The sequence below is a fragment of the Pavona decussata genome, unplaced genomic scaffold, assembly GCF_977016875.1.
Source record: "Pavona decussata unplaced genomic scaffold, jaPavDecu1.1 SCAFFOLD_48, whole genome shotgun sequence".
Taxonomy (NCBI): domain Eukaryota; kingdom Metazoa; phylum Cnidaria; class Anthozoa; order Scleractinia; family Agariciidae; genus Pavona; species Pavona decussata.
In genome coordinates, this window is record NW_028145470.1 from 6,093,990 (window position 1) to 6,158,977 (window position 64,988).

A 64,988-nucleotide genomic window follows, 5' to 3' on the forward strand; every position below is an offset into this window, starting at 1 on the left:
TTATTTTCGGGAAGTGGTAAGCGCGCGCTGCCTTGTACAACAGCGCGGTTTCAAAATGAAAAGGAAGAAAAACATCTATTTATAATAAGTATTCTTAGTACTTCCTCAAAAAAATATATTTAGCTTGTCTACGTTGGAACTGGCTACCTTACTCACCTATGGGAAGAGGCGGCTCGCCTATGAAACCGTAGGCAAGAGCGATGCATACGCTAAAAATCACTCGACAAAGCATGTCACTTGGCCTCTGGATCAAAAGAAATAACCAAACTTCTGAAAAAGGAAAAAAAGAAAGGGATCATGCCATCTGTAGTCAGAATTTCATCGATGGCAGCCGAAAATAATGTCTAAACTTTATGTAAAGCGGATATCCTAGTGCACGGAAACTATTCATAAATGCCTCCTGCTACGGATGGCCGCCACAGGGAAATGAAGTCCAATTTGGGCGGACGTTTTTAACTTCTTCAGTTCTCTTGTAAAAATTGCAAACTGTAATTGTAAATGCGTTCTTTTTTAGTTAGGGCATTTAATTTTCGTCCGTCACTTTGCAGGCACTCCACTCAAAACGTCGTAACAACTGCCACGCAGGAAGTTTAGTGCTTTCCGAAGCTTTTGCCCATCGTTTCTCCGTTCAACAACGTCCAAGTTGTACCATTCACCTTCGCGTATCACTAACACATTTCGAAGACTAAAAGACGTTTGGATAGCCAAAAAACCTTTTGTCACATGAGATAGTCTCGATGACACTGCACCTTTAACCTAATCAGCAGGTTTTAAATAAGTAATGATAAACCTTGGAACAGAAATCATAAAGCAGAAGAGCTAATGAGCAGAAAAGTAGCTGTGTGTACTTTTCATTTTGGGACAATTCATTTTGCAATTTTTTCACAGCAGCACGGTAAACTGGTCAAACTTAAGGTTTTATGGAGAACGTGGAAATTTTGTTTCTCCAAGTGAACTGAAGTAGTTACTGGAAAGTTTTGGACTCATAAAACAAATCATTAAACAAACTTGGTATAATCGCCAAGCGTACACTGTACATTCAAAAGATCTGTTATAACCTCAAAATTGAGCCATTTTGATGACTGGGCCATTTTTGGTGACAATTTTAGACCTTGCATGTATTTTGGACCTGAAAATTCGAGCTATTTTGGCCCTTATTTAAGATAGTCAAATTAGCCCTCAAAAACCACTTCAGCCCCCTAAATGGGACTCATCTTGGCAATTAGTGGCATTTTAGCCCTTGAGACCAGGCTCTTTCGACCCTAATTTAGAACAATTTAATTAGCATCAGAGTTAAATAAGCCACTAGGTCACCTCAGCTAAATTGGTAATTTGTTGATGGTGTTCTGTCAGTAGTTGCTAAAAGTTCTTCATGCTAGAACTAAGACTAATTTGCGTGTAAAATGACATCACAACTTACTTCCGTTTGGGGGTACTTCTGGTTTCAAATATTTTAAAATGATTTACTACATTGATAACGTGTTTCTGACCAGCACAAGCACACTACCTCCAGAGCACAATTGTTAATATTGGAAAAAAAACATAAAAGTTAATATTAACTTTATTTCAGGGAAGGAAATTCTCCTTGTTAACCGTCAACCGTCAAAAGCCCTGCATTAAAGCTATCCCCCATTAAGACCCTCGTTAAGGTGGAAGGTTTAAAAGAAAAAAATTGGATGAAAAAGTGGGAATTTTTTCAGGGAAACGTATAGTAGCCTTCGGGATAGTAGTTTTCGCCAGATGGAGACAATGTGCTGATAGCCTCTCTCCGTGGATGGAAAATGTTGGTCACGTCCTTTCTTTTTTTTTTTTTTTTTGCTTTTTTTCTACAAGTTCGACCAATATTCTCCCAATACGGACCGAGCAAGCTGGTTTAATAACATATATAAATGACATTTTAAAGCTAATTCTTTTAATAGTCTTTTTCGCTGGTGATAAGGTACTATTTAAGTAATGACGCTCTGGAAGAGCGATGAGTGAAAACATGAAAATCATGCTCCAGGTTTTAAGTTATTTACCGGTGCACTAACGCTTTTATTATTACAGTTGTCTAAGGCTTCGTGGCTAAGTTTTGTGATAGTTTTAGACAATAGATTCTTTAAAGTGTTCCTTGTGCCTAGTTATTTTTGAAAGTGTTTTCTACACTCAAAATATTATTTGTCCCATGTTTTTTTTTTAGATGTGGCACAAACTTCATTCGCTCACAAACACGCGCTGTTCCTTATCCGATGGAAATACCTCTCAGTGGTGCTAAATTTGAAAGAGTTTCATATTGTTTGTTTTAGCTAATGAGTTTTACTTTAGACTAAACTAGCATTTATCTCTAACCTTTTTACATGTTCAGCGCCCAAACTTGCTGAGAGCGGGATATCAAGCGCTTCAGTTCACCAATACTTCGACTTTTTGCACAATTGAAATGGAAACTCAAACCGCTTAATGAACAAATATTCTTTTTAGTTTTTAAACCGACGTGTTGCTAATTGATCTGACTTATTTAACAATGCCAAACCAGATTCTGAGGTGAGATTCATTAACACTTTATTTTCATCTTATGTTCAATAGTTCTTGATTAAAGCGAAGATAAGATTTCACGAAGAGGCCGGCGTTTCTTTCTTGCTTGTTTATGGAAAAAAGATAGTTCACACCATGTAATGGACCTCAATCTATTATTAGTGAAAAATTAGGAAATATGTGTTACAGAATGATTAGATTGGCTGGCTTGGCTTCGCTTGCTTTGTCAAGAAGTAAATATTATCGCACGCCTTTCTTGGTTCAATTTGCCAACTAAAGCTATCGCGGAAGAGTCATGGGGTTTTTTACTCTTTTGTTAAAAATGGTGAAATAAGACCTTCGCTTAACTACAAAATAATTCTATAGCAACGAGAGGAAAGAAATAAAGTCAATTCTTGAAAGGAACAACTCGTGATCTGTTCTAGCGAATTTTACTTGAAAAGCGTTAAGCCAATTTTTTTTCAAGTTTCAATCCATTCCGAACTACTGTCTCTGGCCAGAGGCACTAATCGACAGTCTTACTGCACTCGGGTGATAATTTATAACAGAACTAAACAATTATGTTTTTGTTTCTGTTGACAGACAAACATTTTGGGTTTTTTAATGACATTAAATTCGCGTGATACTTCCCCTTTAAGCTATGGACCCGAAAAAATTGGATTGCGTTCTAACGGCTTAGTCGGTTTTTAGAGAAAATAAGCGTTTTGGGTCGCTTTGAGAAAACCAAAAAGGAGTAATCATAAAGTGTTGCAAAACTAAATATCTCGGATGAATGTGATAAATGCGTGGGAATATCGGAGATTTGGATAGAAAAAGTAATTTCTTCTAGGCGTTACCATCTGCTAACTCAGAAACGAATAATTCTCTTTAGGTTTCAGCAGATCACCGTCACCAAACTCCATACAAATGTTTCATTATGCACTGATGTGCTTTTATCCGGCGTTAATTGGTGTTCTGTGTTAACAAATGGTATTATTTTCAGGTGACGCGGCCATTTTTGAATAGGATTTGTAACTGAATTATAATCAAGGCAAATGACTATGGATTTGTCTTTGTCGGCTTTCCGCTTTCACGCAAAATGAACAGATGTAAATCAGAAGCAATTACGAAACTCCAATAACTTAGGCCCGGTTCAGACGCCGAACTTTTCATGAGCCGAACCTAATAACTTAAATTAAGTACATGAAAAGTTCGGCGTCTGAATCAGTTGAGAACCGCTGTTTCAATTTGGAACGGCTCAGCCGTTCTTCCCGCCTGGCTTAGCCGGGAATTTCGGCTTTGGAACGGCTTTGATTCAGACGCCGAACTTTTCATGAGCAGAACCTAATGCATAAATTATTATAACGTATTTCAAATAAAAGAATAAAAAATAAAAAAAAACCGCTGACACTTCGATTAGTTTTGCTTCAAATAAATTAGGGCCTTAGGCCCAGGCCTTAGTCCTTAGGCCTTAGGCCCAGTTCAGACGTCGAACTTTTCATGAGCCGAACTTAATTCAAATTAAGGTCGGCCCAAATCACGAAAATCCCGCCTTTTGATTCAGACGCCGAACTTAATTAGCCGAACTTAATTTACTTGAAGCAAAACCAATCGAAATGTTAGCGGTTTTTTTTTTATTTTTAATTTTTTTTATTTGAAATACGTTATAATAATTTATGCATTAGGTTCGGCTCATGAAAAGTTCGACGTCTGAATCAAAGCCGTTCCAAAGCCGAAATTCCCGGCTGAGTCAGGCGGGAAGAACGGCTGAGCCGTTCCGAATTGAAAAAGCCGTTCTCAACTGATTCAGACGCTGAACATGAAAACCTCGGCGTCTAACCCGGGCCTGACGCCGAACTTTTCATGAGCCGAACCTAATATCTCGAATTGAGTGCATGAAAAGTTCGGCGTCTGAATCAGTTGAGAATGGCTGTTTCATTTTGGAACGGCTTCGGCTTTAGAACGGCTTTGATTCAGATGACAAACTTTTCATGAGTCGAACCTAATGCATAAATCATTATAACGTATTTCAAATAAAAAAATAAGAAAATGCTAACATTTCGATTGGTTTTGCTTCAAGTAAATTGCGTTCGGCTAATTCAGTTCGGCGTTTGAATCAAAAGGCGGGATTTTCGTGATTTGGGCCGACCTTAATTTGAATTAAGTTCGGCTCATGAAAAGTTCGGCATCTGAACCCTTGGCCTTACTTATCACTTGCAAACATGTTGCAAAATTAAAGGAACCATTTTTTTTAACAGTTATAGAAATGGATAGCAGCAGGCAACTTAAAAGTTTAAGAAAAACGACAACAGTTTTGACTTTTAAACACATGTTTTCTGTTCAACACCCCTTCTGTCACCTTCAGTTGAAAGTCGTAAAGTACAAAGTCGAATTTGTAATTAGAACATAGAAATTCTAACGTTTAAAACTCTCCGTTATGGTCACATATTGCGACCTATTCTTTAACTATTCTGTTTCATTTTTTCTCATTTAAGATTCTACATACTTATTATAAATCCAACTTTGTACTTAACGATTTAAGACTGAAGGCGACAGATCAGCTGTCGAAACGTCTTTTAAATCCAAACTGCTGTGGTTTTCTTAAACTTCTAGTTATAGGAGTATCGTCAAACTTGAGCGAACTTCATAGATTTACTAAGAACTGTAAAGTGTAGTGACGTTAGTATCACATTTTCGATAACAATTCAACCAGCTGCTGTTTGGCATAATTTGTCAACCACTTCAAAATCTCGAACCAGAGTCTGCGGGCTCTTCGGTCAGTGGATGGTGCAGTCGATAACGGCTGACTGAGTTGCTAGGGAATCTGATGAATGGTTGTTGATGAAGCTCTCTTGAGTAAGAGGAACCCAACAACAACAACAACAACAACAGTGAAACATTATTAAGAAAATAACCAATACAATTTCATTGACCTACAGGTAGCTGTTGCTTGTTGCTATTCGCGACGGATTAGTTAAAATTGTTATGTTTCAGACAAAAAGACGAATAACAAAATAACAAAAAATCATAAGAGTTCACAGGACTATTTTGGTGAAAAAAAACAAAAAAACAAAAACAAAAAAAAAACAAAAAAAAAAAAAAAACAGGGGAAAGAGAGGGAGATAATAAAAATTCTAAGAATTCAAATAATACTTACGGCACAGTTTATCCTAAGGTGCCAGGTTTAATGAATCGAGCCCTTGAAACGACGTCGGTGAACGATAGCGTTTTCTCAAATATCACAAATAAAACCATTTTTTATTCGTAAACTCGTGTTGGAAGATGAGCTGGCGCGTGTGAATGCAACTGCAGATGCTAAATTCACGTTGTCAAACCTTTGGCTGCAAGGAGCCAAAAAAAAAGCACATATTTCTATCGACAGAGACATTCAAATAATGCTTCAGGGTTTGTTATGAATAACCCCAGGAGAGACCAAAAAAAAATTTTGGCTGCTGATGGCTGGGACGGAAATGGATTGCAACTTGAAAAATTGGCCAATTTTTTCAAGCTCTTCCCGTGTATTTTGAAGAAATCTCTAAAAACTGATTACAGTTCTTCAAGCTTGTAGAAATCAAGTCTCTTGTTGGTGTTGGAGCAATTTCAGGTTAGAGAAGAGGTACTTTGTCAAATATTTGAGCAGTTTGACCAACATACACGTACAGCCAAATTTCCGCCCACGCTAAATTCATCTTCAGGTGCCTTAGCTGGCATGGGTTGATGTTTCAGCAATAATTTCAACAGCTTGTCATTTTGGAACCAAAACTAATTCTGTTCAGTTTTCGAGCAGTGTGTCTATGGAAAAAGGCACTAAACGCTCATTCAAAAATTACAAAGGAACTTGAGTCACCTTTACTTATAATACACACACATACATACTTTATTTATTTTAACGTGATAAAACATTCAGTAAATAAAGCAAAAAGAAAGAAATTTATGATATAACTGTGAAAAGCAAAAAGGATTGTTATTTTAAATTATTTAGGAAGATATGGTAGGATTTGCAATTTTCAATTTTCCTTTGTTAAATATTTTATTGCATGTCTGATATTTTAACTTTAGTCGAAATCCTTTCGACAAATTTCGAACTAATGAAACTAAACATCTGAAGATTAAACGTCCGAACTTATGAAGAAATTTTGCTATTAAGGTTTACGAAACATGACACATCACATTGATAAAAGGACTGAAGACGCGTCTTCCACTTATAATCTAAAACAACTGTTCATGAGTGCTCCACTGAGACTGGCATTCGCTTGAATGGTGATTTAGTGAACTATGTGTGACTGTGCACTACAGTTGGAGAGTTTTCTGTATCCAGTGCTGTATGTAAAATAATTATTGTGACAAAAAGTTACAATAAAAAACCGCTCATTGGCCAGTCTCAGTGAAGCTAGTTCTCCTTCCTTTGTTAGAAATTCCTGAAAGGAAACCTGGAATTTTTTCTCCAAAGTTTATGTTTGAAAGACAAATTCCCCAAAATTCTCCAAATTAAAGTAAAATTTGTTTCGTAGAAGCTGTCTTACAGTTTGATATCATTAAGACAGGTGTCTTGAAATACATGAATTTTGAAGATGACGTTAGTTATCGAAAATTGTTGAATAGAACATGGAAATGCGAAGAAAAAATTCTTTCCCATGACTATAGACATCAAAAGAAACACTTCAAATTCAGTAAACAGTTGAAACGTCCGGTCAAGCAACAAATTACCTTAAACAAAGTATAAGAGATTAATATGGATACGAAAACAAAATTCTGAGCTATTTTTGGAAATGTCATAGTCTCTTTTAATTTTACTACCTTTCTTTTGTTCTTGCAATCTCTATTATTATAAAGCTAATGGTAAAAGTGTCTTGTACCTGCTTCTTGAACAAAACTCTGCGACGGAATATACAGTTATTTCTAACCTTGGTGGAGGAATGATTCTGATGCAAAAATGAGGGGTAAAAATGTTTGGAAATTTTCATAGGATCTCTTAACTTAAGATTCAAGAATTTTGTAATAACATTACCATCTCAAATCGTTTGACTTATGGACTGTTAGATTGACCTATGCTACAGGTCCGTTTGAGCGCTACTTTAATTTCATGCAACTCGAGAAACCCGTTCCACTAATTTTCTTATAAATAAGTTTTCTCTTTAAAGCAGCATTTTTCTACATTTCATACCGTTTAAAAGTATTTCAGAGCGCTTATTCAGTTTGACTTGAAGTCGTTGTTGAGTAATAATCCCCTGCTAGAACAAAAGCCCAAGAAAACGCTTGAATGAAGAAATTCTAGTTTTCCATTGTTGTTTAAGCCAAATGCCTGGGGCAAGTGAATTTTTTCAAACAGATTATCCATCTACTGAAGTGTTTTTCACCTGTACCGTGAATAATGAATAATTGCTAAGTTGTAGGCTTAACAAAGTATGTAAAGCCAGTAAATGGAAAAGTCTTGAAAAAATTCCAGTTACATTATAAGCCGCTTATAATTACTTAACGGGCAGATGCTCTATGCACTTCAAATCCACTGAAAAGGCAGACAACCGAAAACTGAAACATTTTCATTCAATTCAAGCGACACTTTGTTACTTTTCATACATTGATAGTTTATCTGAGTGCAACGCATTTCGTTTTTACTTTGTTTCATAGTTTCCATGCTTAGCAATAGAAATGAAATTGAAAAAGCTGAATACCTAAAATATTTAGTTTAACTGATTCTGTGATGACAACTAAAAGAGTCACTGCATTTACTTAACAAAGGGCGAAGTAGGAATTTATTATGAAGACCCTTCAGACGTCTCGCTGTCTTAAATAATTTAGTGTTTATGTAGCTGAGAGGCCAAATTACGAAATGTTTATGCTTTACTCAGCCCGACGTGGCGTAACACTCATTTCAATAGAAGTGGATTGAAAAACAAGGTTTCTAACCAACTTCGAGTTGTTTGGAAATTGCATGAAACACACTCTTTCAAGTGTTGATATAGCTTTTGAAACAATCAATAATCTTTGGAGAAATTCGACACAAACGTTCATCAAATGTCATGATAATTAAGATTACTTTTCCAAACCTCCTTTTATGGTGACAATTTCCATTGTTTTCTCTTCATGAATTGTTAACGAGTTTGAGAGGCAAAATACTCATTCCGACAGCTTTTCGGCCAAGATGTACATCTTGTAATGAAGCAGTGCATATAGAGAAACCACTCTCTCCTTGTCGAGAATCATCCCAGAAAAGGTACTTTTGGTTAAAAAAACAGCTGATAAATATCGTTTTATGCATACGGCGGAAAAGTAACTTCTGTGATTAGAAACAGCTTCTCTAAGATGGTACGATTTTGAAACAGTGTTGCAGGGCCAACAGAAATTATAACTTAAATGCCGAAATTCTTCTTAGCATGCAAAAATGTTTTATCTTGCAGCAGAGCTTATTGATTAATCTTTCTGGGAAAAATACCCTAATGATGCAAAAAAAAATCTACAAATAGACGTTTGTAGCAATTTTGGTACTCAGTTGTTTAATATTGTGCAACGTGTATGCTGTCACTATGGATGAAGGTGTTTGGGCTCATTTGTTTGTTTGTTTGTTTGTTTTTTCAGTCATTTTTGCTGTCAGAACTATGTTCCTACCATTCTTTGTACAAGTTTTTTTATTCTCCAACTTTGCAAGGCCAAGCAGTGTGCCGGTTGGTAAGTAAAAATGAAATGAAATATCTCTGTTTTGCGCAGTTCCTATCTGAACAGTTTAAATTCGGTGGTGGTAGTTGTAAGAATAAATTTGTAAAGGCAATGTTTTGCTAACGGTCTTAGTTATAAAGCTTTCTCAACCTTTTGATAGCCGAGTTTGCTGAATCAGTTGACTTTGACAGTGATTTTGGGTGACCGGGTGAAAATGCACTGTGATTGTTTTGCATCCAGTGATTATACAACACAGGGCATTGAACCTCTTAAGCAAAAATATGTAAAAAATTCCTACTTTTTCTTACTAAAATAACAGAATAACACTTGATTTTACAACGTACTGGCACGTCAAAATCTCTGCTCTCGTGCAATAGAAGCCGATTTCGTTCACTTTGGAGTCATTAGTTGTTAAATACAGATCTTTGGGGCTATCGAAGAGTATCTTTAAACATATTGACTTCGCTGCTTAGAGCGGCCTAATCTATGACTGCTGATCGTAGTGGTAGTTTGTGCAGGTAAAATCAATGGAAAAAACCCCATTTTGTGAGTGGCGAACTTAAAGAACATACAAATTAAACTTTTATCCTAGGTCAACCACATCATCTTGAAGTCACTGGCCACAATGTAAGTTCCAGTAAGATTCAAATTTTCTGGAACCCAGTCCCACTCGCCATTACAGGATACAATGTGAGGTACTGGCTCGAGAAACAAGGCGAAGGGTCGGCAGTTACAACGCGTGCGGAAGTATCAAACACTACACAGAGTCTATTGATTAGCAGATTAAAGCCTTTTACACTTTATGTGATAGAAGTGAAAGCTCTGGGATTTTGGCAAGAAATAAAAGGTCAAGCGAGGATTTCCACGGATGAGGGAGGTATGGACTCTCACTGCAAAAGTGACATAATCAATAGCTAACACAGGCCAAAATTAAGGAAGCTTATGCTCAGCGATAGCTTTCATTTCAATGGTCACACTTTAGGAGTTCTTCCACGGGCTTCAAAATTAGAGCCAGCTTGTATGGCATAGTAAATAGTACCACAGGAAAAATATTGCTCAGTAGTTCACACTTAAGATTTTTATCCGCAGATACAAAGTAAAAACCACCTTTTACAGCATAACAAACAGCACCACAGGAAAGTCCTGCTCGGTAGTTTCATTCAAACGTTCACACTTTAGGATTTCATTCATGGACTCAAAAGTTAGAGTCACTTTGTACAGTATAATAAATAGCACCACATGACTCTATATATCTGACTTGATCACTAAATATGAACCAACGAGGTCTTTACGCTCTTCCTCCAAAAGACTCCTCGTTGTTTCCCGGTACAACCTCAAGACATATGGAAGAAGAGCTTTTTCTGTGAATGGTCCTATGCTATGGAACAAGCTTCCTAACAATATTAGAGAAACTGAATCTTTAAGCACCTTTAAGAAGCAGATCAAAACATTTCTTTTTAAACGCTCTTTTTAAGAAGCTTTTTCACTCTTTTATTATTGTTGAATTATTTTTCTTGTAAATATTTATCTTAATTAGTTATTCATATTATAATCTTTTTATATTTTAGGTGTTACTGTTATCTATTATTTTTATGTATTGTTATCACATATCTTACACCTATTATTATTGTAAAGCGTTATTGGTTTCTTAGTAGAAATGACGCTATATAAATAAAGACTATAATTATGATTATGAAAATACATACTACTCAGTGGTATTTTAATGGTCACACTTTAGGATTTCACCCATAGACTCAAAAGTTTGAACAGGTACCATAGGAACGTACAACTCAGTGGCTTTCATTTTAACGTTCACACTTAAGGCCAGATTTTATCCACAGACTCAAAAGTAGAACCACCTTGCACAGCATAACAAACAGCACCACAGGAAAGTACGGCTCAGTAGCTTTCATTTGAATGGTCACACTTTAGGATGTCATCCACAGACTCAAAAGCTAGAACCACCTTGCACAGCATCTTGCTTATCATTCTTACATAAATTATGACCTAAATTTGGAAAGCGCTAAATTTCTCAAATTGGGTCTTTGCGATTTTGTTGAAACTCTGTTCAGCGCAAGGCACTAATGCGCACTATGTGTAGCCGAGAGATTTTTACAAAAAAAGCGGACAACAGCAGAATTTCGACTCAGACCTGAAAGGGGCGTGGCACTATATCCACGTGACCTTTTCCCCGATCGCCAAATTCTTTTTCTATATTGTAGATTGATCTATACGCTATCCATTCTATGTGTTACACTTACGATAAAAGTAAAGGTGGGGATACCAGAGAGCTTCAAAGTAGGGTGGTACCGCCAAAAAATAACTGGGTCGAGTCACCTTAATCAAAACGTTAACTCAACTAAACCATCGTTAGGTAAGTGCTCATTGCGGACCTACATTTTCAAACGCTGGCGTTCTCTTGCAGTTCCCAGTGCAGCTCCAACAATAATTTCAGCTTTCAACACGAGCTCCACATCAATAGCAGTGCATTGGAATCCAATACCTGAAAACCTCACCAATGGAATCTTGCTGGGATATAGAATAAGTTACCGACCATTTTCTCAAGTATCACTACCAGGCAACATCACGGTCAATGCTTCTTCAACTTCCGTTGAGTTAAAAGGACTACAGAAGTTCTGCTTCTACCTCATTATTATATTTGGATACACTAAAACTGGAGAAGGGCTTCAAAAAGCAAGACTGGGTAGGACTGGTGAAGACGGTAATTATCACAACAACTGATTAGGCTTGTTAAGGGGGGGAAAGCTATTTGGGGTTCATGGTGTTTAAAACGTATTTCACTTAAACAGTATTGGTGCCAGGAGATAATTAAATCTTCATGATCAGAGACGTACCTACAAATCTCTGTAATTATTGTACTTTAAAATCAGTCGAATTCTGTTGGCATGGAATGTAGTGAAAAGGCTATTTTGCATTAATTGGAGTATAAGATTCGTTAAATAGACCCTTCTCCAAAATGGCAGCAACAGATTTGAATGAGTTAAAATTAAACTGAATGAAAAGCTGATACCAGCACTAGAAAGAGCAGCTTTCCTTTAGTAACCTTGCAAAGTTTCAGCTTATTAGGTGTTATATCAGCTTAGGAAATGTAAGATGAAAATTTACAAATTTACAGACGTTTGTATACGTCATACCCCCCAGTCATACAAACGTCTGTTTAACAAATCGACGGCAGTTTTCTATGATCTATTTAACAAATCGACGGCAGTTTTCTATGGTCTATACTCTTGTAGACCATAAAATGACGTCAAAAAATGTTCAAAACTCAAGTGGAACCACGAGCCGCAGGCGAGTGGTTTCACTGCCAAGTTTTGGACATTTCATGGCGTCATTTTATGGTCTATAAGAGTATAGACCATAGAAAACTGCCGTCGATTTGTTTTTTACAATAACAAGGAAAAAGTACGAGCAAAATTGGCTATTTCTTTCGTTGAGAAAGCGCGCGCGTTACATCTGACGTCATTTTTATTGTCTGTACTCTTATAGACAATAGCTACGAGCCAATCAGCGCGCGGAAATTTGGACAGTTATTGTAAAAAAAATTTTCATTTTTCAACTTACATTTTGTCAGCTGATATTACACCTGATATGCTGAAACTTTGCAGGGTTACTATAGAAAAAGTGCTCTTTCTAGTGCTGGTATACCTTTTTAATTTTAACTTATTTGAATTTTGGGCCGCCATTTTGGAGAATGGTCTATTAACTTTTAACTAACCATAGCAACAATTTCACCTTTATAGCCCCTAGCCTTCCTCCGAACAATATCAACGCCCTGCCAATTAGTACACGGTTGATTTTCATGTACTGGGAACCAGTTGAGAACCAGTTTCTTCACGGCAAACTGCGTGGCTACAAAGTACGTTACAAAGAGCATGCGCAGATGAATCCTGTTGATTGGATTGTGAAAACTATTTCCCGGACAATACCACACGCAAACGTCACTGATTTAAAAGCTGGAACTGTGTATGAACTGCAGGTGTCAGCGTTTACAATTAAGGATGGCCCTTGGAGTGAAAGCATCTTCGCCGCAACAGAAAAAGGAAGTAAGTTTGCTTTTATTTTAAACCTTCTTTGAAGTCAGCTTTCAACGCTGTCCGAGTTACAGAACAGACGAACGAGTAGTTGGAACCCGACCTCCGGCCCCAGAGGACCAAAAATGCCCGGGGTAAGGGGGACTAAAATGCGCACATTCAAGCATCACTTTGCAGTGAATTCCAAAAGGATTCAAGAAGCGTTGACAGTGCGTACAGGAAAAAAAAAATAAGGGCAATGGTTATATTATTTCTTTTGAAAAACTGAATACATAACAATTCATTTACAGTCTGTCACGTGACTATACTGGAAACAGTCGCTGGCCTGATCGTTTTACTACTGATTTAACTACCATCTATCGCCTTAAACTGAATACATAACAATTCATTTACAGTGTGTTTGAAAAAAGGTCGTCACAAATTGACGAAAAGGGAACATGTGTTAGGAAACAAAGAAACATAGGACTGTCACGTGACTATACTGGAAACAGGCGCTGGCCTGATCGTTTTACTATTGATTTAACTACCATCTATCGCCTTAAGTACTATTTCCCGTTACAAACTACCCTTCATACTTGAGAATTATTGGTAAAATCACTCTAGCTGGTTAAAAATATATAATTGTATCCATTATTCCATTAACTCCACGTCTGTGGAAGTGTACTGGAGCCCAGTCCTTACCGAGTCGGCAAATGCGAGCCTGTGCTATCTTGTTTAGTGGCTAGATGCTTCAAAGGAGTGAAAAGGACGTCACAGTCGAGTCCAGTCCAAACACGATCATCTGATCACATAGGTTATGAGAATAACGGAAACGATCATCTAGGATAAATTTCTTGATTAGTTAAACAAATTCTTCCAACCTGCACCGTAAGAAATTTAGCGGCAACAGTGAGGAGAATTCACGTGTAAGTATTGAGGTTTATATGATTATAGTGAGTACAATCCAGCTAACATATTCCACTGTCAGTTCCCAGCTCTCCACCAACGAACGTTTCTGTTCACACAATGGATAAATCAAGCCTCAGAGTAAGCTGGCAACGTGTTCCTGTTAATCATATGACATTGGGCTATTGTGTGAAAACGTCCGTAAAGGAAGCACCCTTAGGTCTGTCTTACTACACTTGCACGAGTAATCTTACTGTCAACAATCTGACGCTGTACCAAACATACTGTTTCACTGTTACCGCGTTTAGCAGAGAGGGACTGGGGCCAGAGTCCAACATAGAGTGCGCTATGGTGGACAACGGAGGTATGTAACCTTGAGAGCGGAAAAACGCAAAAAGCATGCGCGAACTCTGTGGGAGCGCGGGGTACCAAAAGTTATAAAAAAATGACGCCAATTTAATTTTGTTATTTTCTGCAATTTACTATGCTATCGCAGATATCCCCTCAAGTATCGATAATTTTCCCACCCAAGAAGATCAATGCAGATATAAGCTTGCTAAGGTTTGATTTTCTTAGGGCTTCTAAACTTTAAAAAGATGTCAAAGCCCTTGATGTTCCTGCGGCGTAAAAACAATCTTGGTATAGAGGTCTCTTATTGTCATGGACCTTTTTTACAAAAGGCGACTATATAAGCAAACCCTGAATATTTGAGGTCGAGAGCTAAACCGTGGGTTAGGAAAATAGTTAATCGTTACCACTGCTCAACAACGACAACAGAATCGAACGGCAGCGTTTTCAGTTCATTCACGGATCACTTGCACCCGCGTACGGATATGCGCAGAAAAATTGCGCAGAGCTTTTTTCCGCTCTGAACATGCAACCACAGATAGTATCATAGATTATTTTGCAGTAATAATTCAGCGTGAAGGGAAAGCTAGCTAGCTGGCTGATGTAATTTTCTTGGATCGAAAGGTCATAGGTGAAGAACTTGGATTTTGTTTTGCCGAGTATGCCCTTATCACTGACTGAAAACATGCCGGTATCATTTCTTCACCAGGCTTAAAACATGACATCACATTTCTTTCACATATATCACTCATTGACATTTAAATCCTAGCAGTATGCAGGATGTTTGTCAAATGAACCTAGTTTAAAGCCCAGCTACCACGAGTCTTCACAACCATTAATCAGAAGGTCATAGGGTCGACTCCTGTTTGGAGAAATCGAATTTCTTTTACCGATTATGCCTGTGTCACCACGCTAATTAAATAGCAGAATTCCTTTCACAACCTTTAACTTCTTTTCGCCTTTATGCCTCTCTAATAGCATGAGCAAGCACTTTTAAGACGAATATATCTATACATTATTCTTTCCATCAGAGCCCTGTCAGCCTCCGAAGCAACTTGCGGCGCATAACGTCACAGATACCAGTGCAATACTTAAATGGGTTTATGACGGAGCATGCGCAGCAGCTGGTTTGATCACTGGCTATAGAGTGACGTACACAAGTGACGGCAATCCTGCTCAAATGGATATTTCGGATGCAAACATCACCACGGCATGCCTTGAACAGCTGACTCCAGAGACCAGCTACCGGATTGAAGTGATAGTTTTAACTGATGATGGTAGAAACAGCCCGCCTTCAAATATGGTGGAGTTAAAGACAAAAGACAGAGGTGAGTCACAAAACTTTGCAGTTTTGTTGTTTCAGTCTGAGTTTTTAAGCAAACTATGCAAACAAACCGAAGGTTTCTGTTAGAAAACACGTTGTTGTTAACCAAGGAACAGCAGTTTGACCTTTTTGATGAAAAAATTGAAAAGAGAAATAAGCAGGAAAAAAGGAAGTTAAACCAGAATGAAATAACTGGCTATGTTTTTTAGAAGAAGAAAAGAAGTGCGGTATGTTGCGGCCCAGGTCCATCTATGGCTTTACAATCCCATCACGTGATAGGTCCTGATAGTAATTATTTGAGGATGATAGACGGCCACATGATTAATTTATCCAATCACAAACACGGAACATCTGATATCGAATCATAACATCCGATAGTGCTCTTTCGAGAATTTAATAACAATAGAGCTTATTCCAAAATGGCTACCATTTTAATACTCTTTTATTCGTATTCAAAGTAGCCTTTGTTACCTCGTTCTTAAGCTCAAAAATCAAAAGAATATTTTACCTTGAACGAGGCAAGAAGGGCTAATTTGAATGCAAAAAAAAAAAAAGAAAGTAAAATGGAAGCCATTTTGGCATAAGGTTTACAGAAAGTCCTTGTTAAACTGTTGCAGTGAAGCACGTTAATACCCCCAAGTAACCTCTGAGACCGTTTTCAATAGGGAGAGCAGTGCTCTATTTATGCTTAAATTATGACATGATCTCTTTAAAGTTAAGCTGAACAGATTCCTTTAGTATTCAGACATCAGAGCCTGGTTCGCTTCATTCTTTGACCTGAGCACAACCTTCGGCTATTTTGTTACCTCATTGCAAGAGCACTATCTACCCTTTATGAGATTAATATTTTTCTCCATTAATTCCTCTCATCAGAGCACTGTCAGCATCCAAAGCAGCTCACTGCACGTCACATTCCTTTCACAACCTTTAAAGTGCCCCTAACCCTTCAATTTGTTTTCTTTTGGTAGATTTCCATATCTGTGAAGAACTCATTTTCGAAAATTTTTTTTTAGAAATATTGGATCTTTTTTTTTACGAGCGCTAAAAGTTACTGAAATTTTTAAATTTTTGCGCACTTTAAGCCCCGCTGGACAAATTTTTGTCTCGTGGGCTCATTAGGAACGAGCCAATGAGAAGCGTCCGATATTTGACACTTTCTTAGCTGTGACGTAAGAAAAGGACACCAGAAGGATTCAGAAGGAATCTTATGCATGCTGATTCCTTTCCCTACATTTCGAGAGTTGCTGCATCCAAAAACCACACATTTTTGAACCATTTTCTCTGTTTACAATTGAAACATTACCGCGAATCTTCGGATATTTTTGCACGATGTCCTTTTCTTACGTCATGCTCCATATTTGGACACATTTGGCCGAGTGGGGGGCTAATGCGAACGATAGGTGAAAATATCGACAAGACTGCCTTCACTTCTAGCGCTCGTAAAAAAAAAAAGGATTCAATATTTCTCAAAAATTTTTTTCGAAAATGAGTTTTTGAAAGATATGGAAATCTACCAAAAGAAAACAAATTGAAGGGTTAGGGGCACTTTAACTTTCTTTCGCTTTATGCCTCTCTAATAGCATGAGTAAGCCCTTTTAAGATGAAACTATTTATACATTAATCTTCTCATCAGCCCCTTGTCAGCCTCCAAAGCAGCTTACTGCGAGTAACGTCACAGATACCAGTGCAACCCTTGAATGGGTTTACGATGGAGCATGCGCAGCAGCTGGTTTGATCACTGGCTACAGAGTGACGTACACAAGTGACGGCAATGCTGCCCAGAAGGATATCCCGGATGCAAACATCACCACAGCATTGCTTGAACAGCTGACCCCACAGACCAGTTACCGGATTGAAGTGATGGTTTTAACTGCTGATGGAAGAAACAGCCCGCCTTCAAATAAAGTGGAGTTAACGACAAAAGATAGAAGTGAGTGACAAAACTTTGAAGCTATGTTGTTATAGTGTCAACGGATCACCTTTTTTTTTTTCAAAGAATCAAAGATGCAACCACTTTTTTGCTACTTCGACAGACTATGTAAATCAACTGAGTATTTCTGCCAGCAGGTACTCTGTTGTTTACCAGCAAGACTACCATTTCGGATTTACTGTTAAGCTTCACCACAGTAATTTCATCTTTCCAATGGAAAATTGAAAAGAAGACTAAGCACGGAAAAAGAAAGTGAAATACAAGAATAATAAAAGAGGAACGATGTTTTGAGGCCGAGTTCCATTTGTTTTTTCTCTAGACAATCCCATGCCCTGATAATAAATCTTCGCAGATGAGACACTGTAACGTGACCGGACTTTAGCAAATCACTATCGCAGGAATCCCATATTGAGCCATAACACCGAAAGTGCTCGTTCAAGATTGTTTCACGCGATACATATTTAACCGAGAGGGACAAAGAATGAAGCCCTGAAATTTAATAACGGTAACACTAATCCTTGCTAAAATGTTTCAGTAGACCACATCTAAAGTAACCTCCAAGCCATTCATGTGCTATCCTTAGCTTCAGCTTGTCTCAATAGCATCAGCTCGCCCTTTAAATATTAAACTTTTCCGGCTCCATTATTTTTCTTATCAGCTCCCTGTCAGCCTCCAAAGCAGCTTACTGCGCGTAACGTTACAGATACCAGTGCAACCCTTGAATGGGTTTATGATGGAGCATGCGCAGCAGCTGGTTTGATCACTGGCTACAGAGTGACGTACACAAGTGACGGCAATGCTGCCCAGATGGATATCCCGGATGCAAACATCACCACGGCATTGCTTGAACAGCTGACCCCACAGACCAGTTACCGGATTGAAGTGATGGTTTTAACTGCTGACGGAAGAAACAGTCCGCCTTCAAATATGGTGGAGTTAACAACAGACAGAAGTGGGTCACAAAACTTTGAAGCTTTGTATCCTTTCTCTATTTGAATCAAGGAAGCAATAAGATTAACCAATTGGCCAATACATGCAAACAAACCGAACGCGCGAGTATTTGTGTCAAACGACATTTCGTTCTTTACCACGGAAAACTATTTCACTTTGGATTTATTGTAAACGTTTTGCAGGCAAATTCACCTTTTGATGGACAATTGAAAAGAGGAATAAGCAGAAAATAGAAAGTTAAAATACGATGAAATTACTCATTTTTTAAGAATGATAAAAAAGGCGCGGTGTTTTGAGTTCGAGTTCCTTCCATTTGGGTGCTTAGCTACACATTCTCTCACCCTTGATAGTAAATTTTCGTGGATGAAACACTTATGTTAATAGATCACTTTATGCAATCACAATCGCAGAAAATCTGATGTCGAGCTATAATACCTGATAGCGTTCTTTCGAGATCGTGTCACGTCACAACGTTTGATTAAGGGGACATGAAAATAAAGTTCTGAAACTTTAAAGTGCCTATGAAGCGAAAATTGTTTTTGTGTAGTTATAAAATTTGCACTTTAGCATATACGATACCTAAGTTTTAGAGTACTGGGGTAAAACTTGTAGATTTTACAAACGCTCAAAGTTGGGCTATTTTGCTTTCAAAAATGGTTAGAGGACTGGGTCGAGTTTTATGCTGAATTCCAAGTTGTGACGTCACTTTGGTGCTAAAAGTTTGTTCACTTTCATTCCGTTCTTGCCGCCGAAAACGATTGTAGAAAGAGAAAAGCATGTCTAGCGATTCTGTGAACGATCGATGCTGGCAACTCTCTTTGTTACGGACGCCAGCAACGCAATATCACCCTCGCTGTCGCTTACCTTTCTTCTATTCCGCCATGATGAATTGCAATTCTTGGCACCAATATGACGTCAGCGGTTATTGTCACCTGGCATTTTGGCCGCGCGATTCGAATATCATTTTTGAAGGCAAAATAGCCCAACTTTGAGCACTCACAAAATCGGCAATTTTTACCCCAGCAATCTCAAACTTTGAAATCCCGTGTTTGAAAGGGTAAATTATATAACTACCTAAAGACAATTTTCGCTTCATAGGCACTTTAAAGACCAATAACACTAATTCTTGTCAAATTCAGTTGTTGCAGTAGAGTATATTTTGAATTAATTCCCAGGCCGCTTTAGTGTTACCCTTTTGCTTTAATACCATGAGCTCTTCATGAAACGATGAAGCTACTTGTTCGTTTTATTTATTTAACTTAACACAACCTTCGGCTTCTTTTTGCCCTCATCTCTTCAATGGCATGAGCTCACCCTTTAAAAATTAAACTGTTTCTCCATTGTTCTTCTCATCAGCCCCTTGTCAGCCTCCAAAGCAGCTTACTGCGCGCAATGTCACAGATACCAGTGCAATCCTTGAATGGGTTTATGACGGAGCATGTGCAGCAGCTGGTTTGATCACTGGCTACAGAGTGACCTACAATAGTGACAGCAAGACTGCTCAGATGAATATTACGGATGCAAACATTACCACAGCATTGCTTGAACAGCTGACCCCAGAGACCAGCTACCGGATTGAAGTGATGGTTTTAACTGCTGACGGCAGAAACAGCCCGCCTTCAAATATGGTGGAGTTAAAGACAAAGGACAGAGGTGAGTCACAAAACTTTGCAGTTTTGTTGTTTCAGTCTGAGTTTTTAAGCAAACTATGCAAACAAACCGAAGGTTTCTGTTAGAAAACACGTTGTTGTTAACCAAGGAACAGCAGTTTGACCTTTTTGATGGAAAATTGAAAAGAGAAATAAGCAGGAAAAAAGGAAGTCAAACCAGAATGAAATAACTATCTATGTTTTTTAGAAGAAGAAAAGAAGTGCGGTATGTTGCGGCCCAGGTCCATCTATGGCTTTACAATCCCATCACGTGATAGGTCCTGATAGTAATTATTTGCGGATGATAGGCCGCCACGTGGTCAATTTATCCAATCACAAACGTGGAACATCTGATATCGAATCATAACATCCGATAGTGCTCTTTCGAGATCATTTCAAAAGAGAGAAGTGGGTCACAAGACTTTGACGCTTTGATGTTGTATACTGTTAATATTTAACTAATTCTTTGGTAGTGTCGAAAAAGCAAATACATTTCCCCACTTCGGCAGACAATGTAAACCAACGTTATGAACAGTGTTTTAAAAACCAACCGAGTATTTCTGTCAGGAGACACTGTTGTTTAACACAGAGACCACCATTTCGATTTATTGTAAAGCTTCGGCTCAGCAATTTCTCCTTTTTGATGGAAAATTGAAAAGAGGAATAAGCAGATGAAGAAAGTAAAATGCAATAAAATGACAGGTTTTTTAATCAATAAGAAAGAAGGTGCGTTTTTTTTTTCTTTCTTTTGCGGTTTGGTTTGGTTCGGCAATCCCAATTACTTAATACTCTTTGCACATTTCAATCACCCGACAATTCAAAAGCTTATGAGAAAACTTAATGTCGCTTTCCTCGTCATGGCATTTTATGTATACGCAAAATTAACTTCAGCTGCCTGAATTTACCAACAAAATTTATCTGCAATGTTCTTTAGGCCCAAATCAGCCATGACTTGACAAATTTTAACTCCGTGTTTTCATATCCTTGTTGTTCCTCTACAATTTCGTATTGCTGTTGCAATTTGTCTCAATAAAGTACGAAAGTAGCTTCGAAGAACATTCTGCAGTACTCAATATTTTAGTCAACAAACAGGAGGTAGAAAAAAATTGAATATATATTATTTTATCACTTTGTATATATTACTTTATTACTTACACTTGTCGACTGGAAATGGTTTCTTATTCCTCTTATTTTTTTTTTCTTTTTCGCACTTCTTCTAACTAAAAGGAGCCATGATTAACCTTACATCATGATTTTCTGTTCACTTGTAATGCAACTCTTTCCATTGACAGTATAGTCAATTGACACTATCACACTGAATAAATGATTTGACTTGAGTAAGTTACTAACTTTGAGTGACTAGCTAATGAACTGATGATTGATTGATTGATTGATTGAATGATTGATTGATTGATTGATTGATTGATTGATTGATTGATTGATTGATTGATTGATTGGTTGGTTGGTTGGTTGATTGATTGATTCAGGTCACAAATGCTACGGAATAAAACCACAACAACGCGAGGACTGTGGCTATCCTGGAATATCACGCGCGACCTGCGAGGACAAGGGCTGCTGTTTCGACGACGACGTTAGAGACGTACCATGGTGCTTTCACGGCAACTGTTTTGTTCCGCCAGCTAAACGTACCCATTGTGGGTGGCCTGGGATTGGCCGCGATAAGTGTCTTAGCCGAGGTTGTTGCCATGACAGCACACATTCTAACACTGCATGGTGTTTTTTTTCAAATGGTTAGTGTCCAGTGTGATATTACTAAGAACTCTTAAGATAATTATGGTTATACAATACGGACAGAAATTGTTTTTCGCGGTTAGCTTGACTCTACAAATCATACATTTATCAACTGTCAACGCACTACAAAAGTATTCAAACAAATCCAGCCTGATGCACACATCCAACAAGACGCGAAAGAAGTACAACTCTTTAAGGTGGACACCCTCGGTACCAGACTTACTGTCCGCCTTAGAGAGGTGTCCGCCTTAGGGAGAGTTCATGTAAACTGATACCCGAACATCAAAACTGAAACCAGTGCTTTATTACTTTAATTACAGTGTACAATGTAGTCATGACGGGCCGGCTGTGTCTCTTTTATATATTCCTTACGGAATCCAACACATTTCATACACACTTCAACCTTAACAAAACTTGTTTGTGTCGCTTGTTATTTGACAATACGTGGAGTCGGGGTTCATAACCCCCATTCACTACGAAAAAAACTTTGTAATGCTGCACTGTTGTTGCATTAATCTACACACGCTATGTCAGTCGTTTCTTGGAACTTGAATCAAGTAGCGTCTCTTGTGAAGTTACAGAAAAAAGATTAAACCGGGGGGGTGGCTTCGGGCTTGAAGTCCCATGCAAGTACAAGTTTCAAGGTGTTCCAAAGGTCGTGGCCTGGATAGCAAAGTGCATACGTAAAGAAAACGAGAAGATTACAACTGCGGTTGATCTAAACCAAGACGCGAAAAAGCGAAGGAAGAATACAAGTGACTCAACTGATTCCAGTAAACGGCAGCGCAAATGAGTTGTTGTATAAATGACGGGAAAAGTGACTTTAATATTGTATTAAGACATATTGTAACGCCTGGTATATTTTGTTAAAACCACTGTTATCAGATTGCGCTAATTTTCCGGAAGTTTGGACCCGTTATAAAATTTCAAAAACATCCGGTGTCCGCTTTGAGAGGTTTTTTGAACCAACATGTTGGAAAAAAGTGTCCGCTGTCCGCCTTAGAGAGAGTTCAGTTACAGAGAAACAAGTGAAATTCGACAGGGACTAAATTTTTTGTCCGTCTTAAAGAGGTGTCCGCCTTAGAGAGGTGTCCGCTTAGAGAGAGTTGACTGTAGTGATTCTTATGTCACGTGATCACTTTATCCAATCCCAACCAGAGAGAATCTGACATTGAACGACAACACCTGTCAATGTTCTTTCGAGATCGTTTCACACGTGTCAAATTTTAGTCAAAAAAGTCACTAGAAGATACAGCTCCGAAATTTGATAACGGATAACGTACACTAATAACCTTGTTAATTTGTTGCAGATGAGCACACTCCAAGTAACCTCCAAGCCATTTTTGTGCTCTCCTTATCCATAAATACCATGAGCAGATGGGCGCTTGATTTTAAGCTAAAACGATTTCTTCACTCTTCAGACATCAGAGCGTTGAACCAGCAGCCTTAAGTGAAACGAACCTTTCGTTTCATTTATTGAGCCGAGCAAAACCTTCATCTTTTTTTTTGTACCTGCTGCCTCAGTAGCACGAGATCATCGCATAAAGATGAAATCTTTTCTCCATTATTTTTCTTATCAGCTCCCTGTCAGCCTCCAAAGCAGCTTACTGCACGTGACGTCACAGATACCAGTGCAACCCTTGAATGGGTTTATGATGGGGCATGCGCATCAGCTGGTTTGATCACTGGCTACAGAGTGACGTACACAAGTGACAGCAATGCTGCCCAGATGGATATCCCGGATGCAAACATCACCACGGCATTGCTTGAACAGCTGACCCCACAGACCAGTTACCAGATTGAAGTGATGGCTTTAACTGCTGACGGAAGAAACAGTCCACCTTCAAATATGGTGGAGTTGACGACAAAAGAGAGAAGTAGGTCACAATACTTTAAAATTTTGTTGTTGTAGTGTTAATCTTTTAGTATTTCTATCTTAGAGTCCAGGAATCAATAACGTTTATCTTGAGCAAACTATTTAATAAGGAAATTGAGTAGTTTTGTCAGCAGGCACATTAATTTTTAGTACTATCTCGATTTTAAGTCTTCAGTTTCTGAATGAAAATTTAAATAATTAGAAGAAAGAAAGTAAAAAGCTGTTGAGGTATATCAAATATATATTTGACTGAAGGGTCTTGATAGTAGCAGGCAAGTCAAATTTATAAAGAAAACGACAGAACCCAAGTTTACAAAACATGTTTAATTCGACAGAGACTTCTGTCATCTGCAGTTAGTTAACCTACAAGGCGTTGGAAGTTGAAATTGTAGTAGGTAGACAAAGATGCTAATTCTGATAAACGGTGACAACAATATGAACATGAAACGTGACAATGTGAGAATTATAAGGATCATTTTAGATTTACATGGTGTAATTGTTGATTCAAGGAAGGTTGAAGGTTCTCTTTGAATATCACTGAAAGATTTAGATACATGGCAGTTATGTACGCAACATAAGTAGCTGCCAAAAGAGCACCTCCCAGTTGCTTGATAGCTCAGTTGGTAGAGCACTGCACCGGCATCTCAAATATCATGGGAATAAACAAAAGGGGCGGTTGCCTCTGTGGCCGTTATCCATTTATTAGGTGTGTTGGTTTGACAAACCCTATTCCCTGAAAGCGTTCTTCGCGGAAGAATACTCGTGTCACGTGATTTATTTATCCAATCACAATTCGATAAAAGCTAACTTTGAGCCGCCGACCGGTTAGCTCAGTTGAGAGAGCACCGGAACACCGTACAGAAGGTCGCGAGTTCAAAAGCCCTGCCGGACCAACACTCAGGGTCTTAAAATAACTGAAGAGAAAGTGCTGCCCCTGTAATGACATCTGCAAATGGTTAGACTTTCTAGTCTTCTCGGATAAGGAGGATAAACCGTAGGTCCCGTCTCACAACAGTTATTCCTAATAACTTGTGGGACGTTAAAGAACCCACACACTGTTCGAAAAGAGTAGGGGAGGTAGTCCCCGGTGTGGTGGTCTATCTCTATCTCTGTTTTCATCTGTCTTTCATTCATACGTGAGTTGGTGAGATCAAATAGGGACCTTACGAAAACACAACGGCAACGGCAACGACAACGCCACAAAACAAAAGGCTTAAGAGCAAAAACAATCGCTCTGCACGTGTGTTTAAAGTTTTCGTACATTTCTCTGGCGTCCTCTGCAAAACAACAACGTGAAATGACCAATTCAAGGGTTTGTGGAGAACGTGAACACACGACAGTGAATGTTTCGTTCTCTTTCTTAACTTGAACCACTCCTACCAATTTGGTTCCTGGGTAGTTTTTTGTTTGTGTGAAGTTGAACGAGTTAAAATAACCGCGAAGTAGCACAAATGAAATAAAGTTAAGAAGTTATTTTCAAATGACGTTTTAGTTGGCGTTGCCGTCTTACATTCGTAAGGTCCCTAATATGGACTGATAGCGGCTGCCAGTGGCGCCTTTACATGTTGACGTCCGATCTAACCCCACAGAAGAATATTAATTGCAAAGCGTCATGAGACTATGTAGTATGTACGGTATATAAATACATTACCATAATACCTGACAGTGCCCTTTCGTGTTCGCCTCACGTGATAACAGGCTAGAGGACAAAAGAAAATTCAAAAATACAGCCGTGAGATTTCACAACACTAATCAGTGTTAAATCTTTGCAGTTGCACCAAGTAACGTCCATGCCGTTTTGTTGCTATCGGACGCAATCTCTCTGAGATGGTCATTTCCAGATCACGAAGATGACAAGATTTTTTACAGCGGATTTAAGGTTTTATACCGTCCCCTCAACCATGGAATCGAAAGACTCCTCATCGTGGAGGGAAATGAAAAAAGGTCGTGCTTCATGTCTTCATTGAGACCCAACACCAAATACCAAGTGAAAGTACTGGCGTTTAGTGTCCAAGGAGATGGACAAGTGTCAATTCCCGTTACTATGACAACTCTTGACAGTGGTAAGTGTGTGGTCGAGTTTCCTTGCTTCCGGTCCACTAGGTACACGTTTTTTTTCTGAGTTAGTTTTAGTGCTTCGCGCCGTATTATTGAAACTTGAACACACCAAATTTTTGCTACTTCTAGAGAGTTTTGGGGTTGTTCCCCTTTCAACGGGCCAGTGAAACGTGTAACAAAACGTGAAAGAATAAATGTAAATATATGAAACATATAGAATTGCGGATGAAAGATCAAATTGAAGAAAGATCCTCGCAGTTAGAACGCAACTTAAGCAGTTGCGAAAAGAAAGCCTGAAAAAAATTCAGGCTTGAACGGGATTCGAACCCATGACCTCTGTGATGCCGGTGCAGTGATCTACCAACTGAGCTATCAAGCCAACTGGGAGCTGGAAATGTGAAAGTGTGAAAGGTGGAGTTTTTAATTGTTATAGAGAGACTAGTTGTCATCGAATAGTCTTACTAACAAAGATTATGAGGTCTGTAAGAAGCTTTTGTTTTACTTATAGTGTGTAAAAATGTCCAGGATGTGTGATGTTAGTTTTGCAGACAGACACGAAAGAGTAAAAGAACCCATTTTAGTGGACTTGATTGACATGCACGCAGGCTAGGTGTCCAGTTAGGGCTGTTCCAAACGTCGTGCTACTGCTGTGCCGTACTTAAATCAATTTGACCCGGAAAGGCATGGCAATGGTTTCAAACGTCGAATTTAATTCAGTCGCGCCAAATTCTAAAATATAGAAATACGTAGAACGAGCAAATTAACCCAAAATACATTAAAATAACGTATGAATTTTGCTCGGCACGGCAATAGCACGCTGTTTGAAACCAAGTCGCGCTACTGCCGTGCGGCACGACAGGGCCTGCCGTGCTACTGCCGTGCTAAATAGTCGTGCCGAACTTAATTCAGCCTGCCGAACTAAATGGTTTCAAACGTCGTGCTACTACCGTTTTTAGGTCGAATTAAATTTAGTTCGGCACGACAGTAGCGCGACGTTTGGAACAGGCCTAACTATCCAGTTTGGAAAGGTTCTGATTAAACACATGTAAATGGACACCCACGTGACCATTCTGTGATTATAAATATGCACGAGGAGAACCAGTCATCGCTTTGAAAATTTTGGCTGTAGATGCAATTGCCGTGCTAATAGTTCCATTTTTATGAATCCAGTTCCCGGGGCTCCACCCTCAAATGTGACAATTCTGCGTCCAAATTCTACAAACCAGCTGTACGTCAACTGGAATAAAATCTTGGATGAAGAAGCCAATGGAATCATTACAGGTACGGGCTTTTTAGCCAGTATAACAGTTGTTTGCGATATGAAGCCAAATATACATAGCAAATGTTAAACTAACCAGCCAAAGTAAGCCGTAGCAAATCGTCTGGGCGTTTCTTTGCATTCTACTGCGTTTCTACCACATTTACATGTTAAACGGAAACCATGGAGCGATTGATCATGGTTTCAGGACCCTGTTGGCAGAGGTTTCAGTTTTTGTTGCTGTTTCTTAAAACGAGAGCGACAAAAATGTAAGAAGAAAACAGTGGGAACGACAAAGATAAACCTCCACTAGTACGGATTGGTTTCAGTAATCGCTGACCACATTGTTCAATGAATTGAAGAGTGGTGAACACCATGAAAGCCTAAAATGTTTTCGATCTGAGCACAAAATTAATGAAAACGTTTTGGTCTTACTTGTAGGCTACGTGGTGTCATACCAGGCTGTGAAGATTGGCGGACAAAAAGTTGAAGATGAGATCGTGCAGAAGAAAAGGGTTTCTGCTGATACATATTCAGTGATGTTGGATGATGTTCAAAGTTTTACGACTTATGCAATCAGAGTGGCAGGACTCACACGACGAGGGGAAGGGACTTACAGCCAACCCATGTATCAAGGTAAGAAAACAAGGTTTTTAATTTGCGCAATACAACGAATAAAACGAATAATAATAGGCCTTATCACGGTTTTCGACGCCATTTTGACGAGTAGGCAAACAGGCGTGAAATAACAGTGTTTGTATGGAAATCCTATGTCAAATAATTTTCATAAAACATCGCTTCTGAAAAATTCATGAATTGAAAACTTTTGGCAATAGGAAAACGATTTTAAGAAAAAAAAAATTGGAGGGATGTAGCTGCGCCAGAAAGCGTCCAGTCGTGTTTTGAACTTTCCATACATTTGTCTGCGTAGCGAACCAGCCTTGTACTGCTCTAGAAATAGCTCGCGGGAAAAAAATACAGGGAAATGTATGGAAAGTTCAAAACACGACTGGACACTTTCTGGCACAGCTACATCCCTCCAAGTTTTTTCTTAAAATCCTTTTCCTAGTGCCAAAAGTTTCCAATTCATGAATTTTTCAGAAGCGATGTTTTATGAAAATTATTTGACATCGGATTTCCATACAAACACTGTTATTTCGAGCCTGTTTGCCTACTCGTCAAAATGGCGTCGAAAACTGTGATAAGGCCTATTTGAGTTGCGTTCGATTTGAGCGTATTCCGAAATAGATATAAACGAAATAGTCTCTAGATTTGACGTTGCAGCTTATTAAGATATGACTGTAAACTTTGGAGATATCCAAGAGCCATTTTGTATCAAGGTAACGCCAAAGACCTCTTACTTGTAATCGTTGTATGCATTCTGTGGATTCTTATCCAGGGATAAGACCAGTATTTCAAATTTTGACCATTGTACTGCATCGTCGTAAACTAAAATTACGGCTTGATCTTTTAGCGGTTCCTTTTTTTTGCCATTGTTATCAAGAATCTGACAAATCAGAACTAAGTTTCTCCTTTTTTTACGCACAAACGTTAACGTCCTCCACCAGAACAAGTACTGACGTATAGAGCGTTAGTCCTTTCTTAGAGTGATTGAGGACATTAATAAAAAGCGCAGTTTTGTACAGTTACAACGTCTCTTTTGTTTTTAGACAAAAAGGGGGAAGAGCAAGAGCAGTGCCATGAAGAGTTTGTTCGGTTTCCTTGAGTACACGTGTGACGCCAGAACTTATTTATATTCCTGGGTGAAATGAATCAAGGGGAAAAAAGACTCGACCGTAGGGGTCTAACAACTTGCAATCAACTGTTAATCCTTCCTGCCAAGTACTTCTAAAATCGTTCTGTACTCTTTTTTCAGAGACGTGTCACTGTGAAAGGCGGCTGACCACAAATTACTGGATAAATCCTCCTTACGTCATCGTCTCTTCCACCAATCAGAACATGAGCGGGATTTTCATGGCTTTTCTTGACAAGATGGTTCTTCGTTGCTGTGGAAACTGCCAAAATGGACACGGGACATCCATGGTAGATTACTATGGAAACGAAAGGCAAAAGTCATCCAGGAAGAACACAAAGTATGAGATGAAAGAAGCCATTGATGACCTCACGGACTTGAGTTTTCCTGTCCACGGTTACTCTGACCAGCGGAACTATTTAAGAAATTTCAAATATGTCCCCGTTGTGGAGTCCCCTGGGGCTGCGTTTATTGTCAGAAATGAAGGCTTGAAGGCACCCGTAACCGCTGCTCTGGCTAGCAGCTGGCCTCTTGCTGTTATGGTTACCCTATTTATTTTCCTATCTGGGTGTTTATTTTGGTTGACGGTAAGTCTCAAAAAAGTGAACGTGAGCTGTTGAGGATCAAAGATACTACTTGTTTTACGTATGCTTCACAAGGTCGTAAGCCTGCCGAAAACGATGTTTTGGCATGCTGCCATTTTGAGCTGAGGAAAAGTGAGACAGACATTGGATTCCCTGGTTTACCAAGAAAACTCACTGGTTTACTTCCTTTCAATGGAATAGTTTAGATATAAAGGTTGGAATGTCAGCATGGAAATTCGCGTTTTATTGAATCATTCCCGGCTTCTTTAACACATATTCTACGCCTTTAGCAGCCTCGTCTTTTGTCCTCAACCGACATCTGTTTCATTTTTAAACCGATGATATGATTTTACAATAATTCAATATTACCCAATTAACAAGGTTTGGTGTGACAGTGTTAAGAAAGTTCACAATTTAACCCTAAAGTCATTGTACTTTGACCATTAAAGCGACATTGAGACACACAAATGTGCCTGTTAGACCTTTTATCACATAATGGCCAACGATCGTGGCCAAATGTACCTAACGCAATGAGTACGATGGCGCATACTTCGCTAGTTTTATATTCAAGCACTTCACAGTAGAATCTCCTTATCTGGCACTCGTTTCTTTTGGCCTCGTCCTCTCCCTCGAACGAATCTGGGCTGGGTTGTTCGAAAGTCGATTAACGTTAATCTACGATTAAAACTTAATCGAGGTTTTCATCTCGCTTGTTGAAAATGGTTGTGAAAGCTTATTTCAAGCTAAATGTAAAGAAAAGTCTAAGTTAAAACTGGGGGCCAAAAATCTTTTGGAAGAATTTTTAATGATTAGTAATTAAACTCGAATCAAAGTTCACGTTAATCCAGGATTAGCTTAACAGGGCTTTGAACAGCTGGGCCCAATTTCCTATCCAAGCGCTGGACTTGGTTTGTTTTTGTTTGCTCTTTTAAAGGACTGCTCAGACAACCCAGAGGAGGTGCCAGCCACGTTTGTACGAGGATTCTGGGAAGGAATCTGGTGGGCTTTTATCACCACTTCAACGGTGGGGTGCGTCATGGTTATCGTTCTGATGCCTTTTCTTTTGGCTTTTAGCTTTAATTACTTTAGTACATCTGAGTTAAAGATTGCTAAAAATTCACCTTAAAAAAGGAAAAGTAGAGGTTTTATTTTGAACGAGTAAATGATGAAGTTTCAAAAACTCCGATGAAGATCCGGCCTGGCGAAGATGGACAGTTCATATGGCATCGACAATTCAACAAACTAAACGCGATCGAAAAAAAACCTTTCGAGCAACAATGTTACTCACTCGCTTTAACCATAGTAGTGATGTCAGCTGATAAAAACCGCCTTAACGTTTAGCTCCTGCACTTGCCATTCGCAAAACAAAAGCCCTGTGCATTTGAGACTGGAAGTTTTGTTTCTATGTGGATAATCAAATATCCTATATGTACAGTATGTGACCAAAATTATGTAACAACAACAATACAACAACAACTTTATTTATCCACGATAAAAAAATCATCAGGCAATGAGAAAAATTATAAAAAAAATTACTAATAACAAACCTATGGAGAACTAGTTATATGGATTAACAAGTTAACAATGATCGTATGGTTGACGTAAGGTGTAAATATAGATGAACAGTTTTCACAATTAGTGATGCTTAATGCCCAGACACTTTAATAAAATAATCATTCATTCAAGCTATGTAAACGTGTTTCAGTAATATCTATTAAATGATAATAGATGTAGGTTAAATACGGGTCTGAGTAAGTTGTACCTCCAAGTACACTTAATGCTGCCAGTGATGATGTCATAACCTCCAGAGCCTCTATAATTCGGACACCTCTCCATTACGGACACTTGGCTCCAACCCTTCAGTATCCGTATTAAAGGTTCAACTGAATGCATGTGGAATCACATAAGCACTTATTCCTGGAAAGCTACCATCTGAAAGGAGACCAGAACACTCTTTACCACCTTCCATCTATAGACAGGTTCCAAGCGCGGCTATCAGAGATTACAAGAGTATTAATGACTGGTGTATTGCGATTTGTAGGTATGGAGACCGGACTCCTCGGTCATTCCTGGCCAAGTGTCTGGCCATGGCATGGATGCTGACTGGGTGTGTGATATTTCCCTTACTGACCGGCTGTTTGATAACTGGACTTACCGTGCGTTCTGTCGAAAACAATGCGAAGTTATATGGCATGGAGGTAGGATGTAGAACAGTCCAGCTAAAGATCAACTTGAAGTTGGTCTAAGGTGGCCCCTGATAGAGGGCCTCAATGGAGGGCAGCTTTAATTTTTTTCCGATTTTGACGGTTGACGGTTAAATTTTAGGGCTTTTGACGATTGAGGTTATCAAGGGGAAATTTCTTGCATGAGCGAAAGTTCATATTTACCTTTATGTTTTTTAGTATTAACAGTTGTGTTCTAGAGGTTATCTTGTGGTCAGAAACACGTTATCGATGTAGAAAATCATTAATATTTTGAAACTGGAAGTACTTCCTGACGCAAGTTAGCTGTGATGTCAGTTTAGACGCAAATTAAGTGGAAAAGGCCATAAAGTAAGAATATTTTGGAACATGGAAACTGGTTTACCGGTTGAAACGATTCTTTGAGAATCAGGGCCCGGTTGTTCGAAAGCCGATTAACGCTAATCCACGATTTAAAAATAACCAAGGTTTTCATCTCGCTCATAAAAAAGAAAAAAAAGATTTCAAAGGCTCATGTAATGGAAAAGAAAAAGCTAATAGAAAAGAAAAGTCTAAGGCAAAACTAAGGGAAACAAATCTTTCGGAAGAATCCTTACGGATTAGTAAATATACTCGAATCAAAATTCACGTTAACCCAGGATTATTATCGGGCTTTGAAGAACTGGTCCAAGAAGTCCGGGATGCGCAGCTGAAATAGTGATATTTGAAAGACCTTGAAACGGTTTGATAGCTAATAATAACTGCTTTTTTTACGGTTGATGGTTAAATTTTAGGCTGTTTGACGGCTGACGGTTAACCTTACAGAGTTGTTCGGCTCATTGCTGTTAAAGATAGCTAATTTCAGATCTCAGTTTACACTAGTAATGCGGCAATGCCCAGTAGCGTCAAGAGCTTCAGACGAATGTTGTCTACATCTGATATTGGAAAGATAAGGGTTGATCCAACCAGGGCCATCATTAAATGTGAAGGCTCCAGCTAACTTTTTATTTTAATTATTTAATAGACATTTTAATTTAAGGAAAAACTGAGGTAAATTTTAAATTTCGATGCTGATATTTTTAGGCATTTTGTCTTATCTGACACAGTAAAGTTTCACTCTTCTTGAAAAACCAGAAAAATTATATCATTATACCAATCTTCTAAAGAGGTTTTGCCGTTTTAAACGCGCGCATTTCAAGTTACGAGGTTCGTTTACTCGTTATTCCTATCATTACTATTACGTTTTTAGGTAGCTGCTCTGTACGATTCCCCTGAGTACAACCTTGCAGTGAGAAGGAATGCAAAAGTGAACAAAGGTACGCTACTTGCATGCGAAGAACCCTGGTATTTGTTAAGGTTACGTGTCCCTTTGTCAGTATAACCGTACCTTGCAAGTGGCATATGTTAGTATTAAAGTGAGGTGCATTTCCGTTACATGCAGAGGAAAATGGTTAACACTTTGGCACAAGCACTACTTGGGAACGGCTGAGTCACTCAAAGGACATGGTCTCACTACATTAAACGGTCTTCGCACTAGATAACGAGCATAAAATGTACAAAGCAGAATTGCTCTTTACATGATATCTCACAGCATAATATATAAACAGCTCCAGAGGAAAGTAATTCTTAGTATTTTTCATTTGAATAGTCAAACCTTCGGCACCACAGGAAAGTACTGCTCAGTAGTTTTCATTTGAATGGTCACACTTCAGGATTTCATCCACAGACTCAAAGTTAGAACCACCTTGTACAGCATAACAAACAGTACCAAAGGTAAGTACTGCTCAGTAGCTTTTATTTGAATGGTCACACTTTAGGATTTCATCCACAGACGCAAAGTTAGAACCACCTTGTACAGCATAATAAACGGCAACACAGGAAAGTTCTGCTCAGCAGCTTTCGTTTGAACGGTCACACTTTAAGATTTCATCCACAGACTCAAAAGTGAGAACCATCTTGCAAAGCATAATAAACAGCACCACAGGAAAGTACTGCTCAGTGGCTTTCATTTGAATGGTCACACTTGAGAATTTAATCCACAGACTCTAAAGTAAGAACCATCTAGTGCAGCATAATAAAAACACCACAGGAAAGTACTGCTCAGTAGCTTTCATTTGAATGGTCACACTTGAGAATTTAATCCACAGACTCAAAAGTAAGAACCATCTAGTGCAGCACAATAAAAAGACCACAGGAAAGTACTGCTCAGTAGCTTTCATTTGAATGGTCACACTTTAGGATTTCATCCACAGACGCAAAGTTAGAACCATCTTGCACAGCATAATAAACAGCACCACAGGAAAGTACTGCTCAGTAGCCTTCATTTGAATGGTCAAACTTTAGGATTTCATCCACAGACTCAACAGTTAGAACCATCTTGCACAGCATAATAAACAGCACCACAAGAAAGAACGGTATTGACCTGCAGTTTTTCCTTTTCCCTACGTTAGGGTCTCACTCAGACTCAAAGTGCTCTTTGCTCTTGTTGATTCACGTCAAGGATTCCACCATTAGCTTTCGGTGACTTTAGGGATAAAAAGTCTTACCAGTCAGCAACACAGGCTATTTTAAATCTTTGTACAAAACTGTACATAATCCTTTTCTTTTGCAGTCCGTAACTACACTACTCTCAAAGAGATTAGAAAGGATCTACTGGCAGGGAGGGTGAAAGGCGCGTTAATCGACACATATGTAGCAGCAGCAAGAAAAGATTTGCTTCAGGACGACTCACTAGAAATTCAGGAGGTAAATATTGCAGTGGAGCCTCGTCTTTCTCTAACTTCTTGGAGACTAGAGTAAAGCTCCGAGATAACAAAGTCGGTGTCAAGTTACAAAACAGTAATCAACAATGTCGTAGTATACTGTACTTGTAGCTAAAATGTAGAACAAAGCTACCTTTAACCTTTATAAAACATTTACAGTCCTGCAAAGAGATTGTCACATCACGCAAGACATACCATGATACTATTTAATATGTACAAACTGTATCTCAGCCTTTTCCTGGACAACAAAATAAAATGATTCGAATTCCGACCGAAGTTTAGTTAGACTTAGTCTTCCTTGTTACACTTCGTTATTGTCTAGTTTTCCTCTTCACACATTATCATTGTTATTGTTGCATGAAATGTTAAAAAAAATAATTATTTTTTGTTCAGTCTGGCTTGCCGCGATTAGCTCTGCGCTATTTGCAAGCCAGCCTCGTTATAACTTAAGGTTCTGTTGTGAATAAATAAAACTTGAAATTTCCAAAAACCCTCTGCATGCAGTAACAACTCACACGATGCAATAATCCTGACAAGTTTACAAGACTGTGAGTTATTTGTTAGTGCTCTCGTCACCTTAATGTCATTAAAACTGTAAAAAAAAAAACTGTGAAAAAAACTGTGAAAAAAAAGCTATCTCAGGGGACATAATTAACTCTTTAACCCACAGAGTCAACATGCATTTTCTCCTCATTGCCCTCCATATATTTCTTATGGTAACAGCTGGGAGAATTTGTTTGAAAATCAATACGTTTTCTTTGGTGATGAGTACCTTTATTCTCCAGGCGCGTAGGAGGGGGGGGGTTCGAGGGGTTCGAACGAACCCCCTTTGAAGATCAATAATGGCGGAAGAAAAGCTTTTAAATAAAGTTCCTGTGGTCGAAATACATCAACCAAAAAAATATATGAACTCTTTCTTTAATGGCTTTTCCTCAGTAAAAACAAAAATTGTCAAGAATCCTTGGAGATTCAAAATTTTAAGGGTCTCTAAGCTGCTTGGGCTAGCTCCCTCTGTAATGAGAGAAAGCCAGGTCAATGTTCAGCAGTTCACTGATTTGTTGGATCTCTATCAAGATGACCTACCCTCTCCAGAACTCTTTTCCTTCGAATTCCAGAGGTGGAAAATTATTGTTCAGGACGGACGAATTGTTGCTGATTCGTGTACTTCGTCACTGAAAGCATGTGACCCCGACGACTTCCCCAACCTGTATATGCTCCTGAAAATTGCTGCCACCTTTCCAGTCACCACTTGTGAATGTGATCGTTCCATAAGCACAATGAGGAGGTTGAACAACTACATGAGGTGTACCATGGGAGAAAGTAGGCTGTCCGCCCTAGCTCTAATGCATATCAAATATGATATGCCTGTCAATCTTGACGAGATAGTCAATTTGTTCGAAGGCCTACACCCGAGAATGATGCAGTTTACCAGCTTGGTGAATGACTATCAGCAGATCGAATAGCTATCAGAACTTGAAAGGGCACGGAATGTACATTGAACGTTCTTGTTTAAGTTGAAACAATTATGCCGTCGAAATGATGTTTATAGCTTAAAAAGCTGCTGTAAAACAAAGTGGTGATTTGCCTAAAATGGGTCTCAAAATGCAGGAAATGAGGTTTCTGGGAACCTAGATTTTCAAAAATTTCCGGGGGAGCATGCCCCCGGACCACCCTAGTAAGAGCGACTCCGGCGCTCAGCAAGATTTGGGGCTCAACGAACACCCCTATCGAAACTTCAGCTACGCGCCTGTTCTCATCACCTACAAGTTTGATTAAGTTGTGATGTAAGGAGAAAACAGATGCTGTTCGCTACTGGGGCTTGAAGTATAGGATAGCAACGGGGTTCTGAAAGTATCCGGGGTAAAATAACAGTGTTACATTGTACACGAATAGTGTAAGCTGGTCGTAAAGTTTCGAGACAACACGAAGTTCCAGATAAGCGTGGCTCGAAGTAACTGAACTCCACTGTAACAGCAGATGCATGCCAAGTCATTGAAACTCCAAAATGCATCTTGCAAAAATAGAAACCAACAACAACAACAACAACAACCACAAACAAACAAATGGAAAAGAGGTCAGAAAGATTCTTTTCTTTACGTGGAACACTTTACCATTGCCTATTCGTCAGGCAACAAACATTGCTAGTTTTAAAACAGGAGTGAGGGAGTTTTTAGCTGGAAATGTGTGAGGTATTTCGTTCTGTTTACTTTAATCGAAAATTTATTGATTGTTTGTTGTTGTTGTTGTTTTTTGCACATATCTCCATATGCATTTTTACATTTTTAATTGTCTGTCTTATATAATCTTAGTTTTTTATGATATTAATATATTTTAGAAGATTGTCTGTCTTATATGGGTCTTTGACTCTTTTACAGATCGTCCTTATGGCAATGCCTTTCTTTTTGTCACCTACCATTAATTTTTTTGCCATTAAATTGTAATAAATTTTAACCTATAGCACTATTATTTATGCTGGGTAAAGTCACTGCTTCTTTCTTTGCAGCTAATAGACTATCGATCTTCGTTCGGTGTTGTTCTCGGAGGAAACTCTGTTAGGCTGCAGCATTGTTTTCTGGATTATCTAAAGAACGAGAGATCGCTTTTATTGAGCATCGTGGAGAACTACACTGATACATTAGAGGTACGATACGATAGATTGTTATACCTGATTCCCTTCAGAAAAATGGCACAATAGAAGTACAAGTCTATTACTTTTTAAATAGATAAACAACCACATCTTTGACTCAGAAAGTCGTTGCATCACAATGCTTAGACTCCAATGCTCGTAATCAAGAGACCATGACTAAATTTGCAAACAAAGCCATATTAATCAGAGACGTTGTTAACCAGAAAATTGATACGGTCAGACACATTGATAACGCTTTCCTTTCCTTTGTATTTTTTATTTACTCCACATGATAATGTTGCAAAAGGTTCCAGTACGTAAGAAAGGAGTGGAGAAGGGCATAATATAGTTAGCTAATTGTATGCCCTTTAAAATTACGTTACAATATTTGTTAAGATAGAAAAAAAAGAAAGAAAAAGGAAAACTAATTAGAAATAGAGGAGAAGAAAGACAGAAAACGTTTTACAAGGTCGTGTGGCAGTGATTATCTGAAATATCAACAGATTGCTGAAAATGACGACTACACGTTCTATTTCAGCAATCAAAGACATCTAGAGCTGAGCAGGAAGCAACTAAACTGTTTGATAGCTCAGAAAGCACCTACAAAGTGAGCGTGATCATACTATCGGCCATTTTGGTGGCTGCTATTTTATGTGGAGCAGCATATGAATTCTGTAGATGGAAGAAGAATAGAGGTAATAAATAAATAAATAAATAAATAATAACAATAATAATAATAATAATAATAATAATAATAATAATAATAATAATAATAATAATAATAATAATAATAATAATAAGCAGTCTGTATGCGACCTCACCCGAACGCGTGTCACACTTGCTAATAGGGATCTTCAGATTTGACTTCGAGTAAGAGTTTGAGTACGAATACGACTTTTCAAATCTAGTTTTCTTGGTTTAGATAACCGCTTGTCACACCAATCTTGCTTCTAGGGTCTCCTTATCTGCTGATAAACAACAGGAAGAAGGGAGAGTTCTGGGGATGTGACTGATTTGAAATTTCAAAATCATACTCGTACTCTGATATGAAGGTCCCTAATCATTAACCGACATTACCTACATAGTATACAACCATTGGTCGGAAACCAACACTGTATATCTATTTATTTGCATTATTATTATATTGCTACTGTTCTTTATTGACGAGTTGCAATACAGATTAATTTTGGGGTCTTTATGGTAAGATTCCCAGCCAAACAGCAAACAAACATATATTAAACTCAACATTAAAGAAGAAATGCCATGATTACACTTTCCACCAAAATAAAATTTTCATTTTGATTGACAGGGGACAAATAAAATTTTGTCAGTGCAGACCGTATGCAGACAACTGATATGATATCCGTAAAAAATCGCTAAGCCAAAAAATAAACGTGAAAAAACAGAACGTGAAATTTTTCTTCAGTTTCTTCTAGTTCAATTTCGATAAAAAAAGGACTAAATCTTTAAAAGTGCTGGAAATTTCTCAAATAAACGAGTCTAATTTATGAGTATTACAAGTTCACTTGGACCAATTATAATTTGTCTGCGATTACATGTTTTAAATCAATCAATCAATCAATCAATCAATCAATCAATCAATCAATCAATCAATCAATCAATCAACCAATCAATCAATCAATCAATCAATCAATCAATCAATCAATCAATCAATCAATCAATCAATCAACTATCAACAGATGTCACACCGACATCCATTGCTGTAATTTGGTACTTGGTACGTAATTGAAACCAGTAGATCGAGCAAAATCGTAATTGAAAAACTTAATAGAATAATTCATAATTCTCGTACAATTGCCTTTTGTTGACGCCTTTTTCCTGTTGTAGTGACGAATGAACTGAAAAAATTGTTGGTATACAGTTGAAATATCCATGGTCATCTTCTGCAAACTTTGCTTATCTTCGGAACACGATCGGAAACGTTCGCATGATCTTCGGAAACTATTTGGTGAATCTTGGAAAGCCTTCTAGAAATAGTCAGTAAACCGTCGGAAAACTTAATTTTTAAAGAATTTCCCTTTGTTCTTTTGAAACCTCACTCATTCGCTGCACTCACTGGTTGGATACTTATTAAACTGAAGAAGTCGAAATTCGGCTTGTCCCTGTGTATTCACGCGTTATTCTCTATTTTTTATTGTACAGTAGAAGACAAAGAAATCACGTTGTTGCTGGTCAGGAGAGACCAGCTGATTCAAGAGATGCGACAGATGCTGGCAGAGTTTTACAGTAGTGTGAGCACACAGTACATGATACTGATCAACAAATATAAGCAAGAGAAAGAACTGGCGCTGAATAAGATGCTAAAGGAGAGAAAGGCAAGTTTGGGTGTGAAGCAGAGACGGAGAGCTGAATTAGAGAGGAAAGAACAAAACGTCAGGGAGTGTAAGAACAAGAAACTGTTTTTGGAAGACTCTGTGAGTTTATGAACAATCATCATCATCATCATCATCATCATCATCATCATCATCATCATCATCATCATCATCACTCCTTATCACTCCCGGGGGAGCATAGGGAGTCCAGCAGTACACGCCATCTCACACGATTCTTTGCTAATGTTTGGGTGCGACCTGCACCGTTCGCAGCATCTTACATGGTTGGTTGAGAAGACAAACGAACGAACAACAGAACAATGCTCCCAACCCTAAAAAACACAATGCAGCTGCAGGTTATCAGGGTCCAGTGAAAATAGAGCTTTTGAAAGGTGTATGTCTACTGGGGGCGACCTGCACCGTTTGCAACGTCTTACATGGTTGGTCGAGAGGACTAAAGAACGAACAACAGAACAATGCTCCCAACCCTAAAAAACAATGCAGCTCTGCAGGTTATCAGGGTCCAGTGAAAATAGAGCTTTTGAAAAGTGAAGGTCTACTGAACGTTTTGGCTCTGTCCCATGAGCAGTCCACTCCTTTCGGCTCTTCCAACATGGAGCGCCCCAGATGTTCTTGAGGCGTCCCCTCTGGTTGGTAGTGTATTTATGAACATTACTAGCTCAGTAACATACATCATATCCCTTGGTGAAACGGATAATTTTAGGGACAACATGATTCTTTATGCTATGAGACCTTTTTCCGAGTATGCCTGTGTCATTCACTGAATAATATATGGTGAAGATGAATATCACAAGTCTGAAGATGAACTTGTAGTGGCTACATCGATCTCTTACTGTTACTATACCGGGACAACTTATCTGATTTATCAAACATGAATAAGTGAGGGGCCTTATGCACCTAAAGTGTGATAAGAAGTCAATTTGAAACTTATTTCTCCTGAAAAGAGATAGCAACAGTACGACTTGTCACTGATCTAGCGTTCGCCATGCTTGCTGCAGTGACCAAGAAAAGTCGTCATCGTCTATTGAATAAAGGTCACAAATAAATAATGATTAAAAGTACGTATATGAACATGGACATGTACATGTACATATACCCTTTACCCTAGGTTTAATACCAGATGATTTCAGGTTTTTGTTGTGTATGTCTGTTGGAAGGAAGAAATAAAGAATGATTATTTATGTATTTGAGGTTCACTGATAGTCACTGACTAACAACCTTTGTGCTGGATTGCCAATACGGTACAAGGTTAACACATTGGGCTGGCTAAGTCCAACTTAGACCATGGTTTAAGGCAATCAATAGACCTATATGCCATTAATTTTTTTGTATCAGAGAAAAGGAGAAAGAAGTCTTTCTCTATAGCATTGCAGTATTGCAGCTAAAACATGAAGATACGTCTTCATAATGCTTAAATTTGCTTCAACGCAACAATATTATATCCCTGACTGAAAAACATGCAAACCAAGAAAACGCGCCGGCGGAAAAAGCAGTAAAAGCAACTGAACTAAACTGAAGCATGAAAGGAACGCACAGACGCAAAGCCGAGCGAACAAACAACTGGAACCACAATGACCACTGAATGAAGGATCCAACGACCAGAGAGCCAGCCTAGCGGACACCTGATGAAACGAACGAACAAAAGACCAAATACACGACCGAACAAAACCCACTGAACAGCTGAAAATGGTGATTGGACAGTTGCATAAACTAACAAAGGGGGATGCATGTATTCGCGCTATAAAGACATATGTTAAATGCTAGTTTTGATAACTTTACTTTATGTAGGAGGTAAAAGTAAACAGCAAGCTGATTATTAATGAGGGCTTTCCTCTCAAGCTTTTGATCTACGGTTTTGTTTTAGTTTCTAAACTGTAAAGGACAATTTTGTGGCAACATTAAATCAAGGAAGACTGTCTATTAAGCGCAAAGGAAATGGTGAATTAGACATTCTTTCAAAATTTGTTTCAAATTATCGGGTGGTTAACAATAAGCATAAAGGAGAAAACGTGTTATAGACATATACTTTTGGTGTAAGGGAGATACGGCGCTGCAGTGAAATGGGGCAGTGGACAACTGTGAAAGTGATCAGCGGGGGGAGGGGGGGTGTTTCTGTGAGGGTGACTGGGATGGTGAGGAGACAAACGGAACCGATGTTTTAGGCAAAAAGGAACATTTAATTGATTGACAACAGAGCTAAAGGGTTACAGAACAGCTGTAGCTTTAAATCATTTAGTGGGAGATAAGAAGTACTGAAAGAGAAAGAAAGTTTCATATGCCATACAGCAAGCCCTTACGATGGCTGAAGCATAATCAGATTCTTTGACGGAAGAGGTATACGTATAATTGTACTCAGTAAATTAAAATAACAAGGACACTCATTCGTGTACCTTGCGGCCAGACAAAAATAAAATTCCTTGACTTTTCACTGACTTAAAGATGAAATTTAGAATTTCCCTGACCTGACGCAAAATTCCCTTACCTTGAAAGAAAAAAAATCTGTTTTCCCCTGACCGTGGCAACGCTGATATAACAATAATTATTGCTTGCCTTTACAATTGCAAATTGTGGAGATTGAAAGAAGTACAGCAGCTACCCCTGTACTGGAGATTAAAGTTATGTTTGGAAGAATTACTTTTGCACAGTTGTCACTAATTATGGGTAATTACCATCAAGATTTACCTTCTGAAACCTCCGTTCTGAAATTGCTAGGTGATAATTTAATTATAATGGTTGTATAGCTTTTAATAAGATGAGATGATTGCAATGTTTTTATTCCCTTGTTATCATATTTTTATTACTTTAAATAGGCCTTATCACGGTTTTCGACGCCATTTTGATGGGTAGGCAAACAGGCTTGAAAAACAGTGTTTGTATGGAAATCCGATGTCAAATAATTTTCATAAAACATCGCTTCTAAAAAATTCATGAATTGGAAACTTTGGCACTAGGAAAAGGATTTTAAGAACAAAATTGGAGGCATGTAGCTGTAACAGAAAGCGTCCAGTCGTGTTTTGAACTTTCCATGCATTTCCCTGTATTTTTTCCCGCGAAATATTTTTAGTAGCAGCTCACAGCTGGTTCGCTATACAGACAAATGTATGGAAAGTTCAAAATACGACTGGACGCTTTCTGGATGTAGCTGTGCCAGAAAGCGTCCAGTCGTATTTTGAACTTTCCATACATTTGTCTGTATAGCGAACCAGCTGTGAGCTGCTACTAAAAATAGTTCGCGGGAAAAAATACAGGGAAATGCATGGAAAGTTCAAAACACGACTGGACGCTTTCTGTTACAGCTACATGCCTCCAATTTTGTTCTTAAAATCCTTTTCCTAGTGCCAAAGTTTCCAATTCATGAATTTTTCAGAGGCGATGTTTTATGAAAGTTATTTGACATTGGATTTCCATACAAACACTGTTATTTCAAGCCTGTTTGCCTACCCGTCAAAATGGCGTCGAAAACCGTGATAAGGCCTATTTTACTGATTTTTTAAGGGGTTGGGAGGAGGGGTTGTTGCTACCTTGAAAGCTTTAGTATATGTAAAACAGTACCAATGACAAATTTCTTTTGTTATAATAGCATCATCAAAGCTAAACTACTGTAAACGCACACTTTTTGCAAACTGAGACCAAATACATGAACATTTTTTAATCCCATTGAGGTCAGAGATATACATTTTTTTACCTTGTGTGGACCACATATTGTTACTTGGGTAATGGTCCATAAACAATTAAGTGGTTTCCTTCCAGCACTTTTAAAAAGTTACACTTCAGAGTTAATTCTCTGATTTCTCAGTTGTACATTCAGTGCTGCATGGCACAACATTTCATGAACCATTCATATTTTTCATACCATCTTACATGTAATAATTATTACCCTCAACCTGTTCCCATCTGGTTTCACAGCTTTCACAGTTAGTAGAGTAATAGTGATCAAATCTGGGGATTATGGCTTTAAATCCCAATGAGGTCAAAGGTGTTTTCTTTGCCTCATGTGGACTACATTTCCTTAATAGGGTAATGCTCTTCACTTAAATTTACACTGCAGAGTTAATTTTCTAATTTCTTAATATTACTGATACCAAAATAATACAGTTTTGTGTGATTTGAATGGAATTCTCTTCCATCTAATGTTATCTGTAAATCTTGCATTAATTCTTTCAAAGTTGCCCTCTCAAGTTACTGCGCTCGAAGTAGCACTAATTGAATCAATATCCCCTTTTTAAGTTCGTAGTCTCAGCTTGTTATATGTGCAATAACATCTAAGATTTCTTTTAGTGTATGTTTTATATTTATGAAAGGAGAGCAGCCCTAGAATGGGAATTAAGTTTCCCCCTGCTGATATCCCACCATTGTTTAGCTTATTTTTTTGTTTGTTTCTTTCATTGTATAGGTGGTTACCAAAACCTCAAACCTTTACTCCACTACAACTCCTATACTCAGGCTACTTTCACACACGTAGTCAACTCTTTACGTGCATACCTTTATTTTGGTTTTTCAAATGAAATATTAAAATGATTGTTTGTCGCACTTATGAACTTTGTTAGATTTCTTTTTTTCTCACTTAAATTTACATAATTTAAGCTCACTTCTGCACATTGCAATACTAACTCTAACAGTTGTTATTAAAAGCTGAATCATTGTATATCAATTCGAGGGATTTGATTGGCTTAGCGGCCATGGTATATGAACTATTATACCATGGCCGAAAAATGGCCACCATTAAATTTTCTGCTGGTTATTCCTGCACAGCGAAATCAGTAGAATCTAGCAATATTTCTTGATTGTTTTAAATACAACAATTATTCCACTTGCACTTGTTGGATATGAGATGATTATAGCCAACTCGGCGCTACGCGCCTGGTTGTCTATCTATCATCTCATATCCAACACGCGCTCGTGGAATAATTGTTAATTATTTTAGGTAATATAATATTGCTTCTTGTTTTCATTCTAATTGAGTGCCCTTCCCTTACTTTGATTTTTCCCTTTTCTATTTTCGGGGGAAGTACTGTAGATGTTCAGATGTCATATTTAAGTGTTGTAAAATGTTGTGGTCGTTAAAGCCACACGAGTTTGCCCTATGGCTTGTAGTTTGCTTTCAAAAGTATTACAACACCGAACAAACTGTTGGTTGAACATGACCCTATCAGAATAATTATTAAAATGATCATCTTTGTTTGTTTTTTGTAATATAAAACAATACAATACAACTGTAGCTACATTAACACATCTAGAGTTAAAAGTTTTTAAAACCTACCTACCTAACTCAACTGAAATACTCAAGCGTGGACTTTGCTCTCTCCATCTCATGAAGGAACGAGTAGAATTGTGGAAGAGTCATTTCCATGAAAACATCCTCCTGGGCACCACCACGATCAACAACCATCTTAAGCTGTAAAAATGTCTGTCCTACAACTTTCAAGTCACTGCTTCCTGCTGTTACTCCAAATTTCCATTCCATGTCCACAAGTTGGTTGACCATGAAGGACTGACCAACAACAGACCGTGACAGAGCAACCAGGTTTGATTTCCATCTTTCAGAGACGTGGGGAGAGTTCTCAGCTGAGAGACCTGTAATACAAAAACACTACATTAGGTTTGCTTCTGTTTGAATGGCTAGGTCAAGAGGGCTTTAACTGATGTCTGGTGAAAATGAGTGAAAAATGCTGAATTTTCCAGTTTTGCATCATTTAAAACAACCTTTTAGCATGTTTCAAAGCTCATTCATGTTCATTTAAATCTAGCTTAAAGTCAGTGGGAGGTCAGGAAATTTTATTTTTTGTTTGTCAATACTATTTTGTCCTTGTTGACAAGGTAGTGTTGTTTCAAAAATACATGTTTATGTGAATCAATTGAATTTTGTGCCTTTGCCAACCAAAGTATTCATCCTATATTGTCAGAGAAAAACTGTCCCACCTCCAGTACTTTTTAAGAATGCTCCCCCCTCACCCCACCCACAGTACAATGGTTCCTGCTCCCTCTTCCTGCTTCTCATCACCTTGGAAAAATCTGGGAATGTACCACATCCCATGCTCCATTATAACACCTCCCGAAGTCTTCTCACCACTTTCTTCTTGGTTTCCCTCCCCCACCCCCTCCCCTGCCCCTCCCTCGCTCTATCTGTCTGCCCTTCCCGGCTAGTAATGCGTGGTTCAATTCTACCTGTTACCATCCCCCCCCCGGGCACACCCCCGGGAAAACCCAGCCCGTCTGGCCCGGGGGTCGGGAATTTCCTCAAGCGGTCTTGCCCGGGGGTAGGGGGGCGGGGCAAATCATAATAACTACTCGCGCAAGGACTTGTGGGGTGACACAATGGCGGCTACTGGAACCACGCGGAAAAGGCCGCGTTTTTCGTGTTTCACATTTCGTAAATTTGCAGTCAGAGAGCTGACGTAGACCTGATGAAAGAAAACAAAAAGTAATTAAGTTCAAAAAATAAAAGAGGAAAGGATTTCCTCCAGAAGAAAAATTAATAATGGTTTTGTTTTAATAGAAATTCACCCGCTTCAGCTTGTTTCAGGCGCAGTTTTAATGTTGTAAATATACTGAGTTAAACATTTTGATCTTCTTGTAGAAAAGCAATTTATTTGCACTGAAAATACAAAAGACGTTATTTCATATTATTTCATATTGTTTCTAGGAATTTAAGAGTTGTTCTGTAGAGATACATTTCAATTTTCGAGGCAGTTTGGTTGAAACGCCCTCCTGGTGTATTAGTGTGTGTGTCGAGTTTTATAATATTCGCTTTACTTCGGAAGGGAGTTAATTGTTCTAAAAGTTTAGGATTTTTTAGATTCCTGGTTTTGTTTAAATAAAGAAATAAATCATCAAAACGAAGCAGTTTATTTTTAGTCCATGTCATGAGTCCCGGGGGTGGGGAATTGTCTCTTTCTGTGTGCCCGGGGGTGGGGAATAGGACGTCGAGTACACAAATGCCCGGGGGTGTGCCCGGGGGGGGGATGGTAACAGGTAGAATTGAACCACGCATAAACAGTGATGGAGATGCATTTTGCATGTTCTTACCAAGATGTTCCACATCTTCTTTCACTTGAGCGGGAGTTAAGTTGCTCTTCAATGCACTCTTGAAGAAGCTAAGCAAACTTTTGACAACATTTTTAAGCGCGTTAGGGCTCAATCCATGCTCCGCAGCGAAATCTGAAATCTGAGACATGAATCTTGTCCCTTCCTTTGGAGAAACGAGGAACGAAAATACTATATCAACGAGCTGACAAAACGCCTTTTCTTCGAACTTGTTGAGTGACTTGATATCTGTATACATCTGTTCCTCTGGTGGGACCTTTGTGAAATAAAAAGAGCTCATTTTTGGACTCGTAAACTCCTGCCAAACCCGTATTTTTGAAGCGAAGGAAACAGAAGTAGCGAAGTCATAAGCCCACAATGCACGGGACAGCGGCAAACACCGTTGGCCTGGCTACCTAGCACGAAGGCCCGGTCTCTAAGCTATGATTCACACATGTGAAAGAAAAAGAAAAATATGGTTCTTTTAGACAACGATGGGGTAAGAATTTTTCCTTTTATAGGCTCCTGTATGGTTCACTGTTGTTCTAGATTAAGTCCTCAACTCACAGTTAATTTATTTTTTCATTTTCTATTCTTATTTGCCTGAATTAGTGTACACGAAATCAGGAAGTTTTCAAGGCAAATCTTACTTAAAAAGCTAGTCCTAAGCTTACATATGCGTTGTTTGTATTTGATTTAGTTCCTTACCCAACTTACACATTTACTTCAAAAGACAAGGACGTCAGGATCAGTGAATATCACGATGAAAAGATGTAAGTCTGACACTATCAGTATCGTAAACTTACAACGATATTCTTCTAGAATCATTAGTGGTGCACTTGACTCACTTGTATGAAGCAATCAGCTGTCTTTGTGAAAGCCAAAGGAGGTTAGTTTCTAAAGGACATGCGGGGCTGCGTCGATGGAGAGTAGAAACGAATTTTTGGTTTATCAACAGAGTTGATAACTAAAGGTAAATTGGCCACCGTAAAGAGATTCGAGTGCTGACGTTTCGAGTGTTAGCCCTTCATCAGTAATAAGCTAAGTGTTGGAGAATTCAAAATCAGTGTGGAAGTATTTTCTTAAGCCCTGGTCAAATGGCACATGATAGTTGATGATAATTGATAATAGCTAAAACTAGCACACTCATTTGTCCACCAGCTATCATGCGCTGTCATCGACTATCGGCAACTATCATTCACTTTAAGCATGTTCTTCATTCTTCCCGTTTGACCACACGCATGATAGTTGATAATAGTGGAAGATAGTTTTAACTATTATCAACTATCATTGACTATGGAACATACGCCATTTGACAAGGGTTTTAGTGTAATAACAGTCTTCCTGTGTTTAATTATGAGAGTGCTAGAAACTGAACAATGTTAACCCTAAAGGCATGCTAATTAAGTTAATGTTTGTAGTTAGTTGTTGATGTATTTTTTTTAAGATCATGGCCAGACCAAGCCAAAACCAAAACCACGAGGAGCGAAAAAAGTACAGAAATTGACATCAGTTGAACAGGAAGGAGAGAGTAAATGTCTATTCAGAGCAACCAATGGAAAAAAGAAACTTAGTACTGTGGTAAGCTGGTTTGTGGTGTAATAAATATCATCATCATCATTATCATTATCATAATATATTTTATATGATATTATATAATTATTATATTATATGTTACTGTCATCTACTAGATTTTTAGAAGTTTGAGAATGAAAAAAATCTCTTTTGTTACTCTGGAACCTATTGGTTATATATATATAGTAGACTAGCAATAGATAGCCCGCACAGCAAGCGTTTCTGTTTGTGCATTTTTCGCTGTTTGACCACGTGAAAAATTGGGATGAGAGCGAAAAAAGCGGAGGAGGGGGGGAGGGGAGAGGAGAGGCTCCCTCTTGCGTCATTTTGCACACATCCAAAATACAGAAAGCAGAAAACTCCATGGAAATGCTTGCTTCGCAGGCTAAGCAATAGATGTATACACTGTATAATATTATACAGTTCTATGTAATAATGCGACATGTCAAGATGCCCAGTGAAATAACAGCCAAAATGGGTATGGAATTGAAACAGGATGCTTATGATGTCACTGATGAGTTGTTTTGATTCAGTCCAACAACCATTCTATTAATAGGCTAAGATATGGTTTCACTATAAATCAACATCTGCAACAATATAGAGAACAACATGTTCTTGTGGGTGAGTTAACCATGAGCGTCTGGGCAAGTTTGCTATGGGGAAATAGAGTGGTTACATTTCATCATTAATCATTAAATTTCATCATTAATGCTCGATACCTATCAGTACATGTTATTAATACATAGACATGTTGTCATTCACAGGTCAATAGTAAAGATGTAAATAGGTTTCAACTGGTAAGTGACAATTTTAATAATTTGTTTTTGTTTGCACATTGCGTTCAACAAAGCTTGGTGACTTAGTTTTCTGATCAAAGTTGTCCAGAAAGGAGGGAAAGCAATAATAATCAAGAGTTTTTATTCCAGCAGTGGTCTAGTGTTTCATTCATTCATGTTACAGTCACTTGACCAAAAAAAAAAGAAAAATAAATAAATAAATTACTTTATTTAAATGTAAATGTATTTAGTGCAGAGCACTAATTTGCGACACTTTCAACATCAATTTGAAATTTAGAAGTGTTGGTTTTTGACGAGAGGGAAGAACTAGAGTACATGGAGAAAAACCTCTTGGATTGAGGACAAGAACCAACAACAAACTCAACCCAATATGGCGCTGAGTCTGGGAATTGAACCCGGGCCACACTAGTGGGAGACGAGTGCTCTCACTACTGCGCCTGATCCCTAGCTTCTTTACAGTGTACATCTGAAGTGCTCTACTCAGTGTATAGCATGTATTAGCATAACTTGTTCAAATTGAATTTCAGTTAAAGGAAATGAAATGAAAATGTTTTATGCTTTGTCAAATGTTCCTCTGCAGGCATATGCAAATGTACTTAAAGCAAATATGGACAATCTAAAGAAAAGAGACAAGAGGACAGAAAAGAGTAAAGCAAAAAAGTCTAAGGCAACTCAGTAAAAAAATAATTTAAATTTTTTCTAATCACAGTGTATTTTATAATTATACAAAACATGTATGGTTGAATGGTTGTTCCTTGAGGGATCACTGTTCTTCTGTATTGTAAACATAAGCTTGTAAGTTTTTACTTTGCCTCAACTTCTTCCATTTAAATAATTGGAATCATGTTACCATTACCTTTAGTGTTGTTTCCTTTATTTTTCTTTTATGGATGAGAAGATGTGAAAAAAGAATCTCATTCCCCCTTAAAAACTCTTCTACAGTTTAACCCTGAGGCAAGGTAAAAAGGCTTGTGTTACACAAAAACTCAACAGAAATGTTGACTTTGGTGTTATTTTCTGATAACTTATTTCCAATAGTACATGTAGGTTGGTGAAAAACGATTAAAGTGTATATGACAGAATTTTTTTACTTGCTGGATCAAATCTTCATGTTGTTTTCGTATTGAAAAAAAAAGGAATTCCTGATCACTTTTTCTTTCCTGCCAATTGATGCATATAAAAGCACCAAATTTCACTTCTGGTTGGGTGCAATACCACACAATACGGAAGACTGGAGGATAGTAGGACTGTGATGTCAATACAGGAACGCTCAGTCTAGCACTTTCTCTATTCCTCAGTTGTTTCATTCTGAGTATTCAACAATCCCATTCATACTTTTTTCCATACAGTTTTCTTTCTCTGCACACGAAAAAAAATTAAATTGATCTAGCAAATAAAAAATATTCTGTCATATATACTTTTAGTTTGACACACACTAGGCGACTGGTTGCAGGGACTTGCCCCATGAACAGCTCACATGAAGGGGCCCAAGTACTTCCAACTGAAATCAGTTTGAATTATTTGTGGGACAAGTCACAAAGCCCAAATTGGTCCCTACAACTAGATTTCCTTTTTTTTTTTTTAAGTACACTCCAGGTGATCTGGTGACGTAACTCGGTGGACTGGGGAGAGAAATTTTAATGCCGTATCCCACAACCGCGCGCGGCCTTCAATACTGTTTTCGAATTTTAACATGGCTGCGTAGTTCAACACGAAGTCGGTTTAATTCGAACGTCTACTCACCTCGCACGATACACAGGACATGTAGAATGCATAGAGAATGATCTGTTATGTAATGCAATAACTGAAGGAAATTGGGAGGCAAAGACGTGGACGCTTCGAGTCATTGGAGAATGACATCTGATACGATAAATGATTGAGGACGGATTGACGCGTAAGCACGAATCTGCAAGTTTTATTTGAATAATTTGGTTTCCAATATTACCTTGAACTGTGTTTATTTACTTTTGTGTCACTATTAAAACTGATACTTTCTAAAGAACGTCTTGATTGTGTATCTATCAAAATTAATATTCTAAGCTTAAGCAAGAGTGCTATTTGTTAGAAAATTTTGCAAATTGAACTCGACGAAGATCCGGGCGTTTCAATTTTGGCGGGCTTTCGCTTGGGACGCCGGCCGCTCGGCAGCGTTGCCTTGACCCTGGACTTTAAATTTATGTTGTTTTGTCAATTAAACCCTGGTCAAGTCGTTTTGTTTCGCACTTTGGCATTTTAAAAATGTCTTTTTTTCGTGTTGAACTACGCCGCCATGATAAAATTCGAAAATTACATGAAAGGCCGCGCGCGGTTGTGGGATACGGCATTAAAATTTCTCTCCCCAGTCCTCCCAATCATGTCACCAGATCACCTGGCTGTATTGTCTAGTTCACTCAATGGGACAAGTTACTGGGACTAGTCCCTTCAACAAATTCTAGGGACTTGTCCTCTTATGTGTGCAACCAACACCACCAACACAGTTTATCTTAGATAAATCTCCGGAAGGTTGTTTCATTTGGACGTATTTCAGTTTTGGAGCAGGTGATCATGTGACAAGCATTCCACAGAATGAGCCTTGAGTATTCTAATGTGCATCCCAGAAATTGTAACTTGAAATCAAATTAATCTTATGAAAATAAACTAAGTAACAAGTGATAAAGCAAGTGTCCTCCTTTCTGTGATACGACTCCCATTTGGCTCGATTTATGCCTTTAGATTCCTTTCCTGGAGAGGGATAATGGTTGTTTCATTAGGCAAGCCACTTTACACCACCTTGTCTCTATTCAACAGGTGTGTGAATGTGTTCTGCGTTTATTTTTTCTTACAAGACATTTCACTCCACTATTTCTGTTGATCTGGTGTTGAAAATGTCTTGTGTGCTTCTACAAGAGCCATTACTCCACAATTTCTCTTTCCCTCCTGGTGAATTAGGTGTAAGGACACCTTACTCTATGTTGTCTCTTGCTATTCAGGTTATTAAATAGGTGTGGTGAACATGATGCTAATGGGGGGTGGGGAAGGGAGTAACCTTGTAGTGGCTCAGTTGGTAGGGCACTGGACTACAAAGGATGAGGTTGTGAGGTTTAATACAAACACCAGCTAGTTGAGAAACAAACCATATAAACTGTTTGGGGTGGGGAGGGAAAGAAGGGAACCTTGCATTGGCTAATGCCCCCGACACAAAGGGAAGTGCGCGTGTCAAATTATATTCCAAGGTTCCAAGGTTGTCATTTCATTTTATTGAAACCAGTGATGAAATTAAATTATAAAATGCTGCTTGATTTGAAAGACAGACTGGAAGTTTCAAACAGACAAGTTTCTATCTTTAAGAGAACTTTTATTACTGTTTGCTGTTTCACATACATGCAACAACACTTATACTGTAAACATAAACATCTTATTTTAAGTAAAGCTACATCTTGATGGCACATGTGATGAAACATTCTTTTTAAGATATTCTGCAGTCCTTTCTACACTTCTAAAGGTACTTTGTCTTGTTTGAAATGAGTAAAATTTCTACACCTAAGAACTTGGACCACTAAGAGTATTTACACACAGCTGACACAGTTTCGGTTGAAGCTGGAGATCAGGACATTTCACCTTAACTTGCTGCCTTTCTTTGGAACTAATGACATTTTAGCAAGCAATGAAATACATCAGGGTCTTCTTTACAGTTTTTGTCAGCCATATTTACTATATGATGGCCTTCAAGTTCTGCTGTTTCTTATTTTTGAAACAAGTTATCTTTGCAAGACACTTGCTTCTGATGGTGGTGGTGAACACTTCCTTCCATTTTTCCCATCCACAAATGTGATATAGTTGACATACCTAATACAGAAAAGAAATATAAATAGTGTGAATCTTTGAATTGGAAGTCTTAGCTTCCTAGAGACAAGTTTTGGGTCATTTAATGCATTCATAAATTTGAGTGTGTAAACAAATTAATCACAAAGAGTGGCCACTCAAATGAACGTTGTTGAGCAGTTCTTTCTGTGGTGTTGTTTATTATGCAGTACAAAGTGGTTCAAACTTTTGTGTCTGTGGATGAAATCCTAAAGTGTGACCATTCAAATGAAAGCTACCGAGCAGTATTTTCATGCGGTTCTGTTTATTAATTTTCCAGGAATCTAAATACTGCCATGTAAGTCCACTGCTGTTTAATCTGCACTGGCTGCCGGTTAAATTTCGAATTGACTTTAAGATATTATTGTTGACGTATAAGGCTATCAATGGCTTAGCGCCTTTTTATCTAAAGGAACTTATTAATCTTAAAGAACCATGTAAATACAAGTTACGCTCTGACTGTGATGGACTGCTACTTAACACTGTGAAATTCAAGACCTTAACAACGTTAGGAGATCGATCTTTTGCTGTGGCTGCTCCTAAACTATGGAATTTACTGCCCTATGCGATCAGGAGTAGCCCGTCTGTAGCATCTTTTAAACAGACACTCAAGACATTTTTATTTCAGAAAGCTTTTTTATAATTTTATATAGTTTCTAGTTTTACGTTTTTAAGCGCTGATGAAAATAGTCTTATTGATATCGGCGCTATATAAGTTTTATTATTATTATTATTATTATTATTATTATTATTATTATTATTATTATTATTATTATTATTATTATTATTATTATTATTATTACTGTACAAGGTGGTTCTATCTTTTGAGTCTGTTGATGAAATCCTAACGTGTGACCATTCAAATGAAAGCTACTGAGTACTACTTTCCTGTGATGCTGTTCATTGGCTTTGAAGAGTTGGGGTTTGCCAAGTTTGTTCAATAAAAATAACTATATTGATTTACTCTTTAACACGATGTAACCTTACTTGTCTAGATAGTTTATTGTCAGCTTGTCATGATGCTTCTTAGCAAGTTTCATCCACTCGCTACTTAAGCTGTGTTTCCATGAGTACACTTCCACCGACCAGCCTCTTTCCAGTGCTGTCACAGCGCACCCAGGGAAACTTGTGTCACATTCTGACTTGCCTTTTGTCCCATCTCCTGTTGCTAGCACCAGAACCCCAGGGGGCAGTTCACATAAGGCCTAAAATTGAGCAGTACAGTTTATAATCAAATTAGTAATCTTACAGTACCACATATTCTAAGGTGACCATGCCACTTGATTTACGTCTTTAAAACCATTTGCCAGCTTCTGTTTCATCTGGTAACTATCAGAATGGTTATCCAACATATAGGAAAAAAAAACTTTGCCAAGTTGCTACAGTGAAATTTCCACATAATTTTATACAACAGGTGAAATCCTAAGTATGACCATTCTTGAAAAACCCTTTTGAGCAATAGTTTCTTGTGGTGCTATTTATTGCAAGAATGCTGTACGAGAAGGTTGTAACTTGAGTTGGTGAATGAAACGCTAAGAATGCCCATTCAAATAAATGCTACTCAAGATGCACATTTCTGTGATGCAAATTTTACTATGCTGTACATACAAGGTGATTACATCTGTTGAGTCGGTGGATGAAATCCTCAGCATGTCCATTCCAATGTCATTTACAGATTTATGTCAGCTGCATAAGATTTTTTCATCTTAAAGGTCTAAATAAAATCCTTCAGTGACCATTCAAACAAAAGCTGTGGATCAGTACTTTATTTACTTAAGATACACAGAAATGTCACCTTATATATCCACAATTGGAGACTTTCATCAACTCTTTGCTCATCTTTTCCTCTTCTGTCCTCCAAATCAACTATGTACCCCAAGCGTCTGATCATACAAAACAAAAAGCCAGTTTTAGAAAGTGAATTGGACTTTGGGTGTAAAGATTTGTGGTTCAAGGTTTAAAGGTTGATCTCTATGATAAGATCACTTTGCTCCTTATTTCAACTCTTCGTAGGGAGGAGAAGGGTACAATCCCATCAACCCTCCCCTTCCTAGAGCAGACTCTACCTAAGAGTCACAAGTGTAGATAGTGACACTTGAACATCAATTACCTTCTTTAAAGAGAAATAAGATTAAAAATTAATCCTTTTTGACAAAATTACATGATGATAGTCACTCTTCACCTCTCACTTGTTTACCTGTAAACTTCCCAGACATGCTCAGTTGCAGGAGGACTGGATCCACCAGCAAATCCTCTGGCCTTCGCTCTTTCCTTTTCAAGAATCCTGACAAGGTTTTGCAGCTTAACTCGCACATGTCGCTTGCGATCTCCTGTATTAACCATGCTTGCACATTCTTGTGCGCCTATGTAAATGTTGCTGTTGTCTATGGCAACTACTAGTCTTTCATGAGAAGTTGGAGAGGTGTGACTCTCAAGATCTGTTGATACTTCCTGATCAGCGGCAAATTGTGATTGTATATCAGATGTCTGGGAAGACATTATTGAAGAGCTGTGAGAAAGGTCATTGCATTTGTTGGCCTTGTCCAAATTTTCGGTAACTTGTTCTGTAAGTGTACAGCTCAGTGGTGTTCTTAGGTTGTTATCAGATGCAGTGGAGTTTGATAAGTATTTAGTTCTTTCATGCAACTGAACAAAATTCTTGTCTGTTCCACTCTGCATTCCCTGCTGGTGTTCTCTATCCTCATAGTCTTTCAAGAAGGGTGCACTGCCTTCTAGACTTTCAACTTGTGTGTGTGTCATATGAGTTGTATCAAGCTGTGCACTGAGCATTTGAAGAGGAACTTGATTTTTAACAAGCAAGCCCTGCTTTTCATCACAAGCTGAATTCACTGAGTGCAGACTTGGAGAAATGAAATCTGCAAACACCAACCCATTTTGTTGGCTGAGATTTTCAGCTTTGCTGGGTACTAACTCAAGGTAGTGTGACTCTATGTCACCAACTTGTGAAGCTTTTGTCAAACAAAGTGTGTTTTCTGAACTGCTCAAGAAAGGTTTTCCAAAGCTCGATGGTTGTTCTGTGATCAAGGCACTGTACTCTTCCTTGTTTGCTGATGTTATGTACTGTGGTAGTTCAAAAGCCGATCCCCCGGATAGGTCTGCACATTGAAGATACCTTGAAAACAACAATACTTAAATGTCAAATTACAGCGCCTTTCAACAACATGCTGACTCTGAAGTTCAGGATTTAACCCCACTGCCTCAATCAGCTGAGCAGACCTCTTAGAAAACTAAAATGTTTGGCTCACTGGGTTCAAAATGTCACATTCAAATGCTGTGATTGGCTGATTTCGATCCACTTTGTTCTTTTGCAGTTAGTCAGTTGTCTCCATAATATGATTGATGGCAGTAAACATGCAAATTGTTAGTTGGGGTTTGAAGTTCAAAGTTTGTATGCTTTTGATAGGTGCTGTAAGCTGTATGTGAATGTGATACACTTAGCCTGTAATCTTCCCCATGAGGGTAGTCATAGTTGTTAGAAGAAAAGGTGGGAGGGCCCGGGCACTAGGTATTCTTGAGATTGAATTGACTTAAATTGAGTGTTGAGAAGCATGATGAGAAGCAGGAATGAGACAGGAATCACCAAGGAGGGGCAACCGGGAATAGGAAAAGAAAAGTTTGGACTATCTTTCTCTTCCCGCCCCATCACAGAGTAACTAAATAAGATGACTTCAGAGTCAATAATTACCAATTTCGATTTGTTGACAGTGCATTGACGTGACCTAGTCGTCTAGGTTCCATGTAAGGTGTTATAATTCTAGAAGAGTAGATTTATTTTTTTGCATTGAAAATGACAATACCTCCACGTAAAAACAAACGAAATGGCCAATACTCCTGCTATCATTCCGAGGATGAACATATAGGTAGGCACAACAATGGCTTTGAATATGGTCACACCAGACTGAATCACAGTAGTAGTGTTGTCACCTGAAAAAAGAATAAATACCACTCAACAAAAAGGCCCACAGCAAGCTAATTCCGAGATGGCCCATGCCAATGTTAACCTTCAGCCTGATGGACAGAAACCTTTCCTTGGAGAGGGGGTGGTCTGTGAAGTCAGCATACTCCTTCCTTATATGTACATGGTTTTTGAGCTGCTTTCAGTGACAGATGAAATGTTTACTGTTTGGTCCGAAATTTGGCAAGGAGACAACATAAACAAAATGATCTTCATTTTGTCTTGAAACAAAAGGAGGAGAAGTAGTCAAAATATATCACCCCGCTTTGTAACTTACAATAAAACATGTAGTGTACCAATGCAGGAACATATTTACCTTCGGGTCTGAAAACAGGTATGGAGTTTAGAGGTCAGACTGAAAACTTGTTTGGAAAACAACATATTTTGCTCTGAAATTGCTCGTTCCAAAGTTCATAAAGGGACTGGGCCCTAGTTCACACATTGTTCAAATTGCGTCATATGAAGAAATGATCACATAAAAATTAGTAAGTTTACCAAGTTTGGTTGTTTCATTGCATAGTAACCAGGCTGTGACCTGTCGAAGGTCGCCTAATTTCCATACAAATGTCTCTAATTCTGAGATGGCATATCCCATGCAGGGCCCCTCTATTATTATTATTATTATTATTATTATTATTATTATTATTATTATTATTATTATTATTATTATTATTATTATTATTATTATTATTATTATTATTATTATTATAATTATTATTAGTCATACCACAAATCCCTACAAAGTCTCTAATTTTTCTGATTTTTGAAAGCCCTCTACATGGTTGCAATCTAACCACACTGACAGAACCTCAAACTTACCCAAAGAAACCATTTATTCAACAATTATTCCACGAGCGCGCATTGGATATGAGATGATAGATAGCCAACGAGGCGCGTAGCGCCGAGTTGGCTATAATCATCTCATATCCTACAAGCGCGAGTGGAATAATTGTTTTATTAAAAACAATCAAGAATTATCGCTAGATCTTACTGATTTCGCCTTGAAAAATCAACCAGAAGACAATTTAATAGTCACCGTTCCTCGGGCATGGTATAATGGCTCATACACCATGGCCGCAAAGCCAATCAAATTCCTGGAATTGCATTATACAATGATCCAGTTTTTAATAAAACATAATTATTTCAATAACATTGCTATTACACTGCTAGAATCTCACTTACCATCTCTCAAGGTCTTTACTAGGGCAGGTCTGGAGAATGGGGAGCATGACCCAGGAGAGAAGCCACATGCCCTCAATTTGACCTCATACCAAGACCATGACTTGAGGCGCTTGGCTACATACATCACATCATTCCCAGAATACTCTAGTTCTGTGTCTATATATAGCTCATAGTGATCAATCTCTACTTTGTTGGAGTGCACCCGACACCATGTTATGCGCACCTCAGTTGAGCTGAGAGCTGTGATATTCGGGACGACTGGCCTTTCTGGAGACCTCACACCTGAAAATAAGGAAGGCTTGTTACGCACAGGAAGACTTGGTCGGGGGGGGGGGGGAGGGGGGGATGGAAGTCATTTTAGATTTTTAGCACCCTAAGGGGTACAAAACCACAAATTGTAACTCAATGATCACCCCCACCACGTTAACAATTATTGGAGTTTGCCCCCTCTCCCCCAAGTCTACCACTTGTTGTACTTACAGATCTCAAGGTTGTCACCTTCAACTGAAATCCTAATTTAATTTTTTCTGTAACAAAGATGTGTTGAAGATCAAAAGTCAGCTCAAGGTCAAAAAAGGCTGAAGACTAATTTCTTTTTTTTTCCCCCAGAAAATCAATCACATGAGATTACCCCTTACTAGCTTTTCAATTTGAATGTTCACTCTTGAGCCTCTTTAGGACTGAAAAGAGTTGTAGTTCAAATTTGTCCTTGGTTTAAATTTTATCTTCCTGTTGTTCTTGGGTATGATAATGATGATAACGAGTTTGAAACAATGGAAAATAAAATTTAAACCAAGGATAAAATTAAAGCACAACAGAGCCACAGGATTGTAAAAAAAATTGAAATAACGGAAGGAAGTTCCATAAAGTCGTCTTTTTCCGGTTTCACTTTCTGTATTATCTGGTGATTTCCAAAGGAAAAAACGACCACCACATTCGAAATGGATAGGTTGATAGAGTCTTAGATCGCCTACGTTCAGAGTTCTTTGTTCTCCATATCTCGGCAAGAATTTACCGTAGAAAGCTAAAGAAACAGGCTCAGACGTGCACAGGACGGAAACGCGAAACAAGGCCATTGACAGTTCAATCAACGAAAGTCCGGCAAACAATTGAAGAAGTTTGCCAAATCGATCAGAGAAACTATGCTATTAAACACAGTACAAGCGACTGAAATTGTTTGAATGATCGCTTTACAGGGTTCGGTATGTCCGTTCAGTGAAAAACTATTTTGAAATTACTTGGAGCTTTTTTCAAAGATCAAATCTGTCGCATTACCCATTCAATTCGAAACAATTGAAATCGTTTTATCAAACAATGGCTTTAATTATCATTATACACTTTCACCTGGCAGCCACAAACAAATTAAAACTACAGCCTGATAAGAGAGCTTGCTCTCAAGCGAATGATTTGTGAAATTCGCCACTTTTAATTGAGTCATCGAACCTCGAGTACTCCCGAGAATTAATTTAAAAGCAAAGCTTTTACTTTTTGAGTCTGTGAAACTCAAATAAAAGCTATTAAGTAGTAAATCTCTGTAGGATGCTAGTTTTACAGTTTTACTTAGAAGGAAATTTTACAAAATTTGTCAAAGTTTTACTTTTATAGCGTTTTTAGGAGGGAAAAGATTATTTGCAGGGGAGGGGTGATTCGTTGATCAACATACTGTTTCTTTACAGACCCTTCCAACGCGCATTATTTGGTTTTTGGGCATTCTATTTTAAAAAGGTTACAGAAAAATAGCAATTTAAAGATGTTCACGTTTACGCACAGAGCGGGACAGAAAATGGATTTGGGACAGAGCAAAGTTTGCTCAGACGCACAGCCCCAGACAGATTCATTGCCATTATCCTAGGGATCTCACTAGTCACTACGGGCTATTGATTATCGATCTTTGATCGTGCTATTTCTCAAACTGTAAATTGAAACATTCAAATTACGCTTGGAAAGACAGCTGAAAAGACACAATAAAGCTTTTACTTCTCACCTGCGACCTTTTCTTGCTCGGCTAGTAAAATGACGATTAAACTCAACACAAACATGTCTGTCTAAATTATGAGATGTTTAACTTTCCACATAACACACGTTGCTTCAGTCCAAGGGCAGTACGGCTCGTATTTTACACCAAGAATCCTTTAACTGTTAACAAATCCATGTATTGACGCGGAGAGCCAGGTACAAGTTGTTTGAGACAAACTGAACGGATTTTGCGCATACATCATACTCTCATGACCTTCATATGTTCCGCTGTCAGTTATTTATTTCGCAGAGTAGTCAATATTTTTGTCGTATATGGGTGGCTCGTCAGCTCTCCTGATCCTAGCCAGCCAATAGTATTCTTCAAAGCCCGACATGGCGGTCATTCTTGGTTTCAGGTATCACCCAGTGTCAAGTGATATCCTATATGCCAAAATAAACAATATTGGCTGAGAACTTTGGAAACTTGACAAGCATTGTTGCAAATGAATTTATACTTACAAGTTCGAGGCGGAAAAGATAGAGAAAGCTCTTCAACGTGTTTTATGACACATTTGTAGAACGTATCAAGTGGCTAAATAAGTGATAAATATTGCCACAACTAATATATTGTTTGGCTTAATCTCTGCAATGCAGCGAAGCGTAGGCAGTACCCCATAACTTGGACAAATGAAAAATGAACCCTATCCCCCCTATATAATTTATAATGGGTCGCGTTGAAACTAAACGTGCCCACCCCCCCCCCCCCCCCAAACATGCTATTTATAACCATCATTGAAACGGGAAGATGAGTGGTCTTAATTTTTAGGACCGAGAGGGTGATTTCCGAATGAAAAAGACGAGGGATGGGAGGGTGATCGTCATACCAATTCACAAATGTAATTCTTAAATGTAATTCTTAAATGGTACTGTAAGGGTGCCTGTCATCCGCTAGACTCTGAAATGGCCACAGGGTGTCAATTAAGAAAACAGTTTAGGGGGCTAAAAAGGACTAAAAATGTGGGGGAAACATTCAGAATCTTTGTTGTATTGGGGTCTGACTGATGACTAATTCTTGTCGACAATTCTCGTTCGTTATTGCAGGGGTTCTTCATACGAGGTTTCAACTCCTTTATGTAAAGTACCTTACACGTTCTGGCCCCCGGCCCGATGGGTGTGGCTTTTGAGCCGCTTATGTCATAAAACGAGTATGGTAGTGTTTTGGCCTGAAAGTGTGCAAGAGCCCTGCGCACGACGTTTTGTCGCCAATTTGTTAGAAATAATAAACTGACTATAAATTTGGGGATGGCTTTTCAGTCAGATGCTATCAGATGTTATCGATCGCCTATACCAATTTTTATTGTTTTCCGGCTGTTTTTTTTTTGCAACAGATGACCAGCTGGGTTTCTATCTATTACAAAACAAACTCGTGTTATTTCCTACGGAAGTGTCAAGTCCATTGCCAACATATGCAGGACAACATGAACAGTTCGGCAGTTTACTGACGGAATAATCGTTGTCAGGAAACAAACATGTCAAGCGGTTTGAGGCTTAAGGTTTTGCTTACCCTGTTTTTAGACCCGTCTCCGAAGTTTTTTTCCCATTTCAGGAGCGACACAGAGAAGTAAATGACCAGAGAAACGAAGAGCCTCGTCTTTTTCCCGACCCGTTTTTTTCTTCCCTACCTCCACTATCCGAACGCTATTTCAGTGGGCAAAACAAAGTCGATACTGTACCTATTTACTGTAGTTCAGAGCCAAGTGGATTTCATGGCCGATGTAAGAAGTCTCGCAAATCTGTGGAATAGGATTTGAGTATGATCACACTTTTAAAGGATTTCGTAAGAGCCTCGCACGGTTTGTCCTGTTTAATTGTGAGTTGAAAAATTTTCCTCCTGACTTCAGGTATTGTTCAGCTGAAAAATATAGTTATAATATTACCCAGTTAAAAACTAGAGTGAACTTGAGAATGATGTATTATTCAGTGAGTGACACAGGCATACTTGGAAAAAAAGTCCTGGTGCTCCTATCAGGAGTCGAACCTAAGACCTTCCGATTACCAGTTCGGATGCTCTACTACTGAGCTACAGGAGACTTGTGGGAGCTAAGGCCATTAATTAAAGTAGGTTCATGGGACAAACATTCTGCATACTGCGAGGATTGGAATGTCACCTTGTTTTGGAAACAAGCGAGATGATCATCAAGAGTATCGAGATTCGAGCCTCCGTATCGCTTCCGCCTCTCATGACCAGTGTACAATAGGGGTGGATGATCAGATATCCTGGTAATTCGAATGCATATTGCATTTGCATGAACGTTTATCGGAAGGCTTTTCGTCTACTGAGCAATTGTTTGCGGGATTTTTAAAGGGGGGGGGGGGGCGAGATCTAGAGGGTAGAGAGGGAATGGCGTGGGACATTCTTGTTGTTCATGAACGTTCCTTGGAATTGAAAATTGTTTCCACCTTACGAAGGTACTGGGCTAGCCTAAGTGAATACGGATCTCCGTTCTCCAAAACAGCACCCATTAAACGGGTTGCTATCTGACAAATTGATTTGAGAGTCTGGGAGCATTGTCCCAGCCGAAAACAGTGTGCCTGTGTGTAATATATTGATCTCCAGAAGGCCAGGGTGGTCGTAGGGCGTGGCATTAATGTTAATGAAACAGTCTAAATATTTCCGGTGAAAATCATAGAGTTTGTTTTGGTAACAGATCAAAGTCCAAATCACCTGGGTTGAAAGAAAATAGAGTTAACTGAACGTATAACAAAATATCACTGGCAATTTAAAAATAGCTAGCTGAATGATGGGACCTCGAGACTTCCTGAACGTTTTCTGAGAATTTTGATATAAACTCGAACTTGTTCCAATCATTACAGTAATCACATCGACGTTTCGTAACGCGTCCGTTTGCCCGGCGGGGGGAGGAAGGGGGGGGGGGGGGGGATGAGCACTGGTGAAGTTATACAGCTGATGTATAAACTCGAACACCGGTTTTTTGTTCTCTTGTCGTTTGCAGGCAAGACACGGCTGTAGCTATAAGCACGTACTGACGATAAAATCTGATGTCCTTGGCCAGTTTCCCTCGAAATTTCAAGGGTAGGGGATGCGATACCCTTCTAGTTTCCCCTTTTAAAACCGGTATACCATTGCCCTTTGAATAATAAAGAATACATTGGACGAATACTAATCTGACTCGGAAATCGGACTCACGACAAAATGGTTGGACAACAACACTAATAGGTACTTAAGTGATCCTATTTGGGAACCGAACTCCTTCCTGAGTAGACCTGTACCCTTCAAAAGCTCTATTTTCATTGGACCCTGATAACCTACTGCTGCATTGTTTTGTAGGGTTGGGAGCATTGTTCTGTTGTTCTTTCTTTTGTCCTTTCGAACAACCATGCAAGCCGTTGCAAATGGTGCAAGTCGACCCAACACCTCTTCACAGTGATCGACACTGGCTGGGGTGATCATCGATCGCCATTCTCGTGATATGATCTGTCTTTGCGTGACCAACGCCTTGTTGCGAAATTGTGCAAATGGACTTTGCACTTCCGTTAGAAATTTCAAGATCTTGATTTTGTAAACAGTTTGAAAACAACTATCTAAACATTTGCATGTTGTTCGTCACGATTTTTTTCTCAATATGGAATCAAGTTTTCTGATTTAGCCCTGTCATCTAAAGTGTTGCACCTTGTTTTTGAATCAGTTTGAAAACAATGACATCAATATTTTTGCAGCCCACTGCTTCTCACCAAGATATATAGAATGTTTTTCTAATTTAAGCTCTTAAGTGTTGGAATATCAAACTTCATCGGGAAATCTCAACGGTTTGTTTTTGTAACCATTGAACATTACAAAGTCCATTCTTCGATCTTGCAATGAAATCGACAGTAGCACAAGAGTTCTCTTCTGATCAGTTTAAACAGTGAACAAAACATGTTTTGATCCATTCTATTCTTGAGTTTCATATTTGCTTCTTTTTATACCTTGGGTTGTCATAGCAACCCCCAGTTTTGCTACCGTTTTGGGGGTGAAACGTCAGTGCATTCCTGTGGTTGTGCGCTTTCGTTGATCTTCGACATTCCCAAGGGAGAAAAGTCCGTTTAAAGGGCATGTAAACCCCCAAACACAAGTTTATCTCATATTATGTACAAAGTGGTGCTAAAAACAGTTTTCCGACTTATTCTTGCCAATTCGAGATATTAGAGACTTTAAGCATCGACGACGGGAACGGCAACGGCGACGGAAAAACCGAGGAAAGACTGAGGAGAGGACGCGGTTGCGTCGCGAAATTGGAAACAGTTAAGCAGGCGCAATACGACGACAGCTTCCCTCGAAGAGGATTAAATAGGATGGGCGCTTTCCATTCACCAAAAATTTTCGATTTGAACTTTCGGAAATTTCGGTCTCGAATGGAACGGGCTTATTCTCGGTCGGTTTCCACTTTTCGGGAACAGCTGAAAAGGTTGTCCTAAATTGTCGAAAATCTTTTCCGGAAAAGATGCTGTTCCGTTCGATTCCCACCCGAAATTTTCGAAAATTTCGTCGAATTGAAAGCACCCATCAAGTTTTCGTTAAAAGAAGTCAGAAATCGATTTTAATAATGAAATAACCGATGGAGAATTTTTACTGCTATTAACGAGAACGTGTTTGTCGGAGTTGCAGTTCTCCGATGTAAACAATTCAGACCACTTGATATATTTTTAGATCGTAATAAAAATCACCGATATAACTAGAAATAGCGACTAGATTAACTTTAATTTACTTCAAATGTTCTGCATCGAAGGCTGGGATTTCAAGAAACACTTTAGCAGTGCGAGCACGCGTGAGAATTTCGTTATCTTTACATCTAAAAATTTGAACTGAAAACTACGATATGACACAGTGGTTTGTGGTTTGGATGCTATTTTGAGCAACATAGACTGTTTATTTTTCTCCAGCTTAAATGTAAATTAAAAGTTCTAGTGTGTCTTGTTTTGAATAAGAAAAAGTAATGTTACACTGATGTTAGAAAGAAACATCGATGATTAGTGTCAGACTCGCAAGTCATTTCTAATTTTGCAGGCATCGTCACTAGCTTTCTGTTTTGAAACAGCCGACTGATGAACTGTATTATAGTTTCCGAAAAAATAAAACAAAAACTCAACGCGTA

General features: G+C 38.5%; 6 protein-coding genes across 10 annotated transcripts in view; 3 read left to right on the plus strand and 3 right to left on the minus strand.

Annotated features, from left to right (window-relative positions):
* The window catches only part of LOC146482008 (MAM domain-containing glycosylphosphatidylinositol anchor protein 1-like), a 9,407-nt gene extending 9,175 nt beyond the window's left edge, over window positions 1-232 (minus strand). Inside the window, exon 1 of the mRNA XM_085107591.1 lies at window positions 157-232. Within this exon, the coding sequence (XP_084963717.1) occupies window positions 157-232 (76 nt within the window). The remainder of the gene's footprint in view (window positions 1-156) is intronic.
* Window positions 233-10,415: 10,183 nt separating this feature from the next.
* Window positions 10,416-34,543, plus strand: LOC146482009 (protein sidekick-1-like). The gene is made up of 17 exons (XM_085107593.1): window positions 10,416-10,470; window positions 11,570-11,866; window positions 12,906-13,208; window positions 14,164-14,445; window positions 15,461-15,757; window positions 17,387-17,683; window positions 18,342-18,635; window positions 19,991-20,287; window positions 23,616-23,912; window positions 25,684-25,974; window positions 27,140-27,250; window positions 27,669-27,863; window positions 29,104-29,567; window positions 30,499-30,593; window positions 31,606-31,762; window positions 32,994-33,060; window positions 34,356-34,543. The coding sequence occupies exons 1-17, from the start codon at window positions 10,416-10,418 to the stop codon at window positions 34,541-34,543; spliced, it is 3,987 nt and encodes a 1,328-aa protein (XP_084963719.1).
* Window positions 29,264-46,874, minus strand: LOC146482010 (COMM domain-containing protein 7-like). Of its 5 annotated transcripts, none has more exons than XM_085108054.1 (3): window positions 46,513-46,874; window positions 44,751-45,060; window positions 29,264-29,278 (listed from the first exon to the last, which is right to left on the minus strand). In XM_085108054.1, exons 1-2 carry the CDS (start codon window positions 46,808-46,810, stop codon window positions 44,756-44,758), a joined length of 603 nt encoding a protein of 200 aa, XP_084964180.1. In that variant the 5' UTR covers window positions 46,811-46,874; the 3' UTR covers window positions 29,264-29,278; window positions 44,751-44,755. The 5 variants fall into 5 exon arrangements, with proteins under 5 accessions (XP_084964180.1, XP_084964178.1, XP_084964181.1 ...); XM_085108052.1 differs by lacking the exon at window positions 29,264-29,278 and adding an exon at window positions 36,964-37,087; XM_085108055.1 differs by lacking the exon at window positions 29,264-29,278 and adding an exon at window positions 37,788-37,804.
* LOC146482011 (52 kDa repressor of the inhibitor of the protein kinase-like) lies at window positions 35,299-36,250 on the plus strand. Its single transcript, XM_085108050.1, has one exon. The coding sequence runs from the start codon at window positions 35,349-35,351 to the stop codon at window positions 35,967-35,969; it is 621 nt and encodes a 206-aa protein (XP_084964176.1). The 5' UTR covers window positions 35,299-35,348; the 3' UTR covers window positions 35,970-36,250.
* Window positions 46,875-46,924: 50 nt separating the features above from the next.
* On the plus strand, window positions 46,925-50,004 carry LOC146482012 (signal recognition particle 14 kDa protein-like). The gene is made up of 5 exons (XM_085108056.1): window positions 46,925-47,008; window positions 47,210-47,282; window positions 47,957-48,090; window positions 48,849-48,881; window positions 49,462-50,004. Exons 1-5 carry the CDS (start codon window positions 46,985-46,987, stop codon window positions 49,558-49,560), a joined length of 363 nt encoding a protein of 120 aa, XP_084964182.1. The 5' UTR covers window positions 46,925-46,984; the 3' UTR covers window positions 49,561-50,004.
* A 2,198-nt stretch (window positions 50,005-52,202) lies between these two features.
* LOC146482013 (uncharacterized) lies at window positions 52,203-60,347 on the minus strand. The gene is made up of 7 exons (XM_085108057.1): window positions 59,864-60,347; window positions 57,880-58,161; window positions 56,540-56,666; window positions 54,919-55,854; window positions 54,517-54,604; window positions 53,709-53,926; window positions 52,203-52,706 (listed from the first exon to the last, which is right to left on the minus strand). Exons 1-7 carry the CDS (start codon window positions 59,916-59,918, stop codon window positions 52,619-52,621), a joined length of 1,794 nt encoding a protein of 597 aa, XP_084964183.1. The 5' UTR covers window positions 59,919-60,347; the 3' UTR covers window positions 52,203-52,618.
* Between the last annotated feature and the right edge of the window lie 4,641 nt (window positions 60,348-64,988).

What these genes read in the sequence shown, in the direction of transcription:
- LOC146482012 (XM_085108056.1), top strand. Translation starts at nt 46,985, where the DNA reads ATGGTTCTTTTAGACAACGATGGG. An exon ending in GAATATCACGATGAAAAGAT is followed by an intron (nt 47,283 to 47,956) that starts GTAAGTCTGACA and finishes ATTTTTTTTAAG; the next exon opens with ATCATGGCCAGACCAAGCCA. An exon ending in ATGTAAATAGGTTTCAACTG is followed by an intron (nt 48,882 to 49,461) that starts GTAAGTGACAAT and finishes GTTCCTCTGCAG; the next exon opens with GCATATGCAAATGTACTTAA.
- LOC146482011 (XM_085108050.1), top strand. Translation starts at nt 35,349, where the DNA reads ATGGCGGAAGAAAAGCTTTTAAATAAAGTTCCTGTGGTCGAAATACAT.
- LOC146482010 (XM_085108054.1), bottom strand. Translation starts at nt 46,810, where the DNA reads ATGAGCTCTTTTTATTTCACAAAGGTCCCACCAGAGGAACAGATGTAT. An exon ending in AGAAGATGTGGAACATCTTG is followed by an intron (nt 45,061 to 46,512) that starts GTAAGAACATGC and finishes TTTGTATTACAG; the next exon opens with GTCTCTCAGCTGAGAACTCT.
- LOC146482009 (XM_085107593.1), top strand. Translation starts at nt 10,416, where the DNA reads ATGAACCAACGAGGTCTTTACGCTCTTCCTCCAAAAGACTCCTCGTTG. An exon ending in GTTAACGACAAAAGATAGAA is followed by an intron (nt 17,684 to 18,341) that starts GTGAGTGACAAA and finishes TTTTCTTATCAG; the next exon opens with CTCCCTGTCAGCCTCCAAAG. An exon ending in AGCCAATGGAATCATTACAG is followed by an intron (nt 27,251 to 27,668) that starts GTACGGGCTTTT and finishes TCTTACTTGTAG; the next exon opens with GCTACGTGGTGTCATACCAG.
- LOC146482013 (XM_085108057.1), bottom strand. Translation starts at nt 59,918, where the DNA reads ATGTTTGTGTTGAGTTTAATCGTCATTTTACTAGCCGAGCAAGAAAAG. An exon ending in TCGTTTGTTTTTACGTGGAG is followed by an intron (nt 55,855 to 56,539) that starts GTATTGTCATTT and finishes GTTGTTTTCAAG; the next exon opens with GTATCTTCAATGTGCAGACC. An exon ending in ACAATAAACTATCTAGACAA is followed by an intron (nt 52,707 to 53,708) that starts GTAAGGTTACAT and finishes TTTCTGTATTAG; the next exon opens with GTATGTCAACTATATCACAT.